The following is a 63,311-nucleotide window of genomic DNA, read 5'->3' on the forward strand; positions in this document are numbered from 1 at the left end:
AACATTTTATTTCATTTTCATTGCCTACAATGGTCAAATTTAGGAATACTGACTCAGAATCAGCCTTAAAAGACCTGTACATGACATTCAGACACACAGTGTCTGACACACAGTTCTCAACATGGAGGTAAATGAGCAGCAAATAGTGCTAACAACAGCACCGGTTCCTGACAAAGAAAGCAGTGTTATCATGAGGGGGAATGGAGGGTGGGCATTACGCTTCCTTGCAGACACTGTCCCAAAATGATGGATGTAGCTATACCAGTGTCACCCATTAGTTTGTGGACTCCCATTCTGAAGCCTCCAGTTTGGCATTTCAGCCATCGCCATATTATGTTTAGGGGCCAAAAGTGACAACACCTGGGCGAAAGGTTGAAGCATGGGAGGAGCAAGGGGTGGATCTGACTGAGAAGCTGAGGACAGAGGAAAATCGCTATAGAGACCAAACCATTTTTATATCATGCTGTAAACATGGTTATTTCAGTCTATCATGACTGAGTATCTTCTGGAGCCTATCTCAGGTGGTCAAGATTAGCTAGCCGGTGGAATACACACACAAGGACTCACATGCACTATTTGCATACACAAACAGAGGTTTTCTGCTATATTAACGTTGTGAATGTCGCATACAGCAATAATTTCTGATGATACAGAGCACATGACCTTGGTGACTTTATTGGCAGCTCTGTGTGTACGCAGAATGGGTACCACATGTTTTGGTTAGTGTTACAAAAGGCTGTGGTCATATATGAGTGAATAATATGTGAAACACTGGAATATAAAATGACTTCCATGTCTGTCTTAACTAACTTGAGGCATGCTTCAAATTATATAGAGATGCTGCAGTGGTGCGATGAAAAAATAAATAAATAGATAAATATTTTTGTATTTTTCCAAACACCTCTGATTGGTCCCGGCTTCTCTCTCCCTGACAATTTAAGACACTTCCGGCCATGTGCGGTTCCCCATCTGACACACTGAGCAGTGGGTCACATAGAGAAGCCTCTGTGCAGCGTCTGTATGGTGCCAGGGCTGCTGACATTAAAACCCTGCTCATGTTTCTTTCTGGGAACCTGCAAATGTTCTCAAACATCATTACCCATGTGGGCACAAATGATGTTTGTCTACGCCTATCTGCAATCATTAGGTGCAGCATCATCTTCATGTTTCACAACGTCTTGAAAAGGTGTGAGCAATCAATTTTCTCCGCTGTCTCAAAGTGGGAGTGCAGATTATTGGCAGCAGGTTTGTTTTTCAAGAAAAAAAAATCACAGATTGCCTTCATGTTGTTCCAACAACAAACTGAACTTCCAGGGTTGGCCAGAAACACTCCTGCTCTCCACCAACACAGAGCGCGGGTTGAACTTGGACACTTATCACTCACCGCCTTTGTACAAATCACATATTCCTGAGCTTCTTAAGACCCCCGACCCATGAATCAGTGCTTGTTTCCATAGCAACCTGTCTAGTGCCACCCTCTTTCGATGTGGTATCCAGTCCACCAGTGCTTTATTGTTTATTCTACTCAGTGGGTGAAATGGCTCCACTTTTGCCAAACAACCCACGACTGATGATATTTGTGTCAGTGACCTCTAACTTCTTCCTCAGAAAACTACAAGACAACATCGACAACGAGGCACAAATATTATCTTGTCATGGTTTTACAGCTCGCGTCTTCTAAAACACAAGATGACACTGGAAAAAAAACAACAGTTCATAACAGTATATAGATGCTGTTTCCATTGATCTAAATGGGTTTGAAGATGGTAGGCAAAATACGAATGACAATTTAGTCTTGGCAGAAAGAAAATTGTACTTCCCACAATCCAACTAAGATCTTAGCCTAAATCAAAAACATGAGAAAAACTTAAAGTGGTACTCCACTTGAACTTACATTAGCATGTGTTATTAGCCATGCTAGGAGGCTCTAGGGATGGCAATGAAGGTCCAATTAGTTTATGCTAGCATGTGCTAAACGACGATGCTGAACATTATAACCTGCTTTACACCAGCATGACATGCCATTGTGAGCGTTTTAGCATTTAAAAGCACAGCTGTGCCTAAGGATAGCTTCACAGAACTGGAGGCGTGGCTGTAGACTTATTCTTGTTTCTGTTGTAAACATTAACACAGTGAATGCAGTACATACTGCCAATTTAGTGTTAAACCTTTTGGTAACTTACACTATTACCATGTAGAGTGCAGTCAGGTAAAGTGGGACATCAGGTAAAGTGGGACAAATGTTTCACATCTTGAGTTCTTGGTCACATTACAGACATTATTAGCATTTTTGCCACTTGAAATTTTTTAAAATATGATGCAGGGAAACCATGTTGGCCACAGTACTCCAGAATTAGAATAAATAGTTATAATAAATAATTAGGTTACATTGATGATTTTATGAAATAATAAATTAACTGAGCTATTCATAAAACACACAAACATGACAGTCCCATTTGACCTGAACATGTCATCAGAGTGAGTTCTTGATTTGATATTTTACTTAGCAAATTATATTCTTTACGGAAATACAGCAGAGATACAAATTAAGTTCTAAAAATAACGCTTAAGGCAGCCTTAAGAATCTCAAATGACCTGACTTCACCCAACTCCGTGCCAAAAGTTTAACATATCCAACACAGCCAAGATAGCATGAGTAAAACTTTTAGCAATTAGCAAACTTTATTTAATTGACACACTGAATAGTTTGACACCTTTTATATTAATTGGCTTTCTCAAAACCTCGTGACGTGCAAGCAAAGCTTGTAGTTCCTAATTAGTTTGTGGCTTGTTAGTACCTGGTGCTAATCAAAAAGTAAGCATAATACACTTAAATACAGGTACCAAAAGAAAACACTTTAAAGGCCTTAATGTTAATGTTGTTACAGATTTTAACTTCCTAATTGGTTAGAACTGAATTGCAAGTGGCTCTGAATAGGAACCGCACAGAACTCAGATCACCAAGTTATTAGCATGATTCACATCTACATCATCTCTTATGTGTTTCAGCATCTATCTGGTACAGTGTTATTAAGTTATTTTTCATCTGAGTTCACCACTGTGTGAGGGTAATAACCACATTCCCTTTGAATCAGAATCAAGTGCAGAAACAGAAAACAGGACTTTGTGGAAAGGAGACAAACATTTTAAAAGACTAGACATTTTCTTACCATTACTGATTTGCAACGTCTTCAATCAAATCTTTAATAGTCCGGATTCTAAAGTGCATACTACCTCCGCATCAACAGTGACCTCCATTTGACTAGAAACTGTCTTCTCTCTGTATTATTGCTATAGAGAAGTGTGTGATATACCTTACAAAGAGATACAAAGTGAAGAGGAACTAAAGTGTTTAGTCCCTGCCCCCTCAAGTTTCAGCTCCATTTATTTGGGAATCCATTGTTTCACATTCTCAGTAAAAATTTCTGCCGCATGCATCAGACTGCTAATTTAAATGTCATTGTACATCTTCCCCACAAAACAACACTGAAGCCTTGTCATTTTAAACAACTACCTTTTGATCCAAAACATTGCTACCCTAGAAAAACCAACATACATTATTGATAACCAGCTTAATGTTTTCCCAGGATATTTCAGGCTTACGAGCAATATCAGTTTGGCTTAAACCAAACCCTAATATGATCATAAATGATCATTTTGTAGTAGCAGGACTGACTGAGTGGCAATAAAAAAGAACTTAAGGATATTATGAAAGCTTGAGACAATAAACAGCAACGGGAAGCTCTGTTTTCCAAAAGCTTTCAATACAGCTGATTATTCTTTGATTGTAAACGTGCATGGCTTTAAATGTGATGATGCTGCATCTCCCTGGTTTGAACTGATCCCAGAGCAGGACACAATATCAGAACTTCTTATTTTTTAATTGGTTCAGTTTGTATTTCTCCAAAAACTGTCATGTCGAACTAAAAAGGAACCAGTGCAGTTGTTTATTTTTTCCTTGAATACAGCCGAAAACAGTCTAAAACTAAAGAAGGTTACCATTCATTGTGGTATAGCTGCATTATTTCTTAACATATTCAGTACATAATGTCATATCATAAAACAGGAGGTCATTGCCTATACAAGGATCACTGCTATTGACATTATTGGGTCAGGAGAGACCTTCTGCTTCGAAGAGGTGAATTTACAGCTCACAGCAACTTAATACAATACAGTCTCTGGCTTTTGTTTGATATCTAGCAACAGCAAAAAATGTTGTTGCACATTTATGACCTGTCACCTTGTTTACTATATTACGTGAATGCCACTGTCACACTAAAGACCCTGCAGCGCCCATTTAAACTTTAAAATTTGTACGGAAAACAAAGCAAATTTCAAATATTCATACTGAACAGCCAAGTCCGGTTTGACTGGCATAATTCTGAGTCGGGTACAGTCCTATAGTTAACAATGCTGTAGGAGCTTACTCACTGAGACTGCTTAAAGGGAGACCAGTGGGTGGCCACCATATTCCCATCCCACCATCAGGACGGCGTTACCAGCGGTAATCGAGTATGAGCAGTGCTGCTATAGTTAGCTAGCTTACCCTTGACCCAGCTGGTGTAGAGTGGTCAAAGCTAATATTAACTAACTAGTGGAGACCAGAGGGTTGGCAATGGCCACCTTGTTTCAGCATGTTAATGCAGCCAGCCAGCTGTCTATCAGCAAAGCCAACAGAAAATAAAATACAACACAAAACATTTACATCACAAAATATTAAAATGTCACCACCTCTAAATAGGTTGCGCTTTGAAATGGGGAGCTAAAGCTCACTGACTTAATAGAGCAGTAGACTACTGGGTGATGGGCTATCAAAAGAAAAGTGAACCAAAATAGACATACCTTCACAAACATACACTGAACATTTGACCCAAGAAGAAACATTGCTGAGAACATAAAAAACATTGAAAGGGCTCTTTAATGTGTTATATTATGAGGACATTGAGCTGTGGAACATGGGACCCTGGGTACATTGATAAGCTCCTGACACTATTATCATGAAATATCAGATAGCAACACATACTATCCTTTTTCCTGTATAAGAAAGCATATACTCTGTACAGTTATAGTTGCATGCACTTGCCCACGTTCACAGTGCACACACACGTACGTCAGCACCACAGATGATGCAAACTGCGCATGACCTCTAACGCTCCCTGAGCCACAACTCTACCACCACATCAACAGAAACTTCACCCTTTACTCGGCTGCTTAGCAGAAACCACTTAAACATTTTGTATTAAATGACTTTAAGGAGGAACTGCATTTAATTTGATCTGCTGACTTTTGGCATGACTTAAATCTCCATGATCTGGTTGTTTTGCCATATACACTTCACAGACTCCATATGTCATCTGTGTCTCAATGGTCTGTCATTCTCCTGCCTTTCATCCACGCTGACTGACGCTGATTCACCACATGAATCCAATCATGGATCATAACTCTGACATGTATTCATATGGTCAGACTTCTTTTTATAAAAACAGCTGCATTCTCAATAGTTTGCAGACAGTATATGCAGTGCTCCTTAAGCATTGCATCAATTTAAATAATAAACAGAATAAAACTGTGTCTTTTTCTCTGTTTTCTGCCACAGGATCAGCGCAGGAGGGATGACCCAGACACGCTGCTGATGCTCTCCAGGATTGTTTTTGAAAGATTTGGAGCGTTCACTAAAACACTCTGAGGATGCTGCCCTCCGCAGATCCTCTCACGGTACCGGAGCCGCTCTGTGTCCCAGAGAAACTCAATAATGCATGTAGACAGCAGTGTTTAATCCTGCATCTCGGAGCTTAAAGCTCTGTTAGCAGCCAGTGGACAGTAATTATCTCGGTATTGTGCTCACATGCTCTAGATAAACTAGACTTTATTTTAGTGCTGAAAAATCAATTTCTTTGTGTGCTGAGCTCCATCGTGTCCATCAGAGGTGACGACAGCGCTGGGGCTGCCTGAAAACCTCGGAGCAGAAAGGAAAATGCGAAATTACACTGTGGAGCAGCAACATTATTTCTGCTTCAAAGCATTATACCTCTGTGTATAATTTATTTTCTTCTTTATTTGAACTACATTAGATGCTTGGTTTAGATGTCTGGTTTAAGTGATGATAGTAAATGATGTCCACTTCCATGTCAAAGGGAAACTTAAATATATTTTTCAACCTGGCCCCATTTTCCAAACTCTTTGTGACTAATTGGAGACATATTTATGAGATAGGTCCAGTGTAAAGACTGCTGCAGCTGGCAGCAGTGAAACAGGCTGCAATGTAACCACTGTGGGCACGTTAATTTACATCCGCTAAAAGTGATTGTTTTTGCCACTTAGATCATTATTCCAAGTGTCGTACAACATTTTGGAAAGCACCCTAAAGACATAGACTTTTTTGATAAGACAAATATTGTTTTTGTATAACCAGAAACATCTCTGAAATCACTTGCCAAACCTCCATTTAAAAACAGTCGTTTTATCTTAAAACACACTTCATTCAAAGTTGACAAAACAAGATAAAACACAAAGCTGTCTTGGTTTGTCTTTCCACTGTTTCAGCAATTACCAACTCTGGTTTGGTTGAACTAAACTCGTAATTCCCCCAATTAGATATGAAAACATGCATCTATTAATGCTAAAATTATTTTTTTTAACTGATTCTGGTGTATTTGGCTGTGTCAATTTTGAGGCTGTTTTTAGTTACACAAAAAGGATCTTACTCTTTCGCAAAAAGGTCTTTCTCTTGAGGGATCCTTTCCATTGTGTTGTTAGACACAATCTGAGAGTGGCAAACACAAGCAATCCTAGTGGATGTAAATGGACCTTGCATAATTGCCCCAAATGGTTACGCTGCAGCCTGTTTTGCCACTTGCGGCTGCAGTGGTCTCACTCAATACTAAACCAATTTCAAAAAATGTCATTCTCATTAGTCACTTGGGTCCAAAAACATGTGAAAATAGGGAACAGGTTGAAAATTGCGGAAGTTACCCTTTAAGTCCAGGACAAGGTTAATGGGCCTCTGGTGTACAGCGTGAGGACACAAACTGAAGTCAAAGAAGAGTCCTTTTAAAAGCATAGTGTTTTGGGGAAGTCATGGTCGCTTGACTTATTTTGTACCCGCTCATGCAAGTCTGCGTCCTGTGAAACAGGAAGAGATGAGTGACTTTTGATCCCTGAGAGGATGGGTGTCGTCATCGTTTCTACACTTCCACACCTATGGCAGACTGGCTGCAGTATGAATAAGCAGCCTTTTTTGCCGGTAACTGAGGTTGACTTAACCTCCACCCATGTGTTTTTATCATAATTAACGCTGATGTGGCAGTCATTTGAAGTATCTAATGGTAAAAAAAAAAAAAAAAAAAGATTGCGTCCTGATATAGAAGATTGAGATTGGATCTGTTTTGTCCTCAGGTGAAGCTGCAGAAATCAGCTTAACAGCTTAGCAGCAATTAGATGTGATCAGTGACAAAAGTTGTGCACTTACTGCAGCCTTATCAACTCCATCACATCAAGTTGCAGCAACTGCTCAGACTTGCAACTCAATGTTGTGCTTGTTGCCTTTCTGTTTGAAAGAACTGAAGCTGTGACATACGCCTCCATGCCTCCACATATTAGACAAGCAAAAGCAGCAGGCTGTTTTGACATGTGACATTAAAATGATAAGTAAAGATGGAGGAACCGGCACTGACACCAAAGTCCGGTTACTGCACCTCAGTGAACATCTAACCAGGCGAGTAAACGTCCAGCTTCACAGTCTGGGGGTCAGCTGTGGCACTGTCTATCCTCCTAGTTAAAAGCTGCCTTGCCAATTCTTAACCACAAGGTCTAAATCAACTCCTAATAGTGATTGATTTTGGGGAATTTAAAGCTGAGCTCAGTCTCACTCTCATTTATTGATCCCACACAGCCCTGACATATATGAGATCAGGTTACATCCTTGCTTTTGCTCCCGATTGAGTGATGCTTAACTGACCTAGCTGCAATGCTTTTAAGAAGGTAAACGTGTATTAATGTGGCTGGATCTGATTCAGAAAATGAGTTCATTCTAATGCCCAACGCTTGCTCTAGGCACCCTCAATCCCCTCCTCACCCCTCCCTTACCACACTGCGGACAGTGAACTGGGCCAAGTCCAGAGGCTGCTAAGTGGATGGTACTGCAGCACTCTCCTTTTCGTAACATGTTTTATCTCTCTTTTTTATTCAAACAGTTTGCAAACGTCAGTCTCAGCTATTGGTCCCCAAAGACACATAAACCTGCATCCCTGGCAACCGGTGCTCAACGGGCCGATTGATAAAGAATAAAAAAAAGGAGGAATAAACGTCAGGGTGGCTGGAAAAAGACCAGGTTTTTTAAGGGATTATTTTGAGCAATATTTTTGTGAGCGATATTTTGCAGTGACAGAGGCTGTGGCGCTCAAACTGTAACCCGCAGTTTAATCCTGTGATTGATAAACATCCTGCACATCATTCATACCTTAAATATGACACATGCATCATCACTACTGCTTGGATGCTGCTGTCTCAGTTCTCGGTTTAATGATGTTTTCACAACACTTCAAGGTGATGCTGCTGACAGATAACAGACGAGCGGTTACATCATTTAAAGAAGTTGTGGTTTTCCTATGACGACTGAAGTGTCACAAGTTGGGATGCCAACTCTTATGCTGTGAAATGCCAATAATATTCACGAGCGATTCGTGACCATTTCTTTGCCCGCCATGTTTATGCATTTATGACTCCAAGTCGGAAACTGGTGTTCTAAAATAATGTTGTTATCAATGTTAATAAACTCAGCATGCTTTATGGGTAAAAGTTTGCTTGCTTGTTATAGCTAAGAGATACATACAACTAAAATGTGAAACTACTAAAAGTAAATGATGGCTACTAGGAACAAAGAATATCATTTTTTACTGTCAATTGTTGACACTGTTTCCATGCTTTCCGCCATTTCTGCTGCGCTTAAATGATAAGTAAAAATTACAACTCAGCATCTATCATCCAAATTTCCCACTTGTAATTACTCACTTGGGAGGGCCTTTCATGTGCTTATAACTTGTAAATACGGTAAATATTGTGAATACGATATTTCTGAGGAGCACACGAAGACAGCATAACACCACCTCAAAACTGTTGCTGTTGAAACATAGTGGCCACCCTCCAGTCTCCCTCAATGTCGCCTGGACGAATAAGTAACTTTTGAGCAGCAAACCCCCTTTGGCATTGTTCACTATTTATGTTAGCACTGTTATCGCCGTTAGCACAGACAGTGGTGCTGCTGGGACAGCAATATGAGCGGTAATTGCAAAATAACCTATGCTACTAACGAGCTTCCGGCTGACTCCGGTGGTGCAAAGTGCAGAGCGACTACAGCTAACGTTGGCTAACCTGCTGAGACCAGAGGGTCTATTTCTGCATATTACTGTCAGCGAAGCCTACAGAAAATAAAATAACAGGCAAGACATTCACATCACAAAACATTAAAATGTCACCACCTCTAAATGGAAAGCACTTAGAAATGCGGTGCACAAGCTCCCAATGAATAAGAAAGTGTCTTATGTGTTTCACATCATTAACCAGTTAATGGGTATACACTGAAAGAAAAATTACAATAAATATCCCTCATCACAACACAGGAAATCTAAAGTGAGCCACACCTTCTTTGTCAGTTATGTGATGCTAGCTGGATCTTTCAGGGTTAGTGTTTTAAATAATATGCTGATATTTACTTGTCCTGTTTGAAAGAAGGGTCATGATGAGCTCCAACATGTCTGGAGAGGAAAATATTTCAACCAGTGGAAATATTAAAAAGGCCAATCAGCAGAAAGTGTCAGTAAAATGCGGTCTTTGTCTGCAACAGCTCTGCTGTGTAGCGCTGTTGTTATGTGGAGGTCAAAGCTCCCTTTAGGCTCCACAGTAGGACAAAGCATCATCTCCACACAATCGAATACTTTTAATTTGAAGGAGAGCTGTCCTCCTATAAATGTGTCCTTGAAAATTTGAAAATAAAGTCTTCTGCCTAATAAATTATTAATGAGGCTGGGTGAGAGGGGCGAGGGTTACCGAGATGTTAATTATTCATTGGTCGGTTGCTCCCTTGTCCACTCTGGAACCGTCTGGGATGCTCACACAGACACACACAAACCAGAGCTGATTTGTTATGTCTTTTATCTAAGTCTGTGTCTGACTTCCTTTGTGCACGTGTGCTTCATGTCTTACAGTAAACCATATGCTTGAGGTCATATACCGTATGACTTCAGTGGCATCTGGTCCAGTTTCAGTTCTTTTTTTTGTTGTTTTTTTTTTTGTAGAGACGAGGTTTTGCTGAGAAAAAACAAGCAGCAGGGAGTCAGAGCAGCAAATTTGAATGCTTCACAAATCAATGCATGCCGACTTTGTTGTATTATTTTTTACTCATAGCGGATGCATAATCAGTGGACGTCCCCCTGCAGTCCATGCAAGGAGGAAGTATGCTCTGAAAAGCTTCTTCTATAGTATTGTCCATATTAGAAACTCACTTCCTCTTGAAATAAATAGTACAACCTTAAACTGATGCACACTCAAACACAAATTGAAGCGCTATTGTTTCAACACAACCTACGTGCCATTCTGCTGCAGTAAAAGAAAGCACCTAAGTGGCGCTATTGTTTGATATGTTATTTGCCATGACATCAACACTGTGTGCTGGCAGAGCACTGCCACTTCCTATCTGAAAATACACCTTGTGGCAGGCCGTGTGTGTGACGGAGAGACAATTTAAGGCCTAAATGTGAGACGGTTTGAGTGCATGCGCGTCTTGGTGTGCCTTTGCTGACTCCATAAAAGCCTTATAGATGTGGCACAGTGTCCACACATTGACAGGAAGAGCAGCTGTCCCTCTGTGACCGCCCTGTGTGTGTGCATGTGTGTGTGTGACAGGGAAAGGAACTGACCCTCAGCTTCATGACTGCATCTATTATGTTGAGACAGGGTTCACTGTTACTCCTCCGTCATCGGTGTAACCAGTTCAGAGGCAGAGGAGAAGAGATTGCACAATATTGCTTCAATAGCTCTCTGAACTGTCCCTCTACCTCGTCTGCTTTCAGAGGAAGAGACGCTGACCTCCTCCGCTTCCTCACTGTCCCTATTGTCCGCTGAAATGTAGCCGAGTGCCCATGAAATGGCTGCGGCGCTAACAGCATCCACACTCATCCCCGCCTCTCAGCTTAAAACCTTTTGTTTATGAGGGAAAATCTCTGAAAGCTGTCTTCAGTTACTCTGAATAAGCGTTGCTTATAACTTCAAGGTGCTGCAGAAAGGCCAGTTCTAATTGTTGCCATCAAACTAACAACCTGCACCGGTTCAGCTTATGTGCATTATGATCTTAAGCCTTTTTTCCACCAGTAGTCCATTTCAGTTCAGTTTGTTACACATGAGTAAGGTTATTTTTGAGTTTCCATTGTTATGAATAACAACAATAGAAGCGTTCCATGCTGTGCCATTTTTCGTCACCTCTCAGTTGTGGTACGTAGCACACTGATCAAACACGAGTGGAGCTAGAAACACTGCAGTCAGTGGATTGGTCAATAGCGAATCGACACTTTTGCTTGGACTACGGTGGACTGTAACCACTGTTCCTACAATGGCAACTTTACATGTACTACTCAACTATAACTAGAAAATGAAAGGATGTTTTATGTTTATTAGTCAAAAGCATGTGTTGACAATGTCCTGAATAATTCAACACACCTTAAATGTCGATATAATAACTCGATCATTACATTAGTTTTCATCGTTTCTCTTGCATGACATACTTTTGTATATGAATTTCAGCCGCTTTTTGCGAACTGCAAATATTGTATTTTCTCACTTGGGGAAAAAAAAGTGTCAGTGTCCTTCCCATGCACTCTGACATCACTGCACTGTTGCTCGGCTCGAAACACATAAGCCTGCTATTTTTTGATCTTAAAATGTCATGCAACCCGGTTCCAGGGACAATTAGCAAGGTGCAAACGTCCTCGCTGAGGAGAATATATTTAGCGAAAGCTGGACTGAGCAATGATGTGGCTATTACCATCACCTACACTTAAGAGTACCGATTCACGGTTCAAAACAGATTCACGGTTGTCTACACAGGCTGCAAACTCCTATCATCATTTTGGAGAAATAAAACGTAAAACGGCCTAAGTGATTATTTGATGTGGATGGTCACCCAGATACCCTGTGATACTTCCATTTTGTCACCACAAAACAAAATTTGTAAGAATGCTATAATTATGAATATCATTCCCCAAATATAAGCAAGTGTAAATCTAGGTTATGCGCTCTTGCAATACAGTATAAAAACACTGGAAGAGATGTGCAGCAGTAAGTCTTTGGACTCAAGTCCCGAGTCAAGACTGTCAATTCCCAAGTCCAGTCCCAAAGTCCTAAACTTTGGGTTCCAAGTCCTTAACAGGTCATAATGAGCTCTTCACTAAACATAATGCCATATTAACAGATAAATAAAATATTAATAATAAATTAATAAAATAAATAATTAATAAAAATCATGAATGCTTTTAAAAAATTGTATTTATTTGTTAGAACATGATTGTTCAAGCAAATATGACTGAATTAAATCATAAAAAAGTAGTGCTTACATTGCACTTTCATAGCATACAGCAATACTAACCAGTACCTTAACAGAATTAATTTTGAATTTTTTTGTCCTGTCTTGTCGCATTTAACTTTCTCATATTTAAAAACTCTTTATATCTTTCTCTTCTCAATAAGACATTTTCTGTGAGACTTGTAATATTGAGGTTTTATGTCTAAACAATACAAAAAGATTAATGTTAGCATCAGGTAATTAAAATACACACCTTTTAGCCTTGAGCTTAGGGGAAAGTATCAAGTCAAAAGGCTCAAGTTCAAGTAAAGTCACAAGTCACTGATGAGGAAGTCCAAGTCAAGGGGCAAGTCTTTATGATTTTGTCAAGTTGAGACTAATGTCATCAAATAATTGACTGAAGTCTGACTTGAATCAAATGTGTGTGTCATGTGAACCTCTGGCAACTACTTGACCTACCTCTAAAAATTATCTTAGCTAGTTGCGCAAATGTAAAATGTAAAAGGTCCAAAAATCATGGGTATCCTTACACACTATTGTGGGGGGCTCACTTTACATCTGCACATTGCAGGCATGCACTTGCTGCAGTTTACAGCCTCTCTCCTGCCTGGTGGCCTTGTGTCATTTACACCAGCAGCTCTGCACCTTCTGACCTACATAAAAGACGAGCTCATGCACCAATATGCTCACTGTGGTGATGCAGATAGCTGCTGATTTATTGTGATGCTATGGACGCTATGGCCATAAGAGAGAGCGTGCTCTGTAAGTCCTTGGCTTTTTCACTTGTGAATGAAAACACACAACACGTCACCAGCACACTGCATCGTGTGAATTACTAAATGCTTGCACAGAATGATTCAGTGAGCCATTACAGACAGAAACCTGCTCAGAAGTTTATCACTCTGAGCCTGGAGCCAACGTTATTATTTCTGGTGCTAATTTTTCTTTACTAAAGCATAAAATTGACACATAACCGCCGTGACTGCGAGGCAAGTATTTGTGTCACATTTAAAAAAATGACCAGGAATATGAAACATGTGAGAGAATATAATTTCAAATCAAACGTGTGACACCGCTCCCCTCTCCCCTCTCTCCTCCTCTGAGGTCACAGTCAGTTCCGTGTGTGCGGTCGCTGTGAGAGCACACAGACTTCGCAGCACCGAGTGGCTCAAACTGCTCTCGCCTCTCACTTCTTTATTAGCGATGCCTTTTACATGTAAATGAAACAGTTGAGGCTGTGACTTCCTCCTCATAGTTGTGACAGAACAGAGAGGCCCCTCAGTCATAAATAAATACGCTGATAATCTCTAATATTTCATGCTTCAGGCCAAGAATAGAATATACCTCATGAAGGTATTTCTACCCTCCTCTCAGCGCGGGATGTTTTCTGCCTTTAAAAAAAAAATCTTTATCTGCTAAGAATGGCGATGTAGTGACGTGGTGCGAGCGTGAATGGTCGGTCCTGGTTCGCTTTCAGTGGCTCTGAATACCCTTGAGTGCACTTCTCCTATAATAGCAACATGAACAATGAGAAGGAGCCACTGCACCGCTTAATGGTTTAATGTATGTATGACATAACTGAGGGGGACATTGTTATTAAGGACAATAAGCTGTGATGTGTTTCTGAAAGGGGACTTTTTAGAACATGCGAACGTGGTATATGCGAAGGGATTTCTATACATCTATGTATGTCTAAATAGAAAATGTAAGTATTGACAGCACTTGCTTACATAAATATGTCTCATAAAGGCAGCAGCGTCTGCATATTTTAGGACTATTACATCAGGGGTTTGTTGGAAATCCATGGTTCAGTTTCTTTTTCGTACAGAAAGTACAACGATCATCAAATCTATTACATCATTTATTTAAAAAGGTTGAAAACATCATTCATCAACAACAATTACGTTTTTTTGGTACTCAAAGCACCTATTTCTTTGTTCACCCTTGACTTCACGCTCGCACAGCCGATGGATTTTGTGATTGCTTTCAGAAAAGGATATTAATGACTATTATTCCTTTGTGTCATTTGAAACATTTAACAGAATTGCTTTGTGCAGACAGTGGGTGTTCCAAAATCATTCAGGGACATTATTAAAGCTTAAATGGACAAAAAGACAACAGTGATTCTGCAGCCATTGAGAATTAACTCCCCAGATGATAAAAACAATCTCACTCAATATTTGTCTGCTAATTTATCTCGACTGTGCAGTCCTTCTCAGGGGCGTCACAGTGGGGCTGATTACTTATGGGAGGTGGGGCCCACAAACAACTTGGAATAAAAAGTTTTGTTTGGAATATTTTATTTCTCAGGAAAAAAATGTCATTACTAAATTAAAATTGGGTAAATAAATTGACTGACAGACTGAATTTTTTATTTAAAAAAAAGTAATGGAAGCTCTCCGAGGCCCGTCTTACCCCTTGCAAGACACAAAATGGCTTTTTCCACCACTGCCTGAGGATTTGTTTTTAAACACAGCTAGAAGCAGGTAAGTGACTGCTTATGTTGCTGCAGCACCAACATACACTATCATGTCTTTCCTGGAAAGAGACAACAGGGTTCCAAAAACACAAAGAAAGAAAGGAAACAGAAAGAAAGCAAACTGAGGAGAAAGACACTTTTGACTGACTATATGATTATGTCCTCAAATGAAAACTTTATCAACAGCCTTTTAATCCTTTAAGTTTTCAGTCTGCTCACTTTAATCATTTTTAATAACTCAAAATCACATGGACTATAGTAGGATAACCAAAAGTGTACATGCAATGTAATTACAAAACAATACTTTGCATATATGTATCAATACTGTGCTGTATTCATTATTGATCATAGAAACTATTTATGAATAGTGTCCAGAATTTGGTGCTACAGCCTTGGTCCTACTCTGCATAGTACTACTGGACAACTAAAAAGAAAAAAAAAATAGGGCAACAGCCTCTGGACAAAACCAATGAGGCCTTAGACTTTGCGACTAGCGGCCAACAGGGGACAGGTGACAACAGAGAGCACAAGCTAAGAGGATCCACCCAGAGGCTTATTCTGCCAGCATCCTGCCATTTGATGAGGAGAAGGCTCCGCCTGTCCAACTGCCTTCCTCGCTGAGCCCCCACAGGGAGCCTGCCGGGGTGTAGCCATGCAAAATGGCTCCAAACGAGAGGGATGATACGATGCTGACTCAGACCAGAGCAAAATCTGCCTGGTAACCTCACAACGTGTTTGTCTAAAACTCAGTGACTGAGTGCAAAATCAGATCAAAGTCACTTCATGCTGCATTTTGGACAACCTAAATGTCCAAATATACATACACAGACCCTCTTGTAGGGTGCAGCACAAACCGGAACCACCTTCAGGAATTTTTGTAGCCTGCATTTTCATTGTATTGTCAAGTGAAGACTGCTATTTGCCGACAGAGAGTCATTTTAGAAGTCACAGTATCATTAAGTAGAGAAAGAGGACAAACGATGTGAGCTAAAGTTTAAATCCTGGCAGACAAACAGCATAAGGAGCTATTAGCCGGGATCTATCGGCCCTGACAGTGACTCAATCTCAGCGCTTAGCTGTGATGCTGCTAACAAACTGCCATCATCATTATTCAGTGTAAAGCACACAAAGGTTATTCACTTCTCCACCTGCATTTAAAAAGGGCAAAAAGCAACAACAACGCTCTCCTCTACAGTTGTTAGTGTCTCTCTGTGATTGCACGAGCACAATGATGATTTTTGATGTCAGAGGTTACGACCGGCATTAAGCAGCGACTGAGGGAGCATTTAGGATTATTTTAATGGCTCTGCTAGACAATAAGCACCATGTCTGAATCCACACACACATGTACGTGCTCATGCTCTCTTGGCTCTTGTTTGGTGCAGGAAATAAAAGTAGGCCGATCGATTCAAGAGTCTCCTCTGACTCTGCTCCCCTCCTACTCAACCTGGAATAGCACCACAGAAGAAGCCTCTCATAGGAAAAGACGCCCCTCGGTTGTAAATTATTGCACTGAAAAAGCACAACTCTTGTGCATGTATGCTATTTTTTTGCTCATGGACATTTCAGTTTTTTATCTATGAGCTCGACTTCAAAAAAAGTATGAGAGTCTTTTTGGACTTTTTCAGAGTTTCACATATTAAACGTGTCAAATAGCTGCACTGCCTCCAGTTTGAATGCTGCTGGACTGAAAAGCAGCAGACTGAGTGCCAATACATTCATGCAAATGCTTCGTGAGGACTGACCGTCAAGTGTCAAGTGTGTCCAGAACAGATTAAATTCAAGATACAGGATTTCCCCTACACTCATTTACTTGTGGTGGCCCATCACAAGTAAAACATCTGGCGCCACATATTGATTTTATATGTTTGGAGCTGGACCGTTAGTCATTAGGAGCTCTTTTTATATATATACCGATCGTTCACCACTTTCGAGCACAGACCCTACTCTGGGCACAGATGGAGCAGGATATCACCAGGCAAAGTAAAAGTAAAACTTTGATAAATCGCGCTGGGTCATTGCTTTTGATTTTGCTCACCTCTGCAGCAGCAGCAGCTCCTCTTATCCACTCCACTGATCTAATCAGCTGACAGGATCCATATATATATATATATATATATATACCATATCCCACCCACAACTTAAACTCCTCAAACTGCTGCTGAGAAAAAAAAAGCATGACAAGTTTCACCTGCACTTCTACCACAGACCCACAAAAACATCGAAATTCAGAGAGGGGGAACAGAATAAAAAGACACACACACAAGAAAAAAGTAAGTTTTCACCTACCGCCACACACAGATTATAATTCTGTGGGAAACACTCAGATGTGCCCGTAGGCTAGATGTTACAGTATCCAAACTGGAGCAAAAACAAATACTCAAATAATCATCTGGGGTTTTTTCTATAGATCAATCATTTAAGTCATTTTTTGAGCAACAACATCAAACATTTTCTGATTCCAACTTCTTGAACATGATGATTTGCTCACTTTCCATGATAGCAACCTAAATATATTTGGGTTTTTAGAGTGTTAGTCAGCCAAAACAAGCAACGTGAACGTCAGCTCTGTGAGATTATGATTTTAGCAGCCGAACAGCTAATTGAGAGCGACAGATTGATCAATGGTGAACACTTGGAAATTAAATCGTTAGTTGCGGCCCTAATCCAAACATCTCTAATGCCTCATTACTGCTCACACATGAAGATGTGACTCCTTACTAATAGCAGGTGGACACGCAATTGTCATACATGTGCTCGTATGATTTGATTATGGAAAATAATGAATACTAAGTGGCACTAATTGCTAAACTACTTTACCAATAGAGTGTATTTCCATCAGTTTGACTTAAGAAACATCTCTCCAGGAGAGAGGGGAATTAATGAAGCAGGTTTGTTTGTCAAAAATTCTATCATTAAATTTTCATTGAGGTGGATGGCAAATTGTGGACTACAGGGGGCACAATGGTTTCACTTATTCTGGGATTAGTAGGCCTTTAAATTAAATTTTGATTGGGTGCACCAGCTCTGTCAAATATTACACTGTGAAGTACTCTGGACAATGTTTGATAGATACACTGACTGAGAATGTGACTGTTCTGATATAAACTGTAAATGCAGCGCGGTGGATGGCAGCAGAGCAAAAGTCAGACAGCAGCTGAGTTGGATGAAAAGGCTGCATACTGTTAATACTGTTCTGCCACTGCACCTCATGCACACACACACACACCATAAAGAACAACTGTGAGTGCATTAAAGAAAGTGGATTTTTACACACACACAGCCGAACACAACCCTGAATTCAAAGTTACCCCTGATGAAAAACATCACACCCCCCTGCCAGGAACACAATGCCATCAAGTCACATTCAGGTATTCACACTTTGTTCCCTCCATCACGTCAAGTCGAGCTGCATTTTATTGTTTTAAAATGCTAATGTCAAACCACAGTGAACACCACACTGAATGAGGAGCCATGCGGCCCAATGTAAATTAAATGGCCCGTCCTTTGAGTGCACTGGCTTATGTAAGCTGCTTGTCTCTCTACCCCCCCCACCCCCCAGCTCTCCATCCATGCCTTTCTTTCCCTTCAGCAGCCTTATCCATCCCCTGAAACCCAAACGTCTCGTAAACACACAGCCCCATCCTAAATTGGAGAGTGCAGGGGGGGGGGGGCTGTGGCAAGGAGGGGAGAGAAGGAGGAGGAGGAGGAGGGGGAGCCTGACTCCCGCATCCCTCATTTTCTCTGCCACCTTGAAAACAACACCCCAATTCCGGTTGTGCTTCTCCATTCCATCATTGTTTGTGCACTCACATGCAGTGGTGTTACAATGCTTCACACAAACCCCCCCTGCACGCCGCACTGCACTGCTGACTTTTCCATCTTTATCTTTGAACATATGGATATAAAAAAAAGAAAAATCCCGGTCCTCTTTTTGTTCCTGCATCTTCTTTCTCTCTGTCTCATTCTCTCTGTGTCCCTCCATCCATCCATCCATCCTCCCCTCCTCTCCTCCCTCCTCCACCTTGCCCTCATCTCTGAGTCCTGCAGCCACGAGTGCTCTACAGCACGGTTTGGCTTCTTGACAATGTCATAACAGCGTTTTTTTAAGACAATCCTGCCTCGTTGGAGGGTGCACAATGGAGAGAGACAGGAAAGATGATGTGTGGGGGGGGGGGGTTTAGTGTCGGGAGAGGGAGGAGGGGGAGGGGAGGGGGGAGGCCGGGGATGAAATGCGACAAAGGTTGTGAGCTGGATTCAAACCTAGGATGTCGCGTGTATATGGTACATGCAGGGCTCGCTGGGTAAAATGCATTTTTTTAAAGGGCTGATGGCAACACAATGGGTAGAGAGGCAGAGGACGGACGAGCTGGATATCATAATGCCATTATTTCAATCCTCTATTGCTCTCATACATTGTCTCTGGCTGGATTGTGTGAGTACAAGAGCATGCCTTTACAGAGGTATGTGACATACACGGTGTGCGGATCCATCCATCTGAATTCATTATCATCAGAACGAGGACACGGGGAGGCTGGAATGTGAATTCTCCATAATCTCGAGACAGAAAAGAAAAAAGGCTTACCTCCACATTTCAGCTCTGCTCGACCCTGCCTTGTTTCATCCTGTTCCTCTCTGCCGACTCCCTCCCCTTCTCTCCCCATGACAGCATTTTTTCTGCTATCTATCTCCACGGTGAGGCTCTCTCTCCTCCTGCCGTCAGTTCCTCCTGTCTGCCGTTCTCTTCCTCCTTCCGAAAATAAAAATAAAACAACACACACTTCCTGATCTCTGTGTCTACCGGCTCCTCTATTCTGTTGTTAAAGTCAAGGGGCAGGTTGATTTGTGCTGTCCTCCTCCCCTCTTTCTCTCCTTCTCTCGCACTGATTCTATTCCATTCACATCACACTAAAGCCAACCCCCTCTTTCTCCTCCTCCTCCTCCTCCTCCCTCTCTCTCTCTCTCTCTCTCTCTCTTACACAGCTTTACCCGGCTCCTCTCTCCTCCCCCCCTTCCTCATCTCCTTGTCAGAGAGGTTGAGGCAGCGACGGACAGCCAAGAGGAGAGCTCTCTGTGTCTTAAACTGAGGATTTAAAATGCTCTCAGTGGCAAGACTGTCAATTTAAAAACGTGCTGAATCAAGGGCGTATAATAACATGACACGCACCAGCAGGAACGTGGAAAATCAGAAGCTGATGTAATGTCATATCGAGATTGTCACCTCCCTCAATTTCTCTATCTTCATTTAAATATTAAATTAATGGAAAGAGACTATCACAATGTCGCACACATTCATTTAAAGTCTCATTTTTCCGCGTCCAAAACCGACATTTCTGCACGAGAGAGATAAAGGCTCCAAAACAGACTCAGGGGCAAAGGTGAAAATGTCAGCGTGTGTTTGTTTGTGTGTGTGTGTGTGTGTGTGTGTGTGTGTGTGTGTGTGTGAGAGAGAGACAGTTTGTTTATTTGTAGAGACCTCTGTGTACTCCCCAAACGCAGCCAGTGTGGGTCGAGACCATAACAAACAATCAACCTGCTGAAGAACAATGAGAGCACGGGAGTGTAACAACACAGCCTGCCTTTCCTTCCCCGTCAGTCACTGCTTTTTAAATGGACACATACCTGAAATTTGGGTTTACTGATGTTCAGGAGAGGAGAGGAATCATGCTGCTTAACCTGCACCGCAGCAGAGCCAAGCGTCCGGCACCATCCCCCTAATTACTGTATGGAGTCCCGTCCTGGCCGTACCATATGGCTGTGTGTTACCAGGTCAGTGGCTCTGGTCTGAGGTTGGGGGCTGGGAGGAGGAGAAGCCTGCGTTGTCGGTGCTGTGTGCCCTGGAGAGATAAGAGAAAATAAAAACAAAGGCACTAGTTGATAGTAGTTAGACAGTTTTCTTAAAAACAAGCGTACCTCAGGGTGTTCAGTCTTTTGAGTCTTCTCAAAAGACACCCCCTTTTAATCTGAAAAATGAGCAAATACAAATGTATAACAATTCATTACATCACGTGCAAGTGAGTTAGAAAGTATTCCAGTGAAATGTCACCTAACATTTCCACGTGAAAATATGGAGTTCACGGATATCTTAAGCACATGAACTAATAATTAAAATATGAATATTCAAGTGCTTTAAGACTGGCTTAGATTGGATCTCACCCTGATGCAGTTAATATAATATACTCTTGATTTACTGGTGTTTATATGGTTGCTGGTGCATGATCTGAGACGTGATGGTCTGAGCCTCTCAAACTGAGGTCACTGTGGACAATCAGTGCTACAGTGACACCATGTGGAAAAGTTTCACTAAGGACTCAAATGCTTGCAGTTCTGCAGAGAAAGACATTTGTACATTTTACCAGTGGCACCGCTAAGGACAAGCCAGGAGGGACCACGGCCACCCTGGTTCAATTACAGCCTCCAAACTACCTACCCTCAGAAAAATAATGGTAAATGATTAAATTCCTCTGTGTGGTGTTTTTATGGCGTGTTTCGTTTGCACTGGTAAACTGAAATTTCCAAGTTCCCAGTCTGAAATTTCAACTTGAACGCCCCCTGAAGTCCAATTTACTCATCAATCCTAACTTCAAAATCCAATATGTACTGTAATACTTTTTCAAAATAAATAGTTTTTCCATACAATCAAAATACTCCTTAATATTTGTTTTTAAGGAAAAAGACAACCAGACTCCTTTAATGAACATTAATGAACCAAATTCTATACAGATACTGAACACATTAAAACGGGATTGTTGTGGAACTACAAAAAGTTGACCCTTTGAAACCTGAGAGAATTGGCTTTAATTCTTTAAAAAACCATAAGGGCAACAAGCAACATTACAAAAAAATATTCCATAAATTAAGCAAGAAATTAGCAAAAAGATATAATAACTGAAAATAAGGAAAAAATAAAAAGTAAAACACAAACAAAAAGAAACTAAGAAACTGGCCTCAAGAGAGTGCTAAAAAATTAAATGTATAACAAGGGAATTATAAATATGATTCTCTGGACATTTTTTGATCATATCTTATACGTCAACTCCAGCTAATATAAATATCATTTCGTTTCACTTTCTATGTTTTTGCTTTTGCACATTATGTATTTTTGCTGTGTTTTTTAGTGGAATCAAACCAGTTTTCTCAGCTTTTAGAAGTTTAAATGTTTGTGAAATGCATCTGAATGCAGCACAGGAAAACTGATGTTAATCCAGGTGTTTAGGGGTTAACTGTGCTGGTATTAGTCTTTCTGATGCTTTCAAATCAATTAACTGACTGATAATTTAAGCTCAAAAACACCTTTAGACAGAAATAAAAGATGTTTTTTTTTTTTTTTTTTGGATCTCAGAGGCCCAGATAGCACACAATCTGGCACCAGTTGGGACTCAGGAAGAGGAAATGTAGTAAATGTCAGGAAGAGCTGCCCAAATGAGTAATGTGGTGAGGATATTAGATTAGTGTGAAATTCTTCCTGGTCCTCTTGAGGGCTGGTGTGGCTCTGCCAGGTGCAGAAAGAAAATAGGTGTGATGTGACGAAGGGAGAGGTTTCACCAGAGCTCAGAGTAGAAAGAATCATCATTCAAACTTGACATGCAGAAGTTTAAACAGTATCAGTCATTTAACCCATTTGAAACCTGAGCAATTTGTCTTGATTTCTTGCAAAAAACATAGGAGGACGGCAATGAGGAACTTAAAAAGACATGGCCTAAAAATTAGCAAGAAATTAGTAAACAGGTTAAAAGAAAGTTACCTGAAAATGGGCACTAAAAAGTAGTAAAAAAAAAAAAAAAAAAAAAAAAAAAAAAAAATCAAGAAAATGAGTGCTGAAAAATGAAAAAAAAACTATATGTATAAAATAAAAAATATATATATAAATATATAGAGAGAATTTTAATAACTATGAACATAATTTTTTTATATGTTTTTATCTCTTTTTTTAAAAAAAAAACAAAAATCGTTCAGGTCATTTTCCTGTCTCATAATACTAATTTCTTGCAATTTATGGGACATTTCTTGCAAAGTTGCTCGCTGACTTTCTTTGCCCACATTTACAAAAGACATCAGACCAACGTGCTCGCGCTTCAGAGGGTTAGGCGGCTGGAGAGTGCGTCTGAAAGCAGCACAAGAAAACTGCTGTCGATCCAGGTCTCAAGGGGTTAAGTAGATCTAACCAGTAAAGCCTTGCTGTATTTCAGACCCAACACGTGTGTTTGCCCCTGCAGAATTAGGAGCATGTTAACTGACGGTTTCACACGGTCACCTGTGCACCTACCTTCCTCTGTCCTAAAGGTGTGCGTCAGCAGCGGCAATGAACTAGTTAAAACAAAACAAACAAAAAAACGTCCGGTTATCTCGTGCAGAAATGCCTTCAGGTACTCACTCGGGTTAGTATCATATTTAAACAGTTATTATGTATCTACCTGTTCATTTTCTCCACTGCAGGTGTCCATTTGTTGTCATTTTTCCAGTCTCTCGCCGGCTGTAACGGAATTACAACAGTCAGGCTGCACTTTTGCATTTCTTTTCAACAAGCATCTCTGCAGCCTTATTTTAGCTCGACGTTTGAACTTCGGTAACGCATTTTTGAATTCACAGAGGTGGATTTATAACGTCGCCCCCTGGTGGCTGTAATAAACTTGCTGAAAAGGGAGCTTAACCCAAACTGCACTTTTTGACTGGTATACACACTGCATGTTGGAAATTACATTGCACCAATTTCATTATTGAAAATGTATATGTTTCTACAAAATGACACACATTGCAAACACAAGCAAGTTATATTCTTCACAGTCCTTGCAGGATCTCTCTTTACACTAATGTCAATGAAAGCCATTGAAATTGACCAGTGGTTAAAACTTTACCTGTAGTAAACCTGTAAACCCCTGACCGGGGTGATCTGAGCCGGTGGAGCCAGCCTTTATTTCTAGACAATCCATTTATACTCAACTGTGATAGAAAGAGGCCTATGTAAATGTTCGGAGGCAATTACAGGAACAAAAACCCTTTTTTTGTTCAAGAAGTTCTGATTCTTGTTCCAAACATTTACAAATTTGATAAATCATACATGTGATTAAGTAACAGAGTACGGTATGAAGCCACACTGTTGGCATGACTTAACTCTAAATGCTGGATGATGCACAAGTCTGTCAAAACTATGGGGAAGGAGCAATTTGAACCAAAAGGCCTCAAAGAAGTTGAGTAATATATGGTTACTATTAAAGTATTCTTCTACGGTAATTCCGTATTACATTCTTACATTTTTAATGAACAAAATTATTTTTAATTTTAGACCAAAAAACCCAATTATGCCTGTTTCTATAAATGAAAGCCAGAAAAGATTTAAACAGAGCAGTGGGAGACGTACAGAACGGGAAACCCATACGTAAGTTAGTAAAATCAACAGGATGACTTCAAAGTGATGTCTGAATATCAGGATGGGCAATATGTTGAAAATCAAATATCACTATATTTGTTTATCAAACACCTTGATATCTATATTGCAACAATATTGTAGGGTTGACTATTTGTGCTTTCACAAAATATTTACACAATGAGATTTTTAATCAATAATCATGGAGTAATGTGGATATAATGACTGAATGGGTAAACGCAAAGTTCAGGAAATGACATTTTTGTTAATGCAGCCTTTAAAACCAGAAAAAAGACAACATTTAGGATATATTATATCCAAAATCTAAGACAATATTTACCCTCATATCACTATATGTATAGAATATTAATCCATTACCCAGCCCTACATGGATTTGAAACAACTTGGAGAAGTTTTTAAAAAATGGTATAAGATTCAGACCCGTGTGGCTCAGCTTGCCCCTGATGAGGGTTAAACTGAGCCACATAGGGGGTAAATCCACGAAGACCACTATTTTTTTCCTAGAAAGTCATGATTTGAAAATTTAGACCAAAAGTGATTATTCCCAGAGATGCTCCACATTCAAAAATATATTGTGGTTAGAGACAATACTGCCATGCCCTCAGCGTAAAAATTCTTCAAGTAACAAATGGCTCTACTCACCCCGCTCTCCCCTTCACACAGCTGAACCTGCTCCTGTGGGCGCGCTGCTAATAAAAAACACTGCATACTAAATAGGGGGCCAAGACTGACTTTTAAAGACACACATTTAAAACTCTTTCAGGGTTTTTAAGATGTTCTTTTTTTTATCAAGTCGACAAGCTTTTTCATATCAAACGTTTCAAATCATACTCTCAACTGTGTTCCACTTAAAGATATACTAAATAATTTCAACAGGGTAAATTCAACATCCTTTGTGACATGTAAACATAAAACACAACTGAAAGTCAGATACCACTTTTATGTCTTTTCCTGCTGATATTGTGCAACCAGTTAGTTTACATTAAGTAAAAAAAGACACGAAAGACAACTGTACACAAAATTTACATTCCTCTAACAGTTCAACATGGCTTCTGTCTTCTAAGCTTTTTTTTTTTTTTTTTAGTTTTTTTTTTTTTTATACAATCAGTATGTACAGTTACAGGAAACAGATGTTTAGACCGGGGAACTGATTTGTCTCATTGCACACTGTACAGATGATCATGATTGCGGATAATCTGAAAAAAGGAAGGTTCACCTGGATGATCACAAACTAAGAATATAAATATTTCCAACTATTTAAAATAGGGAAATGAAAGCAGAGCTGCTACTGTAAAAGATAACGAAAAACCTGAACTGACCGTGTTGGAATGTAAGCAACATTATAATTGTGGGTGCTGATGTCTAGTTTTGTATTTTTTGTCTGTGCCCAAACTGTTCTGGCTGTTTATTTAAATATCATTTTGTGAGCGATATTTCTACTGCAACATCTCTGTTCTTCTTATTAGCTGAAAGCGATAAAATACAGGCACTGAGGGGGAATCACTATAACTGAAAATGACCTTGTACATGTTCACATGAGAGTTACAACGTTTCATTTTTACTCCCAAGACGTTTCAGCAATGTTTTGAAGCCTGCACACTTTGCATTAAAAAAATCTATATTAGAAATTAGAAAGTGATGATTTTGGAGTGTTTTTTAGACATTAGTTATTATTGTTGTTTAAAGATATATTATGCAGGATCTCTTTAAAAAAACAATCTATAGACTCATACAGCGGTAATCCCTCTCAATCATCACCACTTGAAGTTGTAGAGGTCTGTTTATCTGCAGACTCTGTCGTCTGCATGTATTTTCTTAGATTTTTTCTTAATGTCTGCACTCAGGATGTTCATGGGCGTGTACTGCCACAGCCCTCAGGTGAGGTCTGGGCTTTATAAAAAAAGAAACCAGACCTTACTCAACAGAAACCCAAGAGACACAGCACAGAAAAAAACAACTATAATGAGATGAAATGTCACACGAGAGTGAATCTGGGTTTGGCTTTTAGTTTCACTTTCGCTGGCAAGCGTGTTTACAAAGAGTTATCCTGCAAAGTATACCTTAAAGGAGTGCTACGAGTCTTAAAAAAACAAAGTTGTTATCAACTAAGGTTTTTTTAAATATATGAGCTGCATGAAAAACTAAAGTGTTGATACTAGATTTTGGTGGTAAATTCATTATTTTGATGAAAACATTTGAATGCCACTTCTGTGTGTGGCGATTACAAACGATGTTGACAAAATCCAACGCTTACCGTTTCATGTTGAATTCAAGAAAATGAAATACACTTTGTGGTTTTACCTAATGTGGAGTCATCAATAGATGCGGCAAATCACTGTAGAACTTAAATTATCTATAAAACAACCATCTTGCTTCCATTAGATGGTCTGCATGTTATAATTTACACTATTAAACAGACACCATGTCTCTATTTTAACGCACTGTTGGTCATAAACAGGATCTTTTACACAGTAGTAGGTGTTTTGTATATTTTGGCTGCGTCGCCGTTAACTAGCTTCTCTTTTGTCCCCACGTCTGAGAGCTTTTTAAATTCACAATATATAATGAATATTCACAATAAAAGCTTATGCATCTCAAGTGACAGTTTGTGTTCACTGTTTCTTATCTGAGGAGGAGTTCTGGGCTCAGAAAGGGTTTCAGGTCCTCGGTGAGACGCCTTAAGAAAAACCTTTATCTGATCCACTGTTTGTTTCAAGTCTGCTGTCTGGCAATTTGGGGATTTAGTGAACCGGGTCGGGAGTCTACCACTTGCCCCTCTTGCTCCAGTCCTTAGGTGTGAAGTGAAGGCATTTTGGATCTATGCGCAAGTGTCTCTTCTGCATTGCTCTTTCGTGCCCGTCCACTATGTCCTCTGAAAGAGTCAGGATGTACTGACCCTGGATACAAGAGACAAGACAAAGTCAAAACTTGAAACAGAATATCATATCACATTTTCTTGAGCATACTGCACAAAAAAACCCAATGCGGCTAAATCCATTAGTCCTCGGACTGGATACAGCTAGTTTATCAAATCAGCTGGCAGCTGATGTTTTGAATTAAAAATTGCCGTCACTGATAAAATTAGCATGACCTGCAAATCAGTCAAATTTCCCCCTTTTTTGGATATTTTAATTCTCTTCACTTTTTGGCAGAAATTCAAAATATTGGAAACATTTGGGGATCCTGGTATTAAAAAAAAAGTTGAACAAAGAGTAGTATAAAGGCTAATGACAGCAGTGTGACGTGCCTGTGCGTTTTTTATACTGCTGTTAGTGTTTTCTAGCTGAGAGGAGGGCGGCGTCAGCTCAACGGTTAATTTACACAGAAATGTTAACACCACCATGCTCCAGATATTATCACAAAGAGCACGTTTGAGGGAAATACTAAAAATGTCTCTCACCTTGTAGTAGTTGATGAGGTTGAGGTACTGAAGTGTTGAAATGACGTCTTCTTTCTTTACACTTGTGATCTCACTGATCTCACTGGAGGTTACAAAAAAAAACCAAAGTCAAATCAGGCTACAGGCAACAAAAATACATTACCAGATTTAATTGTAGGTAGTAATGAGCGATATGGTCAACAAGTAATATTGCAATATTTTTTAGGTTATATCATGATACAAAATATATAGAGAGAAATATTTTGAAATCTCTCCTAAAGTACAATAGGCTGCAAAATCAACAAATTTAATAATGATAAACACGCACTTCGATAATAAATTTAAATAAAGTACTGTTAGAAAAAAGTTACATCCAGTACTGTTACAGTAAAGTTATAATTAAGTCAAGTATTGTTACAATGAAATAAATCAGAGGTACCACTGGTGCTTTCATTTAAAGGTTCACCTCGGGCCCAAAGTGTTTATGTTTTGTTGTGAACTTGAAGCTTCTGGTAAACAGTTAGCTGTTAGCAGAAAGTTAAACTGTTCAGGAGGCGCCACTAAATCTAAGTATTTATTCACTGTGACCTGGCAACAAACTAACATCTCTACAGTTCATGTAGCAATAATATTTGCAAGTCGCACTGGTGCTTCATGGTAACAAAATGGGACTGAATAGTCGGCTTCTGGAGCCCTGCAGATACAAAAACACTTCAGCATGTTTATGTGCGACATCATCATGTTTGTACGGCGTTTGTTTTTTTTGTGTCTCTGAGAGGGAGGGAGCCATAGGAGTGAAATAGAGAACAGATACGCCAAAGCAAGGCTCACGTCAGTAGCTAAATAATAAAATAAATAACTAAATAAAGACACCTTATACTTGATGTCCATTATATAGTGATTTTGTACATCCCACGGAGAAGGAGCCACAATACATTAAGTATAATCAATTTATCAGCCACCCCTAGTTGCTGGTAAACATAAAGGTAAGTAGTCTCTATGTGCTGCTGTGCAGAGATATGTTTTAAGTGGGAATACACTTATTTAAGTGAGTTAGGGTAAATCTACATTTTGCCAACAGGTAAGTGCAAGAAAGTCTCAAGAAAAACACAGAATTTGTTCAGATAAAATGCAAAGAGTCACGACACATACTTGATGGTAATCTGCGGCCTTTCACCATTGTCAGGTTTAAGGTCCATGAGAATTTCCAAGATGGTCTGTGACCAGTAGGAGCGATAGGACAAAAGACCGAGGTCAGAAAGTGGCTTCTCGGGAGTGCCCGTCTTCCCTTCTACCTTGGACAGCTCGTAACCTGACAAATACAGACACAGTGAATACATCAGTACAGGTGAGATCAACAGAGAAATGCAAAGAATTTGACTGCACATGTATCTATTGAACATTGTGCCACTGCTTTCGATACTTACTGAACTCAATGAGCAGTTTGCCATAACCTCTCCGCTGGTACGGAGGCAAGGTCAGGATGCAGGCAACGTTATAATCTTCAGTCGACTCTTTTTCCTGCACAGGGAAAATCAAAATGAAGTTTAGTTTCGGGGAAGCCCTGTTTGTATAGGGGATTGTTTCCAAATTGTTATGAATAGGCTGTAAACACACACTGTAGCAGTAATTAGAAACGATTATCATCATCTGTGTACCTTAGAGAAGTACCCCACTATGTGGAAGCCTTTGGAGTCATACTCGGTCATAACATAGAAGAGGAAAGGGTCTGTGTCGTAATACAAGGTTTTGTGGTCCAGGAAACATTTAGCAAGTAAACACAGGTTCTGGGAATAAGTCTGGAGAAATGTAACAGACATAGATCAATCAAAAACGGCAAATGTTGTGAAAAGAAATCTTGAGAGGAGAGAGGATATTTTCAGTTACTGACTTTGTTTTTCCTGCCGTCAATCTCAAAAAATGAGATGGTGCCTTTGCGGTAGATCTCGTTGCCTGGGGGATGTCTTAGATTACATTTTGTCTGTCAAAGATATAACGGACACGAGGATGAGCGCAATGTGCAACGATCTCAGCAACAAGAGATTAAGGGCTTAAGATGGTGACATGCTGATGATTTTTACCAAATGCCTCTGGAGACACTTCAGGCTTTTGAGGTACTTGAGACAGAATTCACAGAGGTAGAGGATGGGCAATGTGGTGAGTTCCTGCGGGTACGGCGAGAAGTACCAGGGCTTCAGTCTGTGACGTCCTAATTCTATACACTCTATGTTTTTCATGCGGGTGACGATGTCGTCGTGGCTGCGGTCGGACACCAGACTGCCTGTCATGCGAGGCGCAGACGGGATGCCGTCCGAACTGTCTTGGGAATCCTGGTGGTAAAAAATGTAGGCATTAGAAACGCTCGGCACTGCAGCTGCAGATAAAAGGTTAAACTGCTTGATCAGACAGAGAATTAGCATTTTAAGATTTCTATACATTCAGATTTGATTAAATATGTAACATATATGATTACAGTGGTTGTAGACATTGGCAAAGGACTAGAGTTGGTCCTGAGGTAAGCAGCACCTCCTTTTATTGGAGCCACAGAGGCACAGCTGAATATTACACAGAAACACAATCAACAGGCAATAACAGGAAATAAAACTGACCTCAGGTGGTGGGAGAAAGACACTGGCACTTTGAGGGTTGTTATACTGCAAAACCTTTATCATCTAGCAGAAAAAGACAAAAACAGCGGCATTTCAAAATAAAAGACACAGTTCTTATTTACATTTAACAGTTTGGTTATCAGATACAACAGATTGACGAGCAATACTGAACTTCTGTGTAACATCTGCGTTGGTGCGTTCGAGTGTGCTTTCAGCGAGCAAAACTGGCAATCACAGAGAGCGAGAGTGACGTTACACAATGAATGAGTGCAGAAAAGAGCAACCGTTAGACCAATTACTTCATGTGACTGACAGACTGTTTTGTGAACTTTTATGACGAACCCACTGGCCACTGTCATCAGAGATGACGTGAGCGTGGGAGGTCGGCTGCAGCAATTTTCTAAACTCAGTATGACAGCTGAGCTGCTCACATCGAGAAGCCTGACAGAGTGAATGGAAACCCTGAAAATCTAGATCTGACCTGCTTTGTTTGGTTGTTTTCTGCCTCGTCTTTTTTTTTTTAATGGGTATAACTGCCTTGTTACGTGTATGTCATCAAAATGGACCAAGTTACAATCACTTCTTCTGCTCGATGACGCCACCAATCTCTCCAAAACAAAGAGCACGCGTTTAAGATGACTTGGTCAGACATCATTAATATTTGTATCACAAAATAAACTGAAGTGTAATTTTTTTATTACTTACTTGCGGGAATGTTATAGGTCATGATGTTTGTTTCTAATTAATTTAAACTAAAGAAGGTCTTGACAAAACAGATTTACGGTTCAGAGGCATCTTAGCAGGGCGTTGTGATGTGTGATGCTTCAAACACCATCAAACACAGCGCACAGACATAACCTGCAAACACTCTAAGAACATTTAGAAAAATTAAAAGTATTCAGCTGAAAATTTCTATCAATATAGTTGTAATATCTGTATTTTATAGGATGTTACATAAAAATTAGCATGGGGGGGGGGTTAGTCTATTTTATATCATAGAAAAAGCATTCATGTGAATTTTTTTTTAAAAAAAAACTTTAATTTCAGATTCATTTTCTAACAAATACTGATGTAAAACTTTAATGTGCTCACATTAATACAGTCAGTATTTGTGGTCTTTTTTCTTAAATACTGGTACAGATGATAAACATAACAGTGTGTTCTTTGACTATGGTGTACATTTTAATATTGTGTGATACTGTACACATATTTACATTTGTATAGCAAAAATAAAAGGACAAAATTATGCTTCTTCAAAACCAGTGACTCCAGACATTTGACACGAGAAAATAAAAAGCTGACTGTAAAGATGAGACAGTCACATACCTCGTCAGCTCCCCCACAATTAGCTTTTCTCTTCCTCCCGGGCTGCGAGGGGATGAGTCGTCGGGCGGTGCCGTTCTATCGGTATAAAAAAAACAAGAATTAAGCATTAGACTGTGAAAAAAAAAAAGACTTCAACTCAAACATTTAAAGAACCCAGGACGCGTTTGTTTACCGTTGTGAGCGAGGAGATCTGTTCATGGTCTTCGCGGGACTTGAAGGTGTTGGTCTCCCTCACAGCAGGAAAAACAGATGCCTGAGAGGCTTCAGCTGAACTTGGCAGGGAGGGCACGGGGGTGGCCGGGGATACCTGAGTCGCCAAGGGGACGGCCTCTACTTTCCTCTTCTGCAGCAAACAAACGTCATTAGATATTTGGCTTAAAACGAGCACAGACAGACCAAATGAATCAGAATTTTTGTGTCCAAACAAGATGTTTTGATTCCAGTCAGAGGCATGTGTTACACAGCAACAAAGTAACGATTAAAATCTGGGTTTTATTGCATGAAGGAGTGCCATGTTAATATTATCTGCAGTCTGTTCACTGGTATAAGCTAAAACTGTGTCTGCTTTAATAGCCACAGCATATCACATTAAGCAGGATTTACCAATTTCTTTTTATCTCCAGGTCAAACTAGTCCAATGTAATCGCCCTATTAAAACCTGGTATTAAGATGCAACAGACACAGATCAGCTGCAACTGCACTGGGTTTACACTTACAACTGAAAAGGAGTCTAAACTTCCTGCAGCGACAGCTTTTCACTCTTTTCTGGTTGAGCAATTGATTATGTTAGCTGCTTTGTGATATCTGAAAAAGACTTTGTTACACCTGCAGATAATGAAAGCTCATCTTCAGCACTACATGGGAGATTACATCACAGACAGAGAACAGCAGCTACCTTGAGAGATTTGATGTTGAAATGTGGCTTGACAAGTCCAGTGCAAACACCTGACAAACTTTTGGATACACTGTGTGTTAAACCACTTCCAGATGTGATCTGCACGACCGGATCACCATCTTCTTTTTTTGTGTCATGGTTGTTTATATCTGGTTTTCCATGCAGTTCAGCATGACCCGATAGCTGTATGATCACACAAGATGCACGTTAACACCAGGTTTAAACAAGGTCTCAGTTTCATTTCTAGAATGTGTGAATTCAACTTGTACCGGTGTGGGGAGGGTTTTGCCTCTGGAAGGAGCTGTGGCAGATTGTACGTTGAGATCTAGACTCTTCCTCTGAATTGAACAGAAAGGAAGAGAAGGAAGGCGGTTAACTTACATTCATATTAACCCTCGGGTTAATACGCAGGGATTCACTGCACACACACAATGGAACTAGTGTCGTCAATAGGGGTGTCACGACTCTCCAAATTCACGATTCAATTTGACTTTCCATTTTAAGATTCAGTTTTTGATCTGAAATTTGCCACTGTTAGACTATCGAGTCTTAATTCCTAGATCAACAGGTCACTGGTTTTCTGTCCTAACACTCTGTCTATGGTTACAGCAATACACCATGATACTGGTAGTACACTGTAGTAGGAAAATTGATGGTTATCATACATATTTACAGTATCCAAGTAAAATGCAACTGGATGGAACATCTCACCATCTCCTTTCCTCTTCAACTGCCTGTCAGACTTTTTACACACATTTTAAAAAAGGGTTTCAAGTTTAAATTTTCTCAAATCAAAAATGCATCTGTTTTCACTCCTTTAAGGCTCATTGTAACTGATAATATTAACTATAATTGTGTGATATCATATACTGTGAAACCGCGATATTTTCTGAGAGGGTAAATATACTGTTGACATCCTGGTTCATTTGCATTTTCAAAGTCTTCTTAAAAAAAGACAGGCTACGTGGTGTAGAGCTCAATATAGCTGCCATATTCTGTTGGGAGTGTTTTACACTGAGGCCATATGGTCAAATTTAAATAATCTATTTTTAAGATTATAATAACCATAGCTTATTTCACCAGTCAACTGGGAACGGCTCAACTTCATGTCACTCGAATTGTAGTTTTTCTGTCAATGACGCCTTCGTTGTTTACATAACTCACTGGTAAGACAAAATGTTGCCTCACTTGTGACTTTAGGAAATCATGAAGATTTTACAGTTCTATTGTTTCTCCATCATCCCCGAGTCCAGCAGTGGCCGCGGCGTCTCAAAAAGTGCAGCTGCAGGCTACTGCTGAGCTATGCTGTATCGTCTTTAAAGTGTTGTTCTTTTCCCCTTCTGAGGAGCGCACGTCAGCAGGGGTGGAGAGAAAAAAAAAATCTAGGAGAATCACCAAACCTGCTTTTAGTTTTGGTCAAAATGTAAAGCTTATTTTGATCAATTTTTGATTCAGAATCCAAATCGTGACACCCCTGATATTCAATGATAACTTAAATTTCAATCAAATCTGAAGAAGAATTAATGCAAAAATATAAGATAAATATACGTTTCTTAAACGTAAAGAGTTCTCTTCAACAAACACCCCTATACATTTTTGCTAAAATTATCCATGCGTGTTGAGACTGGGTTAAATATATAACCACAAAGAAAAAAGAAAAAAAAAAGTTGAAAATAAAATGCTGTGTCCATACAGCCAGCACACACCTCATATATTGTGGTATATTTTGACAGATTGTTGCAGCATGCAAAATATTGTAGGTCATTAGAAAACAGACCATGTAAATAATTGCTAATTTCATTGTAGGTATTTTTCTGCCCAGTAAAACAGCCTCAAGTGAAAATGATGAACTTGTCAAAACAGCGTTACTATTTCTATTTGTGCTGCTTGTAGTGACGACTGGTTACAAATACTAATCTCACTTGTGACCACCAATACTGTAAAGATTACTATATTCGCTAAGCAATATTCATCACACAGTTAGTGAAAGTGACATCAATAACTCACTCATCTAATATAAACTGTCTTATTTTTAATTACTCGGTGGCTGTCAAACACGCTGGGATGTAAAACTTAAGCTCATACTGTATAAACTCGTGTCTTCACCAGGAAAATGATCTTGCCAAACTTAAGCATATTGTTGCTATATGAGTGCTCAAGATATACATTTGGCAGCGTAACATAAACTTACCACTTCTCTCTCTGGGGAGCTGGGACGGGAGCCTGGAAGACCATTCTTGGTTGGCGTTTTAGCTTCTTTTTTAGGAAATTGAAGCTTCTTCATGTCCAGCCTGTCTCCTGTGACCCACTCATCCAGGCGCTTGTTGACTGTTCACACGAGCAATCATAAACAAACAAGAACACATGGGCTGAGATCTTTGTGTAACTGATTCAGCCCATGAAGGAACTAAAATAGTTAGAACTGCACGTCAAGAAAAAAACTAAAAGTAAACACAAACTGTACTCACAGTCGATATAGTGAACATAGTAAAGTTTTCTCGAGGAGACTTCCTTCACGCTGAGAATTTCAGCCAATGCTGCAAGAGAAGCAGAGAAGTCAAGTTCAAATTTACAATGAACTGTACTTAAATCACACAAGAATTGTGTTGGACTTTGATGAATTAGCTGCTAAAACATTTATTGACAGATTTACCACGATGCTTAACAACTGTAGATAAACACCGTGGGTTTAAGTTTTCGTGTAGCTGTCATTAAACTAAGGTAACACTTAGTGCTAAAACAATTACTGAAGAATTCAATTAGTGGTTTGACAGAAGACAAAAAACAAACACAACAAAGTGTTGGTTTCTGCTTTTCAAGTGTGATAAATTGCTGCTTTGAGTTATTGTAAATTCTTTGGGGTTTTAGATTGATGTACAGTCCACAAGAGTGATTAAAAGATGTCAAGCTCTAAATTCAAATAGACATTTTACCTAATCTACAGAAATATTATAAACAACTGATGAAAATTATAACTAATAATAAAAACAAACATAAGTATAAGCCCTTGTCGCAACGTAAACCTAAGGTGTCATCGCGACACTAGAAATACTCGTATGGACTACACATATTGTGTTCATTTTTCTTGTGATTAGCGTTTTTATTGTGTATAAGAGTGAATAGTTTTACATCTTCAGACCTTTAAAGGTGGAAACACCTTTCTCACTAATCATATAAACACTGCACCCTGTGACAAGGGTGGTGAATAGTTATTGTTCATTTACAGAGTCAAAATTAAGCTAATACGTTAATGAACCACTGCGCGAAACTCATTTGGAGATAAAGTAAAATAATGTCTTTTTACAATTACAGTTTAACTGAGGAAATGTCACTGAGATGTCCGACTAATTTTGACTACTTTTATTGTGACTCTTATTTTCTCATCCTCCGACCTGTCACAACAAGTAGGACCACTTTAGCTCAGATATGATCCCTATAAATGAGCCAGTCTGCATTCAGAGAACCAAAGGTTTAATCGCAGCAACCAGTTTCATATTTGTAAACAGCAAACTGATGTCAGATGGATTTCGCCTAAGTTGGTTTTTCCCAATAAAAAAATATTTTATAAAAATGTCCGCAACAGTTAGCGAGTTTATTTCTTGTTGGGTCTGACAGTGGTTTAGTATATATTAAAACTGCACGCTGTCAAACGCCATGTGTGCCCCGTGAGTGTGGTGTTTACGGCGCTTTAACTGGAGGCCGAGGCTCCTGATAACAACAGCTGAGGCTCGCTACTTCGCGTTAGCTAGCTTAGCATCGGAAAAATAACCGGACAATACTTACGCCATTCGTCCTCGTGCTCTTGGTTTTTACGAAGAACGGGGAGTCGACAGCCCTCGACAATCTCGACCTGTCGAAAATAACACGTTAATATGCATCTGGAAAGGACTCATCGTCTCTAAAATAAAATTACATCTCTCGGAAACCTACCGATGATGCGTTGTCCGCCATTTTCGTCATCTGTGAGAGCAGGAGCGGGGTGTTGTGGGAAAATGCCGGTCCACGACAAAGATGACACAAACAGCAAGATGGTACTCCGTACGGTACGCGAGGAGCGGAAGTCGGAAAACCAAACCGGAAAAAAGAAGCAGAAGTCCTTCTATTTTCACAATTAAAAAGAAACATGTCATATTCAAGAGAATACAATTACCAACAGCAAGCAAAGGGCGAGAAATAATGACAAAATTACAATACAAAAATAAATTATAATCAAATAAACATCAAGTGGTTCAACAGGAGAAAGAGATAATGAATACTACTCCTACTTCTACTACTGCTTTTACTATTACTACTTCTACTACAACAACAACAACAACAACAGCAAATAATAATAATAATAATAATCGGTCTAACTTTAGATAACATTTTTCATTCAAGGGGTTACTCAAGTGTTTTATAATGAAGTCAAATAAAAATAGAATAAATAAAAAATGGCAGATTCAAACAAGTGCAAATACTGCTCAATGAAACAAATGAATAGACAAAAAAAGGAAGACATTGTAAGAGCACTAAAATATGTGTAAGATAGAAATAAAAGAAAGGAAGGCAGGACTAATAAAAAGGCTAAAATGTCAGGGGAAAAAAACAAATTAAGAATGACAATCAAAAAGGCAATGCTGATTTAAAAAAAAAAAAAACAGTTTTGGATTGTTATATAAAAATATTTACAGAGCTTGCATCTCCTCTAGCCTTGAATGGGGAATGCCATGATTTCGGTGCATAGCTGAAAAGGGCTGAGCTGAAGATTTTCTTATTTTTGTAATAGTTTGTAGCGGTTTCAAAAACTGTCAGCAGATGATCTGGGGCTGTGAGGGGTTTCCAAAACTCAGATTTACAAACTAGACTCAGAAGATTTTATCCCTGCAAAAGTCGATTCTATGGCCACTTGGAGGCAGCAAAAGACAGACTGTGTCAACAACATTCACAGACATGGGCTGTATAAATGAACCACAGATTACACAATGGTAGGCCTATATTGATATATATCACAGGAGCTGTAACAGTAACAACAGCCAATGGAGAAAGGACCAAATGTATTTAGCTTTTAATCAAACACACTATTACAGCTTTTAATTTAATTAACTTGAATGATGTTTTACTGTTTGATATCAGTTTCCTCTAAATATGTTGACCACTGATTCATATAGTATTTTTGTTAAAACAAGTTTGTTGAAATTGTTTCATCTCTGTAAGTAATTATTTGACACCACTAAGTTTTTGTACACAAACAAAATTATGGATGGTATCATTTTTTCCTCTACTGGTGATCAATAATGTAAAGATCATTCTTCGCGGTTCTCTCTTGCAACTTGACTAGATGCTGTCAGATTGGTTCAAACAAAGTGGATCACAAAATGATGCACAACAACTACAAAGAGATGCAAAATTACTACGAAGTCTATGTGTCTTGGTCCTATGCAGGAGAGGTGGTGGGTCCCTTTGTACATCAGTGCCCAGGGGCCCATTGTTTCATAATCCACCCATGATAGGCCTCATAAATAAGTGTGAATTTGCAATAGTCAGCGTTTAAGCAAATCATGTCACTGAGCGAGGGCAAAGGTTATAAATGATCTTTATTAGAATCCTTGGAACAGCGTTCAATACACAGAACTTGCATTTTTTTGAGTTGAGAAACAATGAAATAACCTGTAAATGATAAACAAATGATATTGAACAAAAAACAACCAGCCTTCCATTTCATTGCTAATTTTCAATCAGACAACCGTAGCTTTCTGTAGGGATAGCCTGCATATTATTATTAACCATGCATGATAGAGTGCACTGAAATCAGGTGGCTTCTTATGATGAACGGGTGAAATAGTGACAAGATTTAAAGAAAGTGTCAGAGTGAAAAAGCTGTTTGATTTTGTACATACACTCGGCTGCATCCTGCAAAGTCACTTCCAGAATACTGCTTGCATGTGATTATATTAAATTTCCACTGGAGCCAAATCAAATCTGTCAGAAATGATCTAATTTCTAAACCGACAGGAAAACAAGTCTTAAGAACATGAAAATTTTAGGAGGATTGAAAATCTAGAAGGTTCCCACTGGACGTCCTTTCAGAGCTCTTTCTTTGGTCAGAAAATTAATGAGAACATTTGACGACATAATCTCACTCTGCATGCTCTGCATTTCACAGCAGCAGAGGGATGATTTGTTTTCTTCTTTGGTACCGCGGGCCTTACGACCTCAGGCCGAGACGTTCCCAGACTGGTTAATGACTTCAGCACTAATTATCCCTGCTTTGTTCCAGGGTTGAAGCTCTTTTTTTAATCTTACAAAGTCATACCTGCAGGTCTGCTACCAACTCATGGCTTTTCATATAATTTGGGGAAGGATAAAACACATATCTGCTGCGTTGGCATTAAAACTGACTTTATGCAATATTTCTCCCATGCTACACATTGAGAGCCAATTATCTTGACGGGGTCTGGCATTAAAATGGCAACATCTGCCTGGTGGCTTTAAGTCATCCAGCACCCAACAACAGTTAATTTTTCTTACTATTATATACAGCTTTTGTCCCTCCAATTAAATCCTTAAGAGGGTCATCCAGTAAAAAACGTTCACCAAATTAAGGAGCAGAAGCGACAAAAACACAATGAAAAGATGAAAAACAGACAGATTGCAGCGTCACATTTTCCGTTGATGAAATTGGTCTCAGAGTTCAATCTCCTTTGGATGGTTATTGCACAAGGGCGTAGGTTTACATATGGATGGAAGGGTCCTACCTAAATTTTGGGAGGACAGAATTGTCTCTACTAATATGTGAGCAAACTCGATCACACTATCATCACTGAAACAGTTTCCACCATAAATTGGTACATAAAACTTCACCACCAATGCTGAGCTGAAACCTACGCTCTTGTTATTGCACGTAATAAAACTGGTAGGAACAAAAGGACTCAAATCAAACTCTTAATATAAGACATATGAACTGACTGATGCCACAGCAGTGGGAGGTATAACAATTAAACATCACAATGTCGACTATTGCTATTAATGACAGAATCCAAACCTCCACCTGCAGCCTTCAGTCTGTGCAGGGCTGAACAGTGAAGCAGATCACTCATCGCCGATCTGGTCCAGTTTATTCCTAAAGCGACCTCCAATCTCTCCAGCTACATAATGATACATTTGGCTGAATGTTGTTTAACCTTCCTTCCAGCACATTTCACACATTTCTGCGATCGCACACTCCTGATTCCTTTTTCTTCTTCTTTTTTAAAATTCTACACCCGTGATGCACTCGACTCCAGATAGTCTAAACATGTTCAGCAGAAAGCGGAGGATTTGCATCTCCTCAAACATGGCAGGATACATACATTTGGAAGTAAAGCTGTTAAAAACGCTTTACTTTACTGAAATTCAATATTTCATAAATTTCATTCCTAATGTGATCATGCAACATTCGGTTGCTGTTTTCCAGTTATACTTTCAAGCAGCACTCATCACATAGATATATATAAAAATAAAATCAAATACAAATAAATAAAAAAGAATAAACATACATTGAAAAGTGCAAATGTACATTTGTTTACAGCATGACATATTTACTGTACAATCGTTGATTATATACTCACATTATTGTATGCATTATAATAAGGATTACTAAGTAGCATAGTTTAAGTAAGAAATATTTCATAGCAAGTCTATTGGAAAATATTTGCATTGCCCTGCAACAAGGAGAGGCTCTTCTAAACATTGCCAAAGGTGTGTTTGCTTGTTTGTGTTTGTATGTCTGTGTGCATATGTACGTGTGTGCATGTCTGTGGGGTGTGTGTGTGTGTGTGTGTGTGTGTGTGTGTGTGTGTGTGTGTGTGTGTGTGTGTGTGTGTGTGTGTGTGTGTTTGCGTGTTTGTGAACCAGCATGTTGGTTGACATAAGGTGTATGTGCAAACAACGAAGCAGAGGAAACTCAAATTCTCATTCTAGTTCAGAGGCACAAAAACTGCCCAGCCAGCGTTTCAAGTATCTAGCATTGTTTTGGACAACATGGACACATCTGTCGGACATCAGCAAAGCAGAAGAAAAGGAGAAAAATAAAAGGATATTTCCTTTCGTAGCTCCGAGAGGAGGGAGCTAAAGAGTCGTACAACGAGTGGAAACGAGCAGTTCAAAGAATTGTGTCAAAAGAGCGACACTGATTCAACTTTTTTAACCGTAGAATAGGCTGTTTACCTAAATCACCATTCTCTCTCTGTGCAGCAGCCCTCTGCATCAGGATGGAAACAGCACTCATGCTTGCTTTATGCTCCCAGTTCACTGAATGCTTCCTCAGTTATGGCAGAAACAAACACGTCTCATTAAGTAAGGAATCGTAGAGCTGGTCGAGTCTATATCAGTCTTTGTATAAGACACACTGCTTGACTTATTCACCAACGTTTCATCCAGCTCTACCACCGTCTATGGTTGAGGCAGAAGGTCCTGCAAAATTGATTCAGAGATGGAAAGCGAAGCAAGTCATCCACTGGCAGTCGGTTTGTTATGGTCGTATTCCGTACAGAAAAGCCATCGTATTCGTGTCTTGGTTAAAGACACCTAATGAGATGATCCTACAAGACAGCGAAAAGCCACACAAAAGTTTTCTGGCACTGAAAGTTTCTTCTTTACCTGATGCATCCATCTTGATGTCATGTTTCAGGGGGCATCTCAATGGGTCCTGTCCAATGAAGAAGCTTACAATGTGGACTTTGGATTGTCTGTTTAGGCGTTGAATTGAGAAGCTACAAGTTATTGAACACTCCTGCACCGAGGTGGTTACTGTGGCTCCCCATAAACTCAGAGGCTTTTGCTCATGATTCATGTGGCACTTTCTTGAAGTGGGTTAGGGTTAGGATGTTAAGGTTAGGTAAGTATAAATCCAAATTTTCTCAGTTTAAAGACACATGCTCTCTGTTACTGTGTTGGGTATTCTGTTTATGTATAGTGCAGATACACAATAATTCGGATAGGTAATGGTGATCTGAAATATACTATAACCTGAGGGACAACTAAAAATGGGCAGAGGGTAGAACAACTTTTCCTTTTTCTTGAAATACAAACCCAAAGAGATAATATTATACTGTACAGTCTGGTGGTGCAGCACAGCTTTCTGATGATTTGATGTGCTGGATTGTGTATGTCTTTTTACATGTATGTAAAGTGGAGACAGAGAAAGAGACTATACTGTATGTTTGCTTACTACCTCACACTGCTGGGTTATGAGCGGGTGTCCGAATCCATCAGCCTCTGGACAACTTAACGCTCTGACTTGACTTTGTAGCGTAAAACCAGGTAAGTGGCCAGTCTGAGGATCAGGAAGAAAACCCCCAGCACCATGAAGTCCACATACAGCTTTGCATTCTCCACATCCAGGAGCTGCAGGACCTCCTCTGGCTTTTGGAACTTACAAGACAGGTCTGGACACTCCAGCTCCGATCGGTTCATCCCATAGATGGAGAGTATAACTCCCTCAAAGCCGTATCTGAAGAGCAATAGAGAATCATTTTGGATCAGAGAAAGACTGACCTTAAAGACCAATGGCCAATATTAACCAGTAAGAGCATTCTGATGACATGAGCTCAACATTCTGTTTCACTCTGTGTATCAGTCTGGACCAGGTCTGGACTTGCTGCTGCCCCAAACACTTTTCTGAAATTACAATCCAGTCGAGCCAATGATGTTGACATCGTAAGCAAAAAAAAAAAAAAAAAGGACTGGCTCACTGGGTGATGTAACATGCAGGCTGCTTCTTGCAAAACAGTAATGACGTATGTGTGCAGTAAAGGCAAGCGCTAGCGCCAGGATTAGCTGAAGGAGTTCGTCTATCAAGACGAGTACTCCCGTCTATTGAAAGTGTTTGTGGCGGCAGAGACTCCAAACTGTTATGGAGCGAGAAAGAGAATGTTGAGCTCATGTCACCAGTATGGTCTTATCAGGCTACAAAATTAATTTAGCAAATCTAACTCCCTAGTTTGAACCACATAAAGTTGCTTACAGTACCTGACATAGGACACATAAGAGCTCCACTGTAGGTATTTGGGAATGGTGTCAAAATTGACAAAGAAGCCAGAGAAGAGGAGCACAGGTATGGCTGTAACTGGACCCACGAAGGTTGCCACCTGTGGAACAAATAAGCAGCATGTAATTAATTCACTAAGTGGTGAAGGTGGGACCAAGTCATTGCACTCAAGTTGAGTCCCAAGTCAAGTTTCAAGTCCTAAACTTTGAGTTTTGAGTTCTAAACAATGCAAAACTTAAAATTTACAGAAATCACAATTGCATTGTGAATTTTTCATTATTTCTTTAAAAAGGTTTGTCATAAAGTTGCTTAGCTGTTAAGCTAACGTTAGCTAAGCTTGAGCTTGCTAACTATGCTAATATAGTGACTTTCTGCTTTTTGCGCAACTTCAAATGTTGAACCAAGTTGGAAGCTGTTGTAGCTAATATTGATTTTTTTTTTTAGGGTGGCTAAAACACAGTTAGCTGCTGCTCCCGTCCGCAGCAGTCGCTGCATTGCTTCTGTGCTGGTGCTCCTGTCTGTTTCTCCACACTGGGGCCGTTCCGACAGACATCGGCTATAGGTAATAGACTGACTGTCGATAAGCACCTCATACAACCCCACTTCAAAAAATCTCAACTATTCCTTTAAAATATGCAGGTTTGCTTACTTGCAGAGAAGTGGATGCAGCCCCTATAAGCAGGCCGAGGGATTGGGCCACCAGGGCCGTGGATGTGGACAAAGCCATAAAGAGCAGGTAGCGTCCAGCCTCCGGAGGCTGTTCAGTCATCCAGTACACTATACTACAGTACATGATTGGACAAAGCACCTGTAAAAGACATTTTATAGTGTTGGTAACTGGAAATATACTGTATTCGTGTCCCAACCATTGTGTCCTCAATCATTTGAACATTACCTGGAACGGTATATCAGCCATGGTTTTGGCCAAGTAATAGGCCTTAAGGCTGTACCAGTAGTTGAGATGTTCCCTTATAAACACGGACATCTCCAGAGGAACTGTGGAACACACAGCAGCGTTAAAAGACTTTCCACTTCAACCAGAAAAACAATCAATGTTTCCGATCTCTCGTTTGACTTAGAATCTTACAGGTTAGGATGGTGGGCATCAGGGCAGCAAACATGAGGAACAACATTGAGAAAAAGAGGAAGCCAGTGTTGTTGAAGACCTTGCTCGCATCATTTCCAATTTTGAGATAAAGCAGGCCAATCAGCACACCGATGCAAATATGGGACATCACCCTGAGGTGGGTCAGCACCTTAAAAACGCACAAGTTAAATATCAACACAACTCAAAAGACAACAATCAATTTTTTTTGTAAAACGTTTTGCCTATCAAATGTTGAGCTTGAGCAGGAATGAGTTCATAGAATAATGAATTTACCATGTCCCTGCATATCGTAATGAAAGTTCTCTTAAAGAGGATGCAGAATTGTGTGAATGTACTGGTGGCAAAGCTGTGTTTCTCAAGGGTTCCTGTGTCCTGTGGAGACAGACAGAGAGAGCAAGAAGTCAGTTACATGCACATAGATACAAAACAAGCATTAGCAAGACAGAGATGTGATGTTGTGAACAGTAGAAGAGTGCAGATAGTCTGATAATATAAATTACTATTTTATTTAAATATTGATCATTATTATTATTATCTATTATTAAATACATATCATTTAAATATATCGTTTTTTTAGGGTAACTTGCGTGTGTATTCTATATCATGTAAGACTTGAGCTGATTCAAGATTGAATTCTCCCTGTCTGATGCTCAAGAGAGCTCACTTTATCTTAATGATGTTATAATGTCATTATAGACATATATTGTGTCCCTGAAGGAATTAAAACCTCCAACCCAAACTGTGTCTGCACCACACTAAATGTGATGAATAACAGCAGATATTTTGAGTGGCAATTGAGGATTACTATAATAACAATAGTATCTTAAATGATGCAGTTGCAGAATATGGAAGTTGGGAGGCAGTAGCCAGAAAATGAAGATATTATGGAAGTAAATACGAGACATAAGTATTTGAATTTTGACTTTAAATTTTAATTATATTGAAATTCAAACACAACTGGATTTATAGCATTGAACTATTTTATTCTGACCATACATCTGAATTTATTTGCTGTAATTCCCATCTTCAAAATTAGAATGAAATTAAAAATTAAAATATGAAAATTAGGATATTTCCCTGGTATTTATGTGTTACATTAACGCACACTGGACTGGATTTCTGTTCACAGCACACTTTAGGTCAACTTAATAATTTAAACTTAAGATATTTGCACTGAAACTCTACTTTTATAAAACTGTACACTCCCTCCATTGCGTGTTTTGTATATATTTTTTGTGTCCTTTATATTCTATTTTGTCATTTTATATATTTAAATTGCTTCTATATTTTTTTATTTTATGTTCTATTCTATTTAAATTTTATTCTTCCTTCTTTCTTTATGTTAATTGTTTTGCACCAAAACACCAAGTCACATTCCTTGCATATGTAAATGTACTTGGCAGTAAATCTGATTCTGACTCTGAGGTGAATTCAAATAAATAAATTCAGATACATGGCATTTAAAGCAAAGTATTATAGTGCCATGTTTTCAGTGATTTGAATGTATTCAGTGGTTAAAACTCAAAAGCTTACATTTAGCTATCAACATACATATAAGAACAAGAACAATCATAATCTTTAGTTATGGTAACAGTTACTGGCTGATAACTACAACTAACTACTAAAAACCCAGAAGAAGATAGAAAAGACAACAGAGAAAATCAATAAACAAATAAAATGTTTAAAGGTGTAGAGAGCATAATTGCACCATACAAGAGTAATGGCTTATCACAGAGCACTTGGTGGTTTACATTTATAGTTTTAGCAGTTAGCTAATGCTCTTATCAAAGACCAGTTATGAGGCTGTGAAAGACAGAGTGAGAGGAAGTTGACAGATCGATGAAATGGAGAAAAAGAGGAACGGTTTCGAATATGTGGACAGGAGAGGGTTATGGCAGTGATACTCAAATCTGGCCTGCAATAGAGTCCAGGTGGCCCACTGACTTTTTTGTACTTTCAGTGTTAATATGGTGCATAACAAATCATCCAAATGGAGCTCTTTAAAAAATCAAATATAACTAAAGCATTGACAACAAAAATGCAGTTGCAGTTTTTTTGTTCTTATTTTTGCTGTGTGCAGGACATTCCTAGGCTCAGCCTTCAGGTATTTATTATTTCATATTTGTCAGTCTTGGTCTCAAGGGAAGAGATGGCCATCTTGAATTCCACCAGCGCATGTGCACATCATTAGGATCTAGCGTTTTACGTAATTTCTTCGTGTAACTTTAGTTAATCACTTGTACTATGATACACTTGCGACAAATTAGAAAGGGAAATGTGGAGTTAAAGTTTGAAACTGTGCAGGAGCGAGAGGAGAACGTGCCTACTCAGCGTCCGCCATACCATAATTGTTTGGGGGTTTTTTTGTTGTTTTTTTTATGATGTGAGGCTCTGACATTTGTGAATGTGAAACATACTACATCATTGCTAGGTGAGAGGGTTGCTGTCACTCACACTGTGACATTGAGAGGGACAGGAGTCACTTTTGTCTCTGGAGTTCTTCTTGCCCTCCTCAGAGCACAGTCCACCCTGGACCGCCTCAAACAGCACTGGATTCAGATCCCCGTACTCCCCTGACGCCACCTCAATGACTAAGGACAGAGAGGACACGCTAGTCAGAACAAAAACACGGACAAAAACAGGCACACACGTACTAGAGGAGTTGCTTGACTTACTGAAGTCAGCAGGATTGTGATACGTTGGGCAGTGGAGGCCCAGGTTCTTCAGATAAGGGATGAGGTAAGGGACTGTGCCCTTGTATATACACTGACCCTGACTGAGGATGTACAGCTGGTGGGGGAACACAGGTACACAGTAATCAACATTGTTTCCAACACACTGACTCTGTGAATAATATATGAACAACTGACAGAACAATAGGCTTGTGTATCGACTGCTGCACTGCTTGTCAGCTGGATAAAATGAATCATGCTAACCTGCGTCCTGGTCTGAGCAGCAGCTAATGGAAGACTAGACGTGTCCAGCGCTATAAGCACTCGAGTTACCTTATCAAACATCTCAAAGAGCTTTGCACTGGGCTGATGGATGGTGCAGATGATTGTCCGTCCTCCCTGGGCCAAAGACTTCATGAGGGAAACCACCTGGAAGCAGGACGCACTGTCCAGCCCACTGGGATGGGACATAAGACGAGACAAAAAACCAACGAGATGGACACACTGTTTAATCTGGATTCATTTTGAGATCATGTAGATTCAAACTAGGTGGGTAAAACCCTACCTGGTGGGCTCATCAAAGAACATGACAGGAGGATTGTTGACCAGCTCGAGGGCGATGGCGAGTCTTTTACACTGACCCCCAGAGATAGAGATGGTGCGTGTCTGAGCACACTCCTGAAGACCCAGAGCAGTCAGGATCTCGTCCACCTTAGACACAAACAGAGAAGGATACACATGTCATAAATAACTGACAGTAAGACTGGGCAATATAAATAAAATTAACTATCATGGTACATGTCTACATTTATCATAATTATGGAAGCGTATTGCTGCCACGCCAGAAGAAAAAAAAGAAAAAACAGTTTCTTGTTCCAACAAGACATTTTCTTTACTTAACAAGAAACTTTTTTTGTTCGAAAAAGAAGCTGTTTCTACACACCCCTCTCCCTGCTGATCTCCTGACATGAAAATGTGAATGGCCCTATCTAGAGCCAGTATTTGGTTTGTCTGATCTGAGCTATGGCAGTGCAACATGGCAATCTCCTTGGATGAGGACCTGCTCCCTATGTAGATATAAACAGCTCATTCTAAGGTAACAAAAGCACGGCAATACTTATTTTCAGGTTATCAAACACAAAAGAAGAGATACTTATTCCATCACATTTCTGCCAATATATCCCCTTATATCCTACACACTGAACCTTTAAATAAGAGCTATTTAAGGGTTTGCACTGGGAAGTTGATGTATGTCAACAAAAAGATACACTGATATTCAGACTCTCTCTACTATAATGTAAGTCTATGGGAAAAAGTCTTTATGGGCCCCATCCGTGACAGACCCGGAGGTTGTAAATACATGGTTTGTCCATAGGAACTTCTTTTTATACATCCTTGGTTTGGTGTCTCAGGCTACTGTCCCTGCATGGGCATACCAGAAGTGTTTTGTGCCAACCAGCTAAGGGGGGCAGGAAGGGGGCAGAGACCATAGCGATGGAGCAGCAGTGAGGAGTGTGTACCCACAATGACCTCATACAAGACGTTTAAATGCTATGTCTACTTTGGTGTAAAATGCGTGGAACTCTGTCTCTATTATCTTGCCCGTATGTAGCTGAAAAGCAAATCCGTAATCAATATATTCAGACTTACAAGTTCTGTTTTGACTTGCATGCTCTCATTCAGTTTCAGATTGGCAGAAACCTGAAAGACAGACAGAAGCCAAAATATTAATATTGAACAATAGGATTTCATTTTCAGTTTTTTTTTTAAGTATTATTTTTGAGACGACCTTACCATCATGGCCTCCCTCACAGTTAGGTGTGGAAGCAACATGTCGTCCTGCATGATGTAGCAAGACATCTTCCTGAAGGTCCTCAGGTCCCTCGGTCGACCGTTCACCATGATCTGGCCTTTCATGCCTGTCTCCCTGTGGCCCAACAGAAAGCAAAACTATGTTGCAGCCATTTTCTAAGAACTAAATTCAATCTAAAGAGTTATCTTCCACATCTCACCTGTACCCCGCCAGGATATTCATCAGAGTGGATTTTCCGGCTCCAGAGGGCCCCATGATGCCAATCAGCTCTCTGCTGTTGAATCTTCCCGACAGACATTTTAGGAGCGCTTTGTAACCTGACAAAGAAGAAAAACAAAAAGCTGCGGTTATTGGTCTGAAATTGTTTGCACCTTCTCAGATATTTCACTCCATAATCTTAGAAAAAACATAATGAAAAATCCACCTAAATACCTAAATAGCAGGTGTGGAAAAGTGAGGTTTTTGAGTGTTTGTCTTTACCCAGTGTTTCTTCTAGTCATGATCCATCTGCTCAATCATTTATTAATCACCTTCATAAACTCCTGACTGTGAGAAAGATGAGCAGGTGGAGCTGGTTGGTGTAATGGCGTGTTTCTGCTATTGGACCTTACTTAGCCGTGTAGTTCAGGGACATTGAGTTCATTAAGTGTTTCTACGCGCAGAGAGCCCAATTTCACTCCAGCAGGGAAAGTCACAGGCTACTAAATCTGCATACCAGGAAGCCTCAGGCAGAGCTAGGAGCGCTGTCCATCATACATGTGGTCCGTACAATTACCATTCTCAGCAGGATACACGAACTACATCCACCATTTTAAGAAATACTAGAAATGCTAAAAATGTTACAGTTACATACAAATGTGTGCAAGTTGTTATCAGTGTCTCGGTCTTGGGTCTTCTGCGGGTCCTCAGAGTTACTGCAGGGGGGCCCACAAATTATTGTTTACATTTCTTTCAAAAATTAGAATATGTCTGAACATACATATTAACATGAATGTTATCAGCATATTATCAGCAAAGACCAATGGGTGAATTCATAAAACAAAAAAACATTAGTGCTCCAGGAATTAAGGTATTTTATTAATGCCGGTTCCGTCGTCTTTAAGTCAGTGGGTTGGGTTTTTTTAAAACTATGAATTCTGAAGCTTTTCGGTGTCTTAAAACCAATTTCGTTTACAGGTGGCTAAATGAGACTACAGAACATCAGTAAGCCGAACACGGCTGTACAGCCTTGTGGTGGTAAGGACGTTAAGTCATGAGACCATAGTGTAGTTTGTTTAAAAAAAGTCTAACATTCGCTTTTTACTTCAGTCGATTATATTAACACTTAAAAATCCTAAAAGTGGTGTTTGTGAAAATGACTGTGCGTCACAATATGTGTACGTATCATATGAGCTTGTTTGCCACCAAGCATATTTTCTGTAATAATCCAATGGAAAAATCCCATTGGCTTTTTGACGATGAAACCTGGAGGCAATGCTTACTTCTGTCTAGGTGGAGGCAGAGGCCTACAGAAAAGTGTCATCCCTGGGGAACTCTGTTAATGATAGACTAACTGTTACCCATGAATCTCTGTGCAATCACGTTCGCCAGCTAATGCTAAATCACTGTCCATTACAGCAAGCCAAACTAGTTAGCTAAGCCTACTTTTTAAACATATTGGCCAATTAGCTGTACTGTGTGGACCATTAAAAGGTATGTTCATACATGGCACTTTGGGCCGCTCTACATCTTATTAAAGGCCCAGTTTAATGGGCTATACAACTCAATTTTATGCAACATACAGTATAGTAGGTTGTCCCCTCGTTATCTAAGAAAAAGACAGAATTCAAGGTGAAGTTGGTTGTGAAGAATAAAAAAACACAAAAGATTTGGTCTGGGCAGCAGGTGCACATCAAAACAAAAAAGAAAGAAAAGAAAAAAGAGTTCAGAAAGACTGATGCTCATGGCTCCCTCTGTGGCGCCAACAAAAAACCCACAAGCATCACTTCCCTGCAGCGGTTTTAAAGATGGTTGAACTGGTGTGGCCTTATAATGAAGATGGCTTTAGCTGTGTGATGCAACCAGCTAGTTTTAGATCTGACAGATATGGAAAGTTAAAAGGGGCTGTAAGTATTTCCTATGTTGTCACCCGTCTCCCTCGCCTCACCCATTTCTCCATTGTCTTCAGGGATGCTGCCTCTTCCTGTCTCGAGCTGTGTAATTAGGGTCTCAGCGGAGCTGCCAGACCCCTTAAACCCTCGCTCCATGAGTAAAGTCTTCTAATGGCAGTGCCCCCTCCTCCCACACACAGTTATTACATCAAACAGCCTCCACTCAGACAGCAGAGCAGCCTGCTGTCAGTGAAGCAGCCCTGCTCTGGCATGTGGTGCATACTGATGATCTAACCCGGCGCTGTAGGTCGCGCATAATAATGATGTTATCTGTGTGAGGCTGCAGGCACATCCTGATCACCCACAGTCTCATGAGAGCCACAGAGTATGTAAGACACCTCACCGTCAAAGACACGCTGATTTAACAACATGTGACAGTGTACATTGAGCGTGATCTTAGGAAATCTCAAAGTAGTTGTTAGACAAATTATTTTGAGTCACGGTCAAGGTGGGGTCATCACATGCCTCAAACTGACACAAATGACAACTGGCTTCCCACAACAGGGATATAATGTTTCAATTAATCAGCTTGATCTGGGGAAAAAATGTTATTTCCCCTCAAACTTAATCAGTGTTGGCTTTTTTTCCACAATCTTATCAAAATTCTCTAATTTCATTCTTATCTGAAAGGAGTTGTCTAGGCTCTAAGCTCTGGTGAAGAGGTTCTTTGATTAAATTTGCTGGGTTGCAATGAGAAGTTAACTCCTGTTAGACATTTGCATATCTTGTTTAATTAACAATATGCAAATTTTCACAGCCAGCAGTGTGGTCACACTGCTGGATTTAAAAAAAAAAAAAGCATTTCATCACATCAAAATAACAACCTTTTTATAGCCCATAAAATGTAGTCTGTGCACATTTTGCATTTCACTTCCATCACACTGTGTCTAATAAAACCGCAGTGAAATATCATCTATTTTTATTGCATACATTCTTCTTTTTTGTCAAAACCTGGTGCCAATATAACCTACAATGCAACTTGACCACTAACAGTTTGGTCAGCATTTCGAGTGTGATATCCTCGAAGTGGCTAATGTAGCCTGCAACTCCTAGCCTAACTGATGCTGACTCAAACGACATCACTTCAGTTCACTACACTTACTACAACTGAGCTGACTTCACAGGGCTCCCTCTGGTGCCACAAAGGGTTGTACAACTTTTTTTCCCACACACCATTATATTCCCCAAGACATGTAAACATACTTTGATATGTAAAGTCAGTAGAGATCTTCTTTAAAGGTGCAATGTGTAATGCCTGGCAGTCATCTCCAAGCAAACTACTATCTAACAGTCGGGCAAGAACAGCTGAAACTCTGACAACCAATCAATTAACATGGTTATCTTATAGGGTCGGTTCATATGACAACACTTCTTGCATGAAACGTTAAACTTTTGTTGGCAGTTTGGCCTTTTGTTAAAACAACAATGGTGTTTTGGGGGCCTGAAACTTTTGAAACTGGGTTCCAGAGAGTACTTTTTTTAAAACCCCTACTGTCGCTGTGTAAACAGGCAATGCGCAGATCCTGCAAGAACGGTGACGTCACGGCCGCATTGCATCTCAGACAAATAGCCATGCACGGGTAGGACAACAATAACAACAATGGTGGACTACCAAGTTGTGTTTGTTACACCGCTAACCACTGGCCTGGCATGCATACGACAGAGGTTTTCGTGTACACAAGAATCATTTTCACAATTTTTATCATATGAACAAATGAATATCTTACACATTGCACCTTTAAGTTGGGGCTATAAATTCAAAGGGTATAATCAACAAAGTTCAAGCAGATTAGATTAATTATGGCAAATTGTCAGCAGATTTGAAGAGAGAAACAAGTCTTTTAAACTAAATTAATATGTCCAAGCTGTGAAATTGCACACACAGAAAAACGAAAATAAAGGGATTAAAGAACCACAATAACAATGAGATCTGTCTGATGTCCTTGATAATTTTCCAATTGTCCACCATGCTATTGAAGATAAGATACCCAGACTCTGTATAAACTGCTGCCATTCTGCATATGACAGATATAGAGATCATCACTTTGACTTACTTGTCTGACCATATGGTCCACAGCATAATAAAAAACTTTTCTTTCAAACCTAAATAAACCTAATTATCGTGTACATTTTAGTAACCATTCTGCAGGAAAATTACAACATTTTGGTGGTAAAACAGCATGGATTACTTTGCATCACAGTCATAAATTTCAGTTATTGTGTGCATGTAGGTGCATTTTTAAAGGAGCACAATGCAAGCTGCACAGAGCATATAAAGTAAAAGAGGTGATGCCTCTCTGTAATGACTATGCTCCTCTTCCTCTAGACAAATTAACAATGCAGGTGCAGAGATGTGATCACAGTAAATAACAAAATGCAGATCTGAAATCACCTGGAGGCATCTAAACATTTTCCTGCCCCCCCAAACCTCTTCCTGGTTGCCAGATGGAGCCAATGAAAATCTTGAGGTGACACACCAAAACAAAAACTAATAACTGAATTTCAGGAATTCTACCATGCTGTTGTAGTGTACAGGCTTGCTGAAAACTATGTCAGTTAGGGAGTTGCTTACTAGTATACAGTAAAACATCAATTAATAGCCTCAGCTGTCTCAGCTGAGACATCGAACTGAAACACCAAAACAACCCCCGCACACTCATACTCGCCTGCTGCAGAGCTGTGTACACAGCTATGCTCTCTGAGCAATGGGAAAGCAGTCTATAGCCTATTATAGCGGGTTTACCCGTGTTTAAAAAAACCTGTGCGCATGTGCTAATTTTGGTGGTAAAAGTATTAATGAGACCGACTTTAATTTGTCAAAATGTGCAGCCACATCCAGCTAGTAAAAGGGATTGGCATTTAATGGGGACTTGGCTTTTCATTGTAGCACAAGTTTTACAGTATTTTGGTTTCTAATTTTATGGTTAATGTTACTAATCATCTGATTTGCATAGATTAATACCTTTCCAGTGAAAATTATAAGTTCCACAGCAATCCTGTTTTAATGTACTATGTATCTGTGTGTACACGTGTTTGGCGTTTCATTGTTCCTCAGATAAAGTAGCTTTCCTTTTTCTCTTATAAAGACAAATAATTTAAGGGAGCACATTGATGGAAAGCAACAAAGCATTTACTCAGAAGAAGCTCTCTCAAGTTTAAAAACACCTCACAGAGGCCTCCAGTCATTTTTTGATTATTTTGGCAGGGGGACAACAATTGTATCTCAGTAGCCTTGTGTTTCACCAGTTAGGAGAAGACCACAACAGAAGAAGACATGAAAGCAGGCCACAGCAGCATCATCCTAACAGGGATAAACGGCTGCCCTTGCCAAGAGGACCCCACTATGAAAAATGAAGCAGTGGGTAGCTCATAGATCATCTCACCTTCCTGAGCCCTTCTACAATGAAATAAAAAATTAACATTTATTGCTTTTACAATACCTTCCTCTTAGCGGCCTTTCCCCGTTCGCCACAGACATTTTAAGGAATGACTCATAAGTAGCATGCCAGTGACTCAAGGCCTTGAACACATTTAATTACTTATGACATCACAGGTGCAAGGCTCTTTGTTTACGTCATCCTTTTTACCACCACCAGCTGTATAATTTCATACAATTCAGCTGAAACGACATAAAATGAAGTGTTTTTTTCCGAGGGGAAATAATCACTGACTACTAAAGCACACCGCAGAACAACAGCCTTAAGCTGTGTGTGATTACACCTGTTTTACAGCTTTGATCAGGCAGACAGGCACTGCAGAGAATCACCTCTGAGCTTAGCTTGTCAAATGAGACACAAACACCGACAAGCCCCTCAGAATGAACTACAGCATATGTCAAATATAAGCAACACACTGCTTATGTTATTTTCTGTGAGTGGCAGAGGTAATTGGAGTGGCAGAAAGGGCCTAAAAGGAGCTGGATGGGAGGTTCAGTCAGATTGGAACGAAAGCAAAATGGCAGGCGAGCCTCTCAATGAAAGGCACAGCTTAATTAGTAAAAGCTGAGACACTTCCTGTTCACACATCATCAGCCTGATGAGCTGAAGCAGGCACCCTGAAGAGACAACACAAACAAAAGCAGAAACCACAGGTTGATTTTTGATGAGACCACCGAAGGAAAAACATGTGCATCAAAAGCTTTCTAGGCGTGATCCTCAGCCATACATCTAGGTCTCACATGGAACAACAAACAGTCCTCCGCCAGGCTTTCATAATGCACATTAATATTACACAAGACTGGAAAAAACACAAGATGACCTGCTATGCTTCATATAGGGCCTTCCTTAAGGACGCCATGTGATGAAAGGATTCCTCTTAAGTCCACACCCGGCTAAATATACAGAACAAATCAACAGCAGCTACATGTAATAGTTTACAGAGGGTGGCTTGGTTGAGATGACCAAAGGTTGAGGGCTCATTATTAATATAGGTGGTGAAAACTCTTCATATTTCATGAGCAGATCAATCGCGGGCCTGACTCACTGCCACCGTCTATCGTCAGACAACACAGAGAAAAAGAGAGGCAAGCAGTGTGCCAACCTGCGAGCGTAAATTATTTACCATGTCTAAACTCTGCTGAGCGCAGCAAAGCTTACAGCACACTGGCTGCTATAACATGGAGGAAGTCTGCAGGCATGAGGGCAGGGCTGGACTACATGTGTCAGAACAATAGAGCAAAGCAAAAGACTAACACTGAGCAAAAAATACATTTCTTAAATGCCACCAAGGCTGTTTTACTGCCTCCCGTGAAATGTCTGCACTCCAGATATTGATCGTCATGGGTGGTGTGTGCTTGCTTGCTCATCCATCATGGTTACTATGTGAACTAAGCTTTACAGTACCTCTCCTCCTCCACCAGGGACCCTCGCGGATGGTGTACGAGAGCTCATTGAACTCCAGGTCCACAGCGGAGCGACGTGGGAGGTGGGAGAAGCGCTGGGCCTCGGTGATGTGGTTCTCCACTTTCTTCAAGTGGGTGAGCAGCGGCGCCTCTGGGGGCGCTCCGCTGTGGAGTTTGGTCTCCTCCATGGGGATGCTGACCGAGCCCTGCTCCAGTGTCCTCTCAGCCATGCTGAAAGGCTGCAAAGGAAGACAGATGTGTTAGTTTTGTCAGGCTTAACTCTTGGAAACATGAGTAAATTGGTCTTTTGTTTTTTAAAAAACAAAGAGATAAGGCAATAAGAAACTTAACACAAAATAACCCAATTAATTGCAAAAAAGGAGAAAAATATAACCAGAAAATTTTAAAAAATGAAAAAAAAAAAGGTAAAAAAACAAAACAAAAGAAAACAAAGACAACAACAAACAAGGAAATGACCTGAAAAAAGGTTTTTGAAAATTCTAATAGTAATCCTGTAACTAATTTTAAATATATATATATATATATATATATATATATATATATATATATATATATATATAAGGCATTCAATATAAAGCACATCAATTTGCTTTAGGTTCAAAAGTTGAAATACTTGCGAAAGCGTCAGAGCATGGCACAAGAAAGTGATGTCAGTCCAGGTTTCAAAAGGTTAACTTCACTCTCCTGTTCTAATAAAGAAGCCTCATACTCACACATTTATCCCCCAACCCTAAGCCTTAACCCCTAACCCTAATAAAAAACACATCAGATTTTTACAGGAACGTTAAAGGTTGTGGAATAAACAAGACAAACATTTAATTGATTGATTTTAGTTCCTTTGTTTTCTAATTGTTTGACTGACTGATCCATAGTGAAATGTTGCCTCAGCAGATGTGTGGACACAAAGGTTTGCTGTAGGAATGATTTCAGGATAACTGCAGTCATGATCTTAAAACTAGGTGCTGGATATGATCTGATCAGGGTTTGTTTTATGGACTGGCTGGTTGAGGGGAATGAGATTATGAGTGTGAGGAGTCGGGATCTGGTTTCAGTCCTGCAGCACCCTCATACTGCTGATTCACATAAATCTCCTTCTAGACAAGGCAGCCTGTCTGAGGTGTGTTTTGAAATATGTAGTGGCTGCTAGATATGCAGCATCACCTGAACATGTTATAGTTCATTGCTCAAGTAAAAGTCAGTGGATGATAAGCTTATTAAAAGCATACTACCTAACATGCAACATACTATAGTAGGCCTATGTGCACGATTTGAAAGTGTTTTCAAAACTTAATCAAGTACTTTAGATTCACAACTGTAAATAAAGAGCTATATAATTATAAGTTCAGAGTTTTGGTCATGTTTAAATGCAAAAAAAAAACAACAAAAAAAAACCCTAATGCGATATCTGATTTATTGTAACTTGACTGAAAACAGTTGCCTATTTTATGTACATGCAGGCCTGAGAACATTACAAACCAAATCACAATTTTAAGATTACTCTGATTTTTTTTTTTGAACAAATAAAAGAAGCTGTGCACACACACAGATACATGCATGAAACTATGGCTGTTTAGGTCAGAAATTAATCACTGAAGCTCCTGTTTGTTTTACTTATATCATATTTACCAGAGGTGGGACCAAGTCATTGTTTTGCAAGTCACAAGTAAGGCTCAAGTCTTTATACTCAAGACAGACAGGCAAGTCCCAAGTCCTAAACTTTTAGATTCGAGCCCTAAACAAGTTACCAATGCAATGCAAATTCTTAATTTACAAAAATTATGAATGCTTTTTAAATGTTTCTTCTTTTTTTTCTTTAAACAAGTTTGTTAAAAAGTTCTTTAGCTGTTAGGCATATGTTAACTAAGTATTAGCTTGTTAACCATGTTAATAGTGGTAACAAGTCAACTTGCTGTTCCCATGTACCTACTGTGTGTAAACAAGTAATAATGCCCTCTTCCACAAGTGTAATGTCAATATTAAATTTACAAAAAACATGCAAGTCTCTTTTGATTTTCAATCATCAAATTTGTGACTCAAGTCTGACTAGAGTCAGACTTGAGTCACAAAGTCTCATGACTTGAGACAAACTCATGTGACTCGAGTCCACACCTCTGATATTTACATCCAGTCATCTCCCGCAAAGTTTTCATTCAGGCACATTTATCCTCATGAAAAGAGCATTTAGTGACAAAACTCATGTCCGAATCAAGGTTACTGTGGTAAATATTGGAAAACATGACACATCTACCACTCTCATCAGTGGCTAAGAGCTATGAAGCAAAGCAAATCCCCAATAGAGACTAAAAATCCAAAATCTAAACTCATGCCACATCCGAACACATAATTCCTGCGTACAAACATCCACTGCTGCCATGCAAGTGTTGTAGTACTCTCCAGCTCCTGCCTACTATCCATGACCTACTGTACATATCAATCTCCTCATGTGAAGAGGGCCAGTGAAGGAAATTGACCACAGCTTCTATTGATCATCCTGCCATTAGTGAATTTCCATTACCAGCCTGCATATAAGCTCAGTAAAACACTGACAGGCTTTAATGGCCTCTCAGTCAGATTGAAGGCCCCCACGTTCTGTCATGTGCGGCATAAAAAGCAAGGACATGTGAGTGCACACGGCCATATCAAAAGTATCCTATATGAAATATGGTCATTAAATGTGTCTATATAGCTTTGCAGATGTGACTGTGTGCTCTGCAGTGACTGTCAGAGACGCTGCCAGCTCCTCACAAGAAAGCACCTGTTAACAACAAACTGATAAAAAAAACATGAGACTATTCAAAAAATAACAGCAGTGGAGGCTTCTTTTTTTTACAGTAGATGAGTCATAGATGATTATTCTGAGGACACATGCAAGTCATGTGTGTTGCATTGCACATGCACACGCACACAAGCACATTGCACATACTTATTATGGTGTGTTGAAACGACCAGGTGAGCAGCTAAGCCCTGGTTCTCCTCTCTGGGTGAGAGCAACAGTGCTCAGTTGATCCCTTCAGACGGAGCAGCACAATCCCTCCACATCAGAAGGTCTCCCGAACAATCCCAGACAGTTATTTCAAAAATAATAAATAAATAAATAAATAAATAAAAGATGCACACTGTGCGCCACAGTCCAGGAAAAAAAGATCGGTTGCAAAGGACAGAGCGGTGTTCTCCTTATCAATATCTCTCGGGGTGCGGCGCACACCATCCCGCATCCACTACAGCAGCAACTCCTGAGATTAAAATCATGTCCGGCCTCAAACTATGACTGCATCCCGGAGAGAATCGTCAGGGGAGCAGGATGCCTGTCATGTTGATTCTCGGCAGGATTATTCCTCTTTTTGAATCCATCCGCTCCGATGGAGATACTCACACACATCCTCAGCCGCGGTGTTGATGGAACAATCTTCAGACATCTGGACAGAAACAAAAAAAAAAAAACAAAAAACAGTCAAACAGCGCTGCAGATGCTTCAGCAGCAGCATCAGCATCAGCATCAGCAGCAGCTCGATGTAGCAGCCACCGTTATCCTCTCACCGGTTGGTGCGTCTGTGTGGTACGCACGCGGCACGCCGGTCTGGGATACAGGGCGTTGCTGGCAGGATGCTACTGAAAAATATTGTTTTGGTTTTGTTTCCTTCTAATCCTCATCATGACCTAGAATCTCCGAAAAAAAATGTACAGGCACAATACAAGAATTGACCATAAACACATTTTAGGTCCCCGTGCAGACATTTGGGGAGGAATTACGGTGATTTAAAGCAAGAGCACTGACCTAAAAGTTGGAATTAATTCACAGTTAATTAAATATATTCCCTTCACATTGACCGCCACAATCTACTTCATTAAATTATCCTCCCTGATGCCAATTTAAACCTTTTAACGATTCCATTTCTATTCTGGGGCTACTTTGGGCTGCTGTCTCTGGGGAAATGAGTGAAAAGGGAATAACACAATGAAATTAGGATGAAGCTCCACTGTGAATTAGAGGGTTTTTTTTTGTTTGTTTGTTTTGTCTTATGTTGCCACAAAAAAATTGGTACAGATGATCAATCCGGCTCCATCGCTGTCAGTGCACTGCTTTTGACAGTCTGTGTAAACACGAGGAAGGTTTTGGTGAGATTTGAGGCCCCGCTGTCTCTTTAAAGGCCGCACCTGCGCAGCTGCCTGGTGCTGATGCTGCAGTGCCCGGGTTATTTTCGGTAAAACAGCCGGGGTTACTCGCGTTCAAGCGGGCCCTACATGACTTACATCACCCATGAGAGGAAATCAAAACCATTTTTAGCCAATCGCACCTGCCTCTTAATCAGAGCAATTTAAAACGAGCGCTCCCGTCGCCGCACGAGCAATTTCAGCACAGCAACCCACCTCTCTCTCTCTCTCTCCCTCTCTCCCTCTCCATCTCTCTGTGATCTGACTCCTTTAGTTATATTTGCAGGATCACATTGTTAGACAGAAACACTGTGAACCTGAATCCATCACACTGGTTGCAGATTACAGACTATATGCTTTGGCACAGTGCTGGCCATAGCACATTCAGCTCCGTGGGCAAGCCTTCCTAGCAGGCCCCCACCACCCCCAAAATAAAATTGAAAATGTATTATTTTTATGATTAATGTACAAACAAGCACAAGAGCTAAGGAAAACACAACACAAATATATAATTTAGCTAACAAAGGTGGTGGTATGCGCAAAATTTGCAAATTTTGTCTTTTTTTTTTTTGTATGTTTTGTTTTGTATTTTGTACTGATCCCCAGATGGCTGTTGCCTTTTCATTTTCTTGATGATGCGTCACTGATGAACAATATGGTAAAATGCATTGCCAGGACAGTAGCCCCTTTCACACTGCCTGTTCAAGGCAGGGATATTGCACCTTTATGCCTCATTTTATACCTCATTTTTCTTCAAGATACAATTACAGACTAAGAGGTCTTATTGCCTTTATGCCAGCATGGGAGGTGGTAACAATGCCATAGCAGTGTGTGTATAAAAGGGACAGCCGGCAGGATGGGACCATGGGCGGCATGGATGTGACATTTTAATGATGTGTTACGTGTGCAGCACAGGAAATTTAAAAAGCAGCTCGTACCAATTAACAGATAACTTAAAGAACAGTAGCTGTAAATGTCTGCAAATAAGAAGAAAACAATGAGATTTATGAGTCTTGGTAGCACCTCTGCTTAGGCCTGGAAATCATCATAAGTTTTCACTGTGTTGCGACATATAGTCTTATTATACTATACTATACTATACTATACTATACTATACTATACTATACTATACTGTATTGTATTGTAATGTATTGTACGGCAATGCACAAAACAAAATCATACCATACCACTACACAACACTACAAGGCACAACATAACACGACATTAAACTATATTATACTAAACTATACTATACTTAATATAATTAAGCCTTGGTTTAATGGAGACAACTCCTATATATAACATTGCCCCTGTCACGCTTGATTGATAAGACTGCTATAGGGACTCACAAGGCTCTACTTATTAAATCTATCATTCTACCTGAAAGGCCAAATCCTGATTGCATAATGTAACATTTTCGTTGAGGAAGGAGATGTGACCTTTCTTACACTCTCTGTAGAATAAGCTTGAGTTTACATACATAAATGATCTAAAAAAACGACCAACCATTCTCATTCATGCCCTTTGAGAAAACATAACCATGAGGCAGATCATTAATCAACTAAACAAGCATTAAGAGACTTTAAAGATAACAGTGTTCCTGTATTCATAACGCACACATTAACAGTGACTGACTGGCACACGTGTGAGATAAGACCAAATACTCATGTTCGTTTTCAGGCCGTCACTGTGAATGTTGAACTCAACAAAGACGTCTTTGCAAAGAGACTGCAGGAGTAAATATATTGTGGGACTTGAGTGTGCTCTGAAATGAGGGTTAGGCACACTATAAGTACTGAGACGAAGCGTTCGTCATCATCTGAGGGATAAGATCGTACAAGATGGCACTCAGAACGACTGCTCTCCTCTCTGTGGGCTTTCTTCTGCTGTTGACACGAGGAGCTCTCTCAGATGCAGGTGATATATTTAAGAAAATATAAAAATACAACTTTAAATGACTCACGCTTGTGTGCATGTACCATGTAAAGCATCACTGTAATTGAATATAACATGCAGGTCGGGCGACTCTTCCTATCAGACTGTCTGTGGAGAATGACCTGTCTAACATGACTCCCGAGTCCTATTTCAGCTCGGTGGTAGAGGGAGGTGTGCTGCTGGGCGCTCTGAGGAGACTGCAGGAAACACAGCAGGACTTCAAGTAAGACCACCCATGACATCCCCTTTAATTCTTCTACACAACGCCCTTTATTCTTAAAGGTGGCTTGGATGTTTCTCATACATATTTAAGCTTATGATGACCCATATTTGCTGAGTAGATAGTCCTGATTCTGTGTATGAGCAGGTTCACAGTGAAGGAGGACCCTGACTTTGGCCTGTTGTTGGAGAGTGTGAATGGAGTGGCCGGAAACGAGCGTGAGCGGACGTACTGGGAGATCCTGTCAGAAAGCTCAGGAGAGCACAGCAGGCTGGATGTGGGTGAGTATCCTCCCTAGTGTCAGTGTAACATGACTTAACCCTTTGCAGCCTGGATCAACATCAGTTTTCTTGAGCTGCGTTCAGATGGCTTTCACTCGCTACTCACCCATTTATAACCTGAGCAAATTGGTTTGCTTTCTTTCATAAACATGGAGGTAAAAGTCAGTGACCAACCTGGCAAAATATTTACCACAAATTGCAAGAAATCAATAGAAGATGACAAGAACATTTTTTTGATGTTTTTTGACATTTTTTTCAATGTTTATGTATGAACTCAAATGTTAATTTCTTATTCAAACTTTTCCCTTTTTCGCAGGTATTGGCTGCTACACACCTAAAGCAGATGAGCACATCATCCTTAGGTTCAGCACCTGGCCGCAACAGTGATGAACAAGCTGTTCATCACTCAACGTTCTTCAGGATCAGATTCAGATTCATTTTAGTTTTTTAGCATTTATGGCTGTTTCTGGATTATCAAGTTTAGGTGTAAAGATGTGTAAATGTTGAGACCTGATGTGTGAGAATGAAGAAAACAGCAACATCTAGTGTCTTTTTAATGCAACGTCACATAAAGTTTGGATGTGCATGCAATTTTACAAACTATACTAAGACAGCCTGCAAAATATCAAACCTGTAAGCAAATAAACACAAAGTGGTACTGGCTGAAAAATGTATGTAACATTTATTTACATCTTGTGAATGTGTGGCCAGTGATTTCTCCTTCTATGATTTGTTTAAAATTCTTTTTTACATTAAATATTAAAAGGGGGATCATAAATGAATACAAACAGTATTTTGAAGAACAAAACACACAATATAAGAAGAAATTTCACATGCCAGGAGGTGTGCTGCTTATTAAAATTGTTTGAGTGCAGAAAGTTTGGATAACATGGGGAAGTGAGAAGCATACAGCATACGCTCATGACAACTTCTATTCTGTTTAAGGAAACTTCAACAGATCCAGGCTTTGAATCATTTTCAACTGTTAAATTTCCATAAATACCTTATTCTGCCACACATCAAGACGGATCTGAATAAAAAAAAGGCTGTGATGAAGGTCTGTGTGACTTAAAGCTGAAAAAATGAACGAGGTGTTTGCTGTGGGGATTAGTGTGAATGCTTTGACTTCAGAGCATCGGTATCTTTTCTTCTTTTCAAATGCATCATTTTCACATGTATACAACCCATCCATCTATATAAAAATAAAGATTTCTTTTTACAAAAAAATAGATACAGTGTGCTATTTTTTATAATTAATAACTGAATTAGTAAAAAAGGATTACATGGTTTACTACCTATAAAAGTAATTTGCTTATAAGGTCTACAACACCCTTCGTGTTAAGTGTGACCCCTGAGCTCCCTGACCAACGCTCCTCCCTTTGTAACAAGATTAAGGTTTCATCTCCTCTCGAGACAGATGGACTGAGAGGAGGAGCGACGAGGAGGAGACACTAATCTCTGGGGTTTCA

At 39.8% G+C, this 63,311-nt stretch overlaps 2 protein-coding genes across 4 annotated transcripts; both read right to left on the reverse strand.

Moving 5' to 3' along the window:
* Window positions 1–25,192: 25,192 nt before the first annotated feature.
* Window positions 25,193–36,626, reverse strand: LOC121952379 (histone acetyltransferase KAT5). Of its 3 annotated transcripts, XM_042499014.1 has the most exons (16): window positions 36,575–36,626; window positions 36,428–36,494; window positions 35,113–35,181; window positions 34,836–34,972; window positions 32,914–32,982; window positions 32,645–32,827; window positions 31,922–32,092; window positions 31,750–31,824; window positions 30,424–30,486; window positions 29,896–30,144; window positions 29,706–29,795; window positions 29,473–29,613; window positions 29,242–29,335; window positions 28,967–29,126; window positions 27,836–27,917; window positions 25,193–27,332 (listed from the first exon to the last, which is right to left on the reverse strand). In XM_042499014.1, the coding sequence occupies exons 1-16, from the start codon at window positions 36,602–36,604 to the stop codon at window positions 27,198–27,200; spliced, it is 1,815 nt and encodes a 604-aa protein (XP_042354948.1). In that variant the 5' UTR covers window positions 36,605–36,626; the 3' UTR covers window positions 25,193–27,197. The 3 variants fall into 3 exon arrangements, with proteins under 3 accessions (XP_042354948.1, XP_042354949.1, XP_042354951.1); XM_042499015.1 differs by lacking the exon at window positions 32,645–32,827; XM_042499017.1 differs by lacking the exons at window positions 32,645–32,827; window positions 32,914–32,982.
* A 4,120-nt stretch (window positions 36,627–40,746) lies between these two features.
* On the reverse strand, window positions 40,747–58,245 carry abcg4a (ATP-binding cassette, sub-family G (WHITE), member 4a). The gene is made up of 15 exons (XM_042499375.1): window positions 58,178–58,245; window positions 55,235–55,472; window positions 48,443–48,560; window positions 48,225–48,357; window positions 48,081–48,131; window positions 46,996–47,141; window positions 46,764–46,887; window positions 46,434–46,548; window positions 46,213–46,349; window positions 44,032–44,130; window positions 43,738–43,906; window positions 43,546–43,646; window positions 43,300–43,458; window positions 42,632–42,750; window positions 40,747–42,113 (listed from the first exon to the last, which is right to left on the reverse strand). Exons 2-15 carry the CDS (start codon window positions 55,461–55,463, stop codon window positions 41,888–41,890), a joined length of 1,926 nt encoding a protein of 641 aa, XP_042355309.1. The 5' UTR covers window positions 55,464–55,472; window positions 58,178–58,245; the 3' UTR covers window positions 40,747–41,887.
* Window positions 58,246–63,311: the final 5,066 nt, after the last annotated feature.

Source organism: Plectropomus leopardus, chromosome 13 (assembly GCF_008729295.1).
Source record: "Plectropomus leopardus isolate mb chromosome 13, YSFRI_Pleo_2.0, whole genome shotgun sequence".
Classification (NCBI taxonomy): Eukaryota; Metazoa; Chordata; class Actinopteri; order Perciformes; family Serranidae; genus Plectropomus; species Plectropomus leopardus.

Bases quoted from the DNA above. Each gene is read 5' to 3' on its own strand.
- abcg4a (XM_042499375.1), bottom strand. From the start codon at position 55,463: ATGGCTGAGAGGACACTGGAGCAGGGCTCGGTCAGCATCCCCATGGAG. The intron at 48,132-48,224 runs GTAAGGTCGTCT...TCTGTCTTTCAG, and splicing joins CTGTGAGGGAGGCCATGATG to GTTTCTGCCAATCTGAAACT. The intron at 46,888-46,995 runs GTAGGGTTTTAC...GTCCCATCCCAG, and splicing joins TTCTTTGATGAGCCCACCAG to TGGGCTGGACAGTGCGTCCT.
- LOC121952379 (XM_042499014.1), bottom strand. From the start codon at position 36,604: ATGACGAAAATGGCGGACAACGCATCATCG. The intron at 32,093-32,644 runs GTAGCTGCTGTT...TGTTTGCTGCAG, and splicing joins TCAACATCAAATCTCTCAAG to AAGAGGAAAGTAGAGGCCGT. The intron at 27,333-27,835 runs GTGAGAGACATT...TCTTGTATCCAG, and splicing joins ACCTCATCAACTACTACAAG to GGTCAGTACATCCTGACTCT.